Below are 71,067 nucleotides of genomic sequence, written 5' to 3' on the forward strand. Positions count from 1 at the left end.
AGAGCACGCACTGTGATAGACATCAATTGCTCGATAATCCTTGGTTCCCTTCTCTGTGAACTTTGAAATCAAGAACTGCCTTACTTTGGTCAATGAAATGAAGCAAAGTGTTGCACTCCAAGAGGGATAACTGAACAGCTGGTGCGTGGTCCTCTCTTCTCTGCCATGGTGGCCTTGCTGACCCAAAGGTACAATACCAAGCCCTCACCTATAAGACAGATGCCCTGGCCAATTACCTAGACCCATAGCTGTCTTTTGTGAGGGTTGTATAACAGGTTCCTCCAAGGTAGAAACCCTACACTTTGTAGGGAAGCTCCTCAAGCAGGAAGGTAAGCAACTCAAAGGAACCTGAGGAAGTCCCTGGAACTGACCAGATTCACTAGGCCTCTCCTTGCCAGAAGTAAGAAATAAAAGAAGCTGAGAGTTCAATTGAGAGTAGCAGAACAGAGTTGCAGAGAACACCGAGAGCAGACCCCCTGCCTGGGAGAAGCAGAAATCAGCAGAGCTGCCGGGAAGAAGTTTAGAAAGGAATTTCCAATCTCCTGAGCCGCCTACAGGCTGTGTAGTGTGGTCCAGGTTCCCAGCTTATGTGAGCCGTCATCCATGGTGGGGTGGGCTTTGGTGACAAAGCTGTCTTTGAGTCATTTCTTCCCCAGCAAATAACCTCAATAAAACTCATGGTTCACCAAATTGGACTTGGGTGGTATCTGTATGTTGGTCTGTTGTGGGCTCCCATCTAGGGTGAGTAGATGTGTATTTCGCATTTTCCCCAGGAAAAGTTTTGTCACACAACAGCAAGGAGTAACTTGTCTTGTGTCAAGTCAATGGATCGGGGAATGTTTGCTACTTCCAGAAAGCCTAGCCTGCTCTCACTGCTGGATGTATACTCAAAGTTGCCTGGCTTTGAGTTTTGTTTTTTAGTTGTGAGCTTTAGCCTTTAATGGGTGAGCCATCTCTGCAGCTTGTCTTCGCTTTTTAAAGAGGTGAAGGAAATATGGTACATAGAGGATGAGAAAGAGGAGGAAGAAGAGGAGGAGCAGAAGGAGAGGGAACAACACCTACCTGGCGGTGGGTGGCACCATCCCATGCCTACGGCCAGGGTCAAAATCAAAATGAAAGCATGAGAAAGCAAAGCAAGCCAGTAGGTGCAGCATGGCTCCCCTCTTAGCTCCCGATGTTCAAAGACATGACCAAGACTCTTCTGCCACCATGCCTTCCTCTGTCCCCTGAGCCATGAGGTGAAATAAACCTTCCCCTTTCTGACAGGTATTTGATCACAGCAATGAAAAAGTAACTAATACAAAGCCTGATCCAGAAGCGTATCAGCTTGCTCCTCTCCATCCCTGACTTCCTGTGATTTGATAGACCATCTTTCAACTTTATAGTGGTGTTAGCATGCCTTCATCCCTTTCAGTCCGGCTGTGGGTAAATTGCATGGACTATGAACACATGGCATAAGCCATGTGTTAGAAGACTTGGCCCAAGTGTTTTGAGCAAAGCTGAAGGACAGTTGGGCTGAGCCTTGGTATTTTGTAAGCTAGATGAATTAAACGTTGCCTTCCGGAATTTTCAGGTCATGGTGTGTTTGCCACAGCATAAGGCCATCATGTGTGAGGAAGCATCAGCAGTTTATAACCTTGGTGGACACAGATGGAATGAATGGGGACTGGAGCAGGAATTCTACCTGGAATCCGTCAGTGCCTATGGCTCCTGACGTGTAAATACCTCTTAGCTATACTGGACCTTGTTGCTTATTTTTTCCTTGTAACGCACTTCTCCAACTCCATGTAAGGTGGGGACAGGTGAGGAACCATGTCTTTGTGCGTGTCACAGGTTACAGGCATATAACAGATTTTCAGTAAATACTGAGTGTAATGGTGAGCCGACTGCCTGGTTAGTCAGAACTATCGCTTCCCCTTTTGATGTTGAGGGACAGTTCCGGGGAACTGATTTACCTCATCAATTCACTTCTCCTCTTCAAAGAGCTTGGGATATATCAATAGCCATTAACCTTTAAAATAGGATAGTCCAAGCAAGAGATATGACAGCCAGAGTATATGTATTTATTTAGCTAGGGTCTCACGTATACTAGGCTGGCCTGAAACTCATATGGCCGAGGATGAACTTGGACTCCAGACCCTCCTGGACCTACCACGAAAATACTGAGTTTATAGGTATGCTTCACCACGCCCGGTATATGCTGGTGTAGGCACTATGCATGCCAGGAGAGCATTCTACTAACTGGGCTCTATCACCACCCGGATACACGCTGCTCCGTTGATGAGGACTTCAGGAAATCTGAACCCAAGCTGCTTCAGACAGGCCACAGTTTACAGATTCCTAACTAAAATCTCCAGGGGTAGGGAGGGAGGAAAGGCAGGCCTGGCTGGATGTAGGGACAGGGTGTCATCAGCACTGCGTTGGTTACTCCCTCCCTGGTAAATGCCTTTGCTGAGGTGGCACGTACCAATTTCAGGTCAGCTTCTGGAAGCCTCTCTTTCCAGCAGACTAGAAAAACTCCTAGTCTCATCGATTTGACCTGGACTACACGATTATCTTTCAATCAGGACCGCGGCAGTGTATCTTAATCAGGACCTTCTTAGTTGCAAGAGACAAGGCACCTAAATTCAGATTGTTGTAGGCTAGACCATTGTTTCCCTAAGAGCCTGAGGTAGATCAGTTACATCAGGAGACTGCAAGTCTGCTCAAAGGAGCCAGCTATGGCCTTTCCCTTTCACGTCTGGTAGGAAGCAGCAGGACTAGAAGGGGGGTCTTGAGCTGCGTTTGTATATAAAACTGGAGAACATCTGTATCAAAAAGGGGAAGCCTAGTGGATACTATGGGAAGTGAGAGGGAATAAAGACTCCTTAGTGGCCCCTCTAGTGCTTTCCCTATAGCATATTTAATCACTGTAGGAAGTAAAGGCCCGGTAGGACTACCAGTCACCCCGCCACGATCCAAAGTACGCCCTGGAGAGTACCAGCTTTAACCACACATGTTAATTATTAGTCCCTGCACAGAGATCAGTTTAGCTTTTTCAAAGTCCCAACAGAGGACCGTAAAGCAATGCTTCCCGTGTTCAGTGTTTTCTTTCACATAAATGTCCAGACCCTCGCCTTGGGGGAGAAACTTCGTGTAAGCCAGTTTCACACTGTCCAGCTTTGATCCTTGTACCTCAGTGAAGGTGTTGGCTTTTCTGGGACAGGGAGTCATGCTCTTCTACAAGGCCATCGCATTACTACTGAGCTGGCAGAGTGTGTTCTTTTGGAGTTATACTTTCTTTTTTCTTGCATCAGTGTTGTAAGGGAAGTTGCTGATGGTAACTGTGAAGATGGATAGGCCATGTCCCTGGGACTTGACTTGTCTCTTTCTATTCAACAGGTCCTCCCCTGCAGGGATATTTAAGGGAAACATGGAGAGTGACGCCTCCCTGAGGGCAGGTGCAGGGAGATGTGCTTGGCTCTGAGCATCTGTACTCTACGAAGGAAGGCATGATCCTTTTCTTTCACTTCCTTTCTGCTCCGGGTGATGGCCTGAGAAGTCTGAAGGTCACTGAGTGTCAACAATGCCACCCCTCTCTGGCTTAAGTAGAAAGGTGGGGGGGGGGGTGAGCTGCTGGCTGGTCACCCAAGGGTTTGGAGACCAGGGATGACAGCAATAGTTCTTAGGTGTCACATGTGTTTGTGCCTGAGGTTTCTGTGTACTAGTCTTCAAAGGACTGTTAAATTTTCTCTGGAGTGTCCTTTACCATCTACCTTTGTAGGAGGTTGGGAGGAGGGTGTGGAAGCTAGCCCTGGGAGTCCTTGAGGAAGAAGACCCTTGGAGGTCTTGCAGAAGTCAGGTCCTCTCACTGCTGCATCCTGTCAAAGGGAGGCGAAAGCCTGCAAGAGTTGGGCAAAGAGACCTGGGTCAGACTGGGCCAGCCACAGACACAAAGGTGGCCTCAGGCTGCAGCTCCAGTCTGGATCTCCATCCACTCACAGCATGGCTTCAGGACCTCAAGGCACTTTGGTGGACAGTGGGTAGGGACAGAGGCTCCCAAACGCCTTAATCTCCCCGCCCATGCTCCTCCACCAGGGGAAAAAAAAAAAAACAAAAAACAAAAAAAAACCAAAACAGGCTTGCGAGATCCTGCTGCGTCCGAAGACATCACTACGCGGAACGTCACCCTCGCTCTGGGCTTTGCGGGAGAGCGCACCGGACGGAGGAGGATGGTTCAGCGCGGGCTGAGCTGGAAGGGCTTCTCTGCACGTCCGGCCGCCGCCTTCGTGTCGCTGCCACCCTGGCTGTGCAGCGCCTCGGGGGTGGCGGCCGCGCGGCCGAGCAGGGGATGCGCTTACATAACGGCTCGCCGGGTCCTGCTGCCTCGCGCGCTCGGGAGCCGCGGGCGGGGCGCGCCGCGGGACCGCGATGCTGCCGGGACGAGCGCGGCTGGGTCCCGGCCGGCCGGGCAGGCGGAGGAGCGCGAGCCGCGGCTGGAGGAGGGCGCCGGCAGCCGGGGAGGTGAAGGTCAGTGGGTGTGAAGCGCGCGATCCACACCCCCTCCTCCCCGTCCCCTCCTTCTCTTCCTCTCCGTCCCCCTCTGACGTGTGGAGCTGGCAGCTCGGCCGGTTCCGCATTCCCGACCCCTCCCCGCCGCGACTCAGGGCCCGCTATATAGCCGGGGCTGATGCAACCCGTCCCGCCGCCCGCCACAGCCTGCGGGAGGGACGCTCGGCGGCCGCGACGGGGGGCGCTGGCGGCGACAGAGGCTGCAGCGGCGGCGGCGGCGGGGCTGGCGCCGCAGCGGCTCCCGGGCCGGGACGGGCCTGGGCAGCGGGCGGCAGCGGCGCGGAGTGGGCACGGCGCCTGCAGCCGGGTTCTGGGCCCGGGGGCGCCGCCTCCGCCAGCGGCTTCTGCACGGTGGGTCCCCGGGGGGCGGAAGGGGTTGTAGGCGGGGCGCGCGGCCGCGGGCACCTGGGGCGGCCACCGTCGTAGTAGCTACCGCTGGGAACTCCCACCGACCCGGGGCCCCGAGCTCTCTATGGGAAAGCTGCAGCGTCTGCCCACCCGAGCTGGGCCAGGCAGTCCTGTCTGCGGCCGGGACAGCGGGGCGCTCCCTTCTCGTTCTCCTCCCCCAGTGCGTGTGCTGGGAGGTGCTGTGCACGGACGGCGGAGAGGGCGGGTGAGCGGGAGAAAAACTGTCGTGGGGACTGCGGGAGAACTCGAGAGGGCATGCACGCCCCAGACCTGCTGACAGGTCGTACCCCAGTCTCTTCCACAGCTCTGCAGGACCGGGATGGTATTGGGAAAGGTATCTAACCAACAGCACTTCCTGTGCTAAGGACAATTGCTGCAGGCTCTGGCTGGGTTAGGAGGGAACCACGGGGATCCTCTTGATATCCCGTCTTGCACATCAGGTTACATAAGAAGGTAAGCAGGCTTCTTTAGGTAACCTCCCAGCTTCAGAAGGAACTCATCTGCCCCTCTTCTCCAGGAAGTGTAGGCCTTCCATCTGGACTCCTGGATCCTGGAGTGGCAGGGACAGGCTTTGCCTGGGTCTCTGGAGGAGCGGGCAAGCCTGGGAAGCCTTGGCTCACTTGCCGAAATGGATGGGCCATTTGGGGATAGAGGTGGAAGGAAATCAATCGACTGAGACAGCTCCAGCCAGATTGCCCAGCCCTTGGAGTGGCACCTCCCGGGTGGTATTCAGAGTAGGGGGCTGTGGCATCATAGGTCTGTGTCTGAGAAGGGCTTGCACTGTGTGTACTGTTAACTCTTGGTCCACTCTACCAAGGATCTTAGTTCAGTGAGTACGGGGAAACAGGGTCTGAACCACAGTAGGGTGGGTACCTGCTTGTCCTAAGGTACCCCCCTTCTTCCCCCCCTCCCCCATTACCAAGTATCCCTTCCCCTGGAGGTTTAAAAAACACCTCCCGTTTGCTTTCACTGCTTTTCAACAAATCTGGCTGCAGGGTGGATGGCAGGCTTATCTTCCTGTGCAGGTTTCTAGGGGAGAGTTGAACCAGGGATCAGGTGTGAGCCCGGCTCTTGGTTTTTGCAGAAAACTGAGGTTCAGGGGAATAGAGACAAGAACTATTCTTATGCCTCTGGGTGCTCGAGGTTTCGATTTGCTTAAAGCAGGGAGGATGGATTTCTCAAAGAATCTTCTGTTTTCCCTCCATGTTGGCTTCAGTTCAGAGGAGCAGGCGGCTCCAGAATCTTCCTGAAGAGCTGGGTGCTGGGTGGTTTGAAAGGCTGCAGGAAAGCCTGGGGAGAAGGCCTCTGAATTTTATTTATTTATTTGTCAATAAATTGGTTGCAGTCATCTCCAAGGAGATATGCCTATCATGGTGACTGTGCCACTGAGGAAAAGTCTCAGTACATGCCTCCCTTACTCATTCACTGTCTACTTTTGCAGCCACCAGGAAATTCCCCTGACCCCTGCATCTGCTGTTTCTTCCACCTGTTTGCAGGGTGTCCTCTCTTTTCCAACCTGCAGAGTTAGGCCCTCTGGGCCTTGTCTGCTAAGGAGTTACTACTGGTGTTTCAGGCCATATGCGCGCTCCCTCCCCTTATCTCCGTCTCTTCCTCTCCCCTTCCCTCCTTCTCTCTCCATTCGGGAAAGGAAGGAGTCAGCACAGATTCTAGGCTGGCCTGGCCTGCATTCACTCAGCTCTAACTCTCCTTGGCCCCTCTAACCCTCCAGGGCTGAGGACAACTTGTATTCTTTTCTGCGGCAGAATGCAGTGGACTTTTCTTTTCATGGGAATGAATTATGTTTGAAGCCCAAAGTTGGAGGAAGAGAACACGAGTGAGTGAGTGTGCACAGCCCTGTGTGCAAATACCTCTATAGGCTAGGCAGGGGGAGAGCAACACGCACACCATTTTTCCATTTTCCTTTAATTAAGGCTCTGTGGAGGTGTGTTTGAAAACAGAGGGTCTCCTATGCCGTTGAGGAGGGTGAGAACACTGTTTTGGCTTCATCCCGGGCCATATGCAACGTATGGTGGCCAATGAAACTTGGTCTGGCTCATTCTATTGCTTGTCTTGGCAGTCAGTTACACGGCTTGTGTTACCAGCTCTCGGAGCTCCGGGGCTGCCAAGCTTGGTGTGCCTGTGTGTGTGTGTGTGTGTGTGTGTATGTGTGTGTGTGTGCCTGTGTGTGTGTGTGTGTGTAGTTTGTTGAGTCTCAGCAAAGACAAATGCCTTAGTGACCCAGGCTTGGAATTTCCAGTCTTTCTTTGCACTCTAGAGGTGGGAGCGCTGGCCACAGCTTACCATCAACTCTTATTTCTGGATACAGCCCATGAGGTTTGGGGTTTCCAAAACTTTAGCTGGCCAATGTCTTTCTAAAATTTTTTTTTAGGATCAAAGACATCACACACCATGGTCTGAGCCCTGCATTGTGATATTTAGCCTTGCCACTAAGGGACAGGGCTGAGGGAAGGTGGAGGAGAGAGATTGTCTAGTGATAGGACCTTCTTGGTTCCCTATAGCCTTCCTCAGTATGGGTTCTGGCAGGAATGATATAGTACCATTTAATGATCCTCTCCATCGGGCCGAGGACAGAGCTGTGTTTTCAGGCAGAGCGTTGTGAAAGACATTTTTCTGGTCTGCAGAGAAGATCGGGAGTCTGCTGGGGGACAGTTCCACCTTCTTCCATGACTGGGACAGCCCTGCCAAAGTCATTCATGCCAGCATGCGGTGGCTTTTCCTGACCCAAGCTGCCCCTCTCCATCTTCCTGTGACAGCCCATGAGTGATCCCTAATTACCAGCCAAAGAGGTCTGGAGCAGGGCCAGAACCCTATCTCATCAGTAGCACCTGTGGCCGAGAACACATGCCACTGCTCTTTGGCCTGCACGTTCAGGACACCCGAGGCAGGTTGAAGGTTCTTTGGTATCCAGCCCTGACTGAACATCTTTCCTTCCTATTCTGTAGTTTGCTGTCAGGGTGCAACAAGGCCCTGCCTTCTTGGGGCTTAGAGGTGGGAAGAAGGAGAGCAGGGAATCCTGTGAGGAGAAACCTTTTATGACTGTGGGAAGAGAGACCACTGCTAGATAGGGACTATCAGGAGGTGGTCTTGAGGGGCCGTCTGGCTCTGCTGCCCCCTGGGTCACCGGCTCCACATTCATCTAGTGAAGGGCTGTTCCAGGTGCTTCACAAATGTTAAATAATCTAATTTTCTCTACTTCCTTGTGAGGCAAATGATGTCATTACCACTTTATAGTGTGGAAAGTGATGCTCAGAGAGACCTTAGATCCTGTAGACAGCAAGGGTTCACATTCAATCACCCGTCTCCATGGATTCCCCTTTCACCGGCCTGTAGACTTGACATCATCCAGGTGCTTTCCCTTAGCTCCTTGCCCTCTGGGTCTCTTTAGGTTTTGGAGGCTGCTTGGCAACACCATTCGGATTATTGGAAATAAATTGTCACCTGATTGTGTAGCTCCAAGAAGAGGCTTGGCCTTGCTTCCTAGCTATGAGACTTTGACCAGATTCCCTCACCCTACCATGCCTCACATTCCTGAGAAACTGGCCTGCCACCTCTCTGTCCCCTTCTGTGGACATCTGGGACCCTCCTGGGAACCTTCCAGAGTCCAGCTCCTGAGTCTTCCTGTTTTTGGATTATTGCTCCCTGCCTGTGACTTTGCTTGCTTGTTCTTGGGGTTACTCCCACAATCTCGCTCATTCTATTTTCTCTCAGCCCAGAGCCTCAAACCTGAGGCCATCTTGCACCTGTTGGCACACCATTCCCTATGTCAGCCCAGGCTGGCTGCTTCTGTGGAGAGCGGCTGTCTGTATGGGGACCCAGGGAGGTCACACTTTTTCTGATGTTCTAGAAGTTAGGTTCTGTGTTCCCTTCAACTAGCCTTTTTAATTCTACAACCCCATTTCTGGTATTCTGGAGGAAGATGCTGATTATTTAAAGAAAGCCCTTTACCTGTGTAGCTTGCCAAAGCAAGACCATGACTTACAGGTGTACAAAAAGACGAAGGTTGTTGTGTGGCTTTCCGTATGGTAAACAGGAGGGCATGTGGGGAAGCTGAGTGAGCTACCTTTGTTCTCCTGAGTGTAAGGGCTCTGCACGTTAGTGTCTGCCCCTGGCTATTTTGGGCCTGGAAATGCTCTGTGGGTTTTTATTCTGCGCATCCAACGCAGCACCCTACTGTGTTCTTCCAAGTACCCAAGGAAGTCAGCACAGACATATAAATACTAGATATTTCCTCCAGTTCTTTCCTGTTGAGCCCATCTGGCCCATTTTCTCCAAGCTGGCTTTCAGGGGCTGTCAGTTCTCCCATTACTGTAGTTCCACAGCAGCTGGGGCCCCGTGGCCTTCTGCGCCTTTTTGAACCTCTTCTGAAAGCCTTATTGTACTGAGCTTGTCATCTTGGCTTTGGGCATTTCCCAGATTTTTGCCTTTTTTTTTTTTTAATTCCTTGTTTTAAAAACAAAACAAAACTTTGTTTTAGCATGCAAAGTAGCAGGTGATGCTTTGAAACATACCTAGCTTGGGTTTTCTTCATTGTCTGGCTTCCAGATTATCCCTGGTCAGTGTCCCAATTGCCATAGCCACCCCTGTGTTTTTAGGCAAAACACCCAAATGGGGAAATTGGGAGCCTGGTCTATCTGTATTCTTGATCACCGTTACTCATGGAGACATGGAAGGTGTCTATGTTCACTGCAGACCTCCTAGGCCTGGAAGGGAAGAAAAATCCAGGTCTTTCTTCTAGGGCATCCAGTGCACGCGCCTTCTTTCCCACTGAACTGTTTCTATCTGGAACAAGAACTGTGGGAGATGGCTTTGCCTCTTGTCATCTTTCCCGTGTCTCCCTTGAAGTGGCGAGCTCGTCTTAGTTGCTAAGAGTTCCTTCTGTTTCCAACCTTTCTGCTTTTCCAGATTCCCTAAATCACATAGAATTGTTTTATTTTCCAAGACACCAAAGCTGCCTTGGCCTTGGCTAGCCAATCTGTGGCTTTGCAGTGAATGGGTTTCCATTGTGCTGCAGCTCCTCTGCTCTCCCCTCCCCTCCTTCCTCTCCCCTCCCCCCTCCCCCTCCCTCTGAGACAGTGGGGATGACTCCTCCCTGGTGAATGTTAGTGCTGTGGCTGTCTCCTAGGAATGGCATGTGTTAAGGACTTTGTGGTTTCCATCTGAGCAGTTAGGGCTCCCAAGCAAGGAAGGAGAGGGTGATTTTTGCTTCTACAAAGGAAAGCCTGGTGCCTGACCAAGATCTGTCTTTGGGATGGATTCATGGGAGAAGGGATGGCAAGAATTTGGGGGCAAATATTCCGGGGGGGGGGTTTCCTCGGTAGCAGAAAATTCATTATTCGTTGGGAGCATTTGTTAGTTGTCTCGTGTATACCATCTGTATGAACATAAACAGAAGCTGCAAACAGAGCCTGCCGTTCCAGGAACAGAATGAGGTCTGGCTTCCATCTCCACAATGAAACACGGGCCAAAGCCCTTGGGGGCTTTCTCTTGGGCTCTTCTATGGGAACAAATGGCCTGGAGGTAAAAATGTGGCTTAGCTGAGAACCTGTAAGATTCCAGAGAGATCCATACCCTACATACTAAAGTTTGCTGCCATGAATTTGCCATTGTTCATTTCTTCACACACTCACTCATTTCTTCATTATGCTTTGTGTGCCAGAAATGATCATAGGGCCATGGGGTCACCTGGATAACAACCAGCATGACTTGTTCTGGATGGGAGTGGAATGGCCAGGCCCTGGCAAAGCTTTGCCACACAGGAGGGAGGCTTGGCACCAGCCCCTTCCCTGTTCTCCTACAGAGATGGCAGCTTGCCTAAGGTGCTCTGGGGAGGCCTCTTCCTGTGCTAGCTTTAGACCCCACTCTGTCACTGACTCTGGATACTGCCTTGGGACTAAGGTATGTCCGTGTGGGAGGGGCCTCAGGGCTGTTTTATGTGGGATCCGCCTACTCAAGCCTCTTTGGAGCTGTTAGGGGGAACTTCCTAGAACTGGGTCTCTTTAGGAATCAGAAGATCCTATACTGTGGCTCTTAGGTGAAAGTTTGTCAGTGGGAAACACTGCCTTTTACTGAAGGTATTAGTGCCTCTTGAACCTCCCTCCCAAAGTGAGAGGAAAAAAAGGCAGGGTCCTAAAACTAGGGACCAGAGTCTAGTCTTGGTTCTGTCCTTATCCAGCTGTGTGACCTTGGACAAGTCATTTAACTTCTCTGAGTTTCAACCTCATAGTGCAAAAAGAGGATGTGGTTCAGATGAGTTCAGGGCCTTCCCCAGCTGTGAGGCTGTCACTCAGTGTGAATGTGGCTCAGGTCCTTTTCTGAGGTGGCCTGGGGCACACTGGGTGCTCAGCAGGCGTGGGGGAGGGGTTAAGAGCTGGGAGAACCAGATATTGAGGGTATAGTAGGTGGAACTCAGGTGAAAGATTCCTACAAGACAGGGACTCTGTTGGCCATGTGATGGACAGAGGCCCTGTGCTTCTGTAGGAATGGTCAGCTTACCATCCAATGACACCTGTCATCTGAGGGTGCAAATCACTCATGTGTTTTTAAGAGATAGGCCCAGGGGACTTGAACGATGGCTCAGATGTTAAGAGCACTGGGTTTGAGTGCTAGCATTGACACGGTAGCTCACAACTGTTGTGGATTATCAGCTACATGCATTTGTGCGGTGGAATATTTGTTTAAGGGTGCAAAGATGTGCTGCATTCTTTCCTGTTGCATTCGTTTAACTCTGTGAAGCTGTGCTACTTTGCTTGTGTAAAAACCTGATTGGTCTAGTGAAGAATTGAGCGGCCAATAGCAAGGCAGGAGAAAGGATAGGTGGAACTGGAATGCAGAGAGAATAAATAGGAGGAGAGAAAAGGATAGAGGAAGGAGAAAAGGAAAACAAGAGGAGGAAGCCAGGGGCTAGGGACCCAGCCACACAACCAGTAAGAAGGAAAGAGAGGGATATAGAATAGAGAAAGGTAAAAGCCCAGAGGCAAAAAGTGGATGGGATAGTTTAAGAAGAGCTAGTGAGAAACAAGTCAAACTAAGGCTGGACATTCGTAGGTAAGAATAAGTCTCCACGTATTTATTTGGGAGCTGAGTAGCAGGAACCCCAAAGAGTGAAAAAGAAAAAAAAAAACCCAACTACATACAACTGTCTATAACTCCAGTCCTAGGATATCTGACACTTTCTTCTGGCCCTCAAGGACACTGCACCCACATAGTGCACAGACATACATGCAGGCAATACACCGTAACACACCAAGTAAAATGAAAAATAAAAATAAGTAGGCCCAAGACTTAGCTAGGGAAGCAGATTTTTACCCTCGGAGGTGAAATGGAGAATGTGTCTTGTATTCATGAATAAAATGGGCTGTGGCTACACTCTTCTCTTGATTCTAGATCCAAGAAATTGAATGAGGACAGGTGGTGAGGGCCACTCTCATTTATGTATGAAGACAGATAGCCCTAAACATCATGGCCTTATGGGTACCTGAACTCTGACAGTGGAAAAACCCGGCGCAGCAGATGTCCGTCTCCCCTGTCCTGACCTATGTGTCCTTCTCCACAAAGAGAGCAGATGAAAATGGAAAGAGAGAACACATGTTCATTGCCTACCCACTACCCTTGATTTCTAAGACTGTAAAAATTGGATTTTATGGGCCCGGGCAGAGAGGTGGGAAAAACAAGGACTTACTTCCCTTATCACATTGGAATGTGTGAATGGTTTTGTTTCACACAAGGCTGCTTTGAGGCTATGAACCTCTGGCTTCCACGTTGTAGTGTCTCTTGGCTCATAATTGCTCCTCAGTATTTGGATGGATGGAAGGATGATGGGTGGGTGGATAGATGGATGGGTGGGCTGGAGGACTAGGTATGTCTGGATGTTTAGATATGCTTATTGGCAGACAGACTTTCTTCCCTTGTGTATGCTCCTGGAAATGACTATGTCTTACCCATGAGCTCTCCTCTGTAAAGGGAAGAAAGAAATAAGAATTCCCTGGGTATTCATTCCCCTTTTGTGTCCTTTCAAGTTTGCTTCTGGCTTTCCTTGTGTGGGGCTCGGAGAATAGAGAGATCTTGAAGGGCTTTTCTGCTGGCACACAGAGAAAGTGAATGCAAATTAGTCCCATCTTCTCTACCCGTCTCTTCCCTGGGCATCGGACACGTACCCAGTCACCTTTAACTTCGCTTAGTTTCATCTTGTGTGCATGGCGTCTTAACAAGTGTGCAGAGTAGGATGTGTGATTTGAGGGGAGGCACCATGCCAGACCGAAAATAGCTGCCTCTTGAACAGGTGTGAAGGTGCCTGAGATTCCACAGCTATCTGTGCACAGTCTCAAACCCAGCCCACCAGCTTTCGTGAAGGGCCCAGAGGAGCTACCTTTCTGCTTTTTCGAGGGATTCTGGCCAGGACTGGTATGGTGAGAGAGACGACGACTATGGGCAGCCTGGTGCCTAGCCAGTGCCAGATAAACGTTGCCCACAGTTGGGCTAAGCATTGCCTTTTAGAAAGGGTTAACTGGTCCCTGTGTGCCAGAGAGGTGGCTTTAGTGTGAGTCAATTGGCTGAGGTCCCTGCATCACCAGGACTTGGGGCTTACAGGCAGGAAGAACACCCAGGAGGAGAAAGGATTCAGGGGAACCCTGATGAAGAAAGGGTGGGCCCTGGCAGCTCACACAGCCTCTTCTCCTCAAGCTAACCTGCCCATCCTGCTTTCTCCAACCCCTGCAGGCCGGCCTGCCACTCCTCCTGCTATGATGCCTGGGCAGATCCCGGACCCTTCAGTGACCGCAGGCTCTCTGCCAGGGCTCGGCCCCCTCACCGGACTTCCCAGCTCTGCTCTGACCACAGAGGAGCTGAAATACGCTGACATCCGCAGCATCGGGGCCATGATTGCGCCCTTGCACTTCCTGGAGGTGAAACTGGGCAAGAGGCCCCAACCCGTGAAGAGTGAGGTGAGACCCTTCTTCTCCAAAGCCCAGCTTTCCAGGTCTGGTTCTAAACACATCTGGGAACCTAAGCCATGCTCTTCAACGTGTGGTCTGAGAACCGGCAGGAGGAACAGGAAAGCTAAGGCTTCACCCCAGCCCTGCTGAGTCAGAACCTGTATTTTTACCAAGCTCTGGGGGATTCTTGCATGCATTCAAGTTTGCACAGGGGCTCTGGGCTAGGGCAGGAGGCTTACCCTGCCTGTGGGTCTAGGAGGTGAGAGGAGAGATGCTAATACTGATGGAACCTGTCTTAGCAGTCTCTTGGGGTGCTGGGAGGATCAACAGAGGTCATGGAGACATGTGTGTGTGTGTGTGTGTGTGTGTGTGTGTGTGTGTAGCCTTCCTCTTTATGCTGCTGCAAAGATAGGCGTGGCTTCAGTCCCCGGCACCATCTGCCTGAGATGGGCTTTGCAGGGGACTGACTGGTGGAGGCACCCCCTCCTGAAGTCTCCTGCACCTGCTGCTCTCAGGACCTCCTGTGTCAGCACAGCTGTTCCCCAGTCACTTGTGAGAGGCAACTGTCCCTAGCGTGGGTACTAGGGTACCAGTGTAGTACACGACTCATGCATTTACCAAGAGCTGGAGATTTGGTTTGTGCAAAGGCCTACCTGGTGAGGGTTCCTGCAGGGCTATTGCTTACAAAAATCCACCACCTGGAAGGAGCCACGGGTAGGAGGTAGAGGTAAGAATTGGCTGGGAGCAGTCAGTGGCCAAGCATTGTGTATGCGTATGTGCATGTGTGTGTGTGCGTGCGTGCGTGCGTGTGTGTGTCTGTGGTCCTGCCTGGAGGAAGTGTTCATTCACATGTAAAGGTAAACCTTAGTGGGGCTCAGAGCTAGGAGGCTGCAGGCTGTGGAGAGGGGGCTTTGGGATGGAGAAAGGAGTCAGGCTACTCAGCACGTGCATTTACTGGGTTTTTGTTCTGTTCGCCCCCTTTTTCCATGGGTACCATGAAAGCCGCAAAGAAGGGCTTCTGGGGGCTTGCCCTGAGTAGCAAGCTCACTGTTTGCAGACTGGAGTTGGCTTTCAGATGTGTTTGGTTTGGCCCGCTCTGTGTTTTCAGAGCAACCCAACCCAATATTTCATGTACAATTTTTAACGAAAAATTTGGAAAATCTGGTTGCACACTGCTGTCCGGTCAGGCATCACAGAGGCTAAATGGATAGAGGGATTTATCTCTGTCTTGATTACTGTAGACCTGATGCCTGCCTAGAACTTGGCCCTGCCTGTTCTGTTGTTTTACCTATCTTATCACTAGCTGCTTACCCCACCACTACATGGTTTCTCCTGGAGCCTCTGGGCTTGAGACACCCGGACTGAGGATATCACTGGTGTTCACTACAGACTACCGATTCCAAGATGGGGACTGACTGACTGCATTCCTCTGTCACAGAAGACCCTGGTCTTGGGCCCTCTGTTTCTCCCCTTCCTGTGCCCACTGCCTGAAAGTGGTCCCTTCTGGGTTTTTCTGTTATGAGAGCCACTAACTGAACAGTGTCATTGAACTCTGAGTCCATGAGTAGCTTGATGAAACCAGCAACTTTGGGTAAGCATTGGCCCAGCTGTGACCTGCCTGGGGTGCAACATTTTCCACTTCTCGCCTCCCCCAAAGACCTTGGAGGAGCTTCCTTTTTTTGGAGGAAAAAACCATTTTGGGGTTGGGTATTTTTACATTTCACAGCCACCCCCAGACTGGTGGCATATGCCCTGTACTTGATAGTGACGATCTGTCCTCACAGGCACCCACAGACATGTACCATCCAGGCCGTGAAGATGACAAGCTGTTTTTAGGGCGTATTTGCATGTCCTCTCGCAGGCTCACCGCTCGCCATCAGGCTGCAGCACTGTGGGGGCAGAGGCAGTTGAGCAGCTAAATTGTACCTCCTGGGAAGGCTTGCCGTGCCCCTAGAACTGACTTCCAAGTGTTAGCCAGGTCAGACAGAGGGAAACTCTTTCTTGGAGCTGGGTGAGGACCTTGCAGCTGATAGGGCTATGTGGAAGACCTATTGTGTATGGCAAACAGCTTTTGCGTATTTCCCCGTTGGCATTTTAGGCTCGCACAACTTCCTGCAATGATGCTAATGTGCCGGCTCACATTGACGAACTGTGCCAGGCTCTGTACGGAGTTCTGCATACATTTGATCTTTTGCTCCTTACCTAGTCCTGGTGACCATGTCTTCCCTGCCGCAGAGAACAGGAATTTGAGGTCTAGGAAGCAGGTGAAGTGATTGGAGTTCATGCTGCTGTGCATCCTGGAAAGGGATGGTCCTGTGGCTGTCATCACAGCTCTGTCTTGCTTGCCACAAGTCTGGCAGCAGGTGTAGTGCTGGTCACTTCGGGAGCCTCCTGGTTTGTCTCACAGGCCTCTAGGGAGTCATTCTCTATCTCCCTCTCCCCCTCCTCTCTCTGTGCGTTTCTGTGTGTGACTATGGATAGTTTCATGTCACGGCTTGCCTGCAGAGGTTAGAGGGCGGCCTTAGGTGTCATTCCCTCACATTCCATCTTAAAACAGGGTCTGTGTTGTCTGTCAGGCTAGCTGGCTCCAAAGCTTTGGAAGATTCTCAGGTCTCCATTTCTCATCTCCCCAGAAGAGCAGTAGGATGACCGACTCTCAGGCTATGTGTCCAGATTTTACAAGAGTTCACAAGACTCCATCTCAGGTCCTCACACTTGGACAAAGTGCTTTTACCTGCTGAGCCATCTCACCATCCCTGAAGTCATGATTGCTATTGTGTAGCTGTTACAGGTGAGGTCTATAGGGCTAAGTGAGGCTCAAGGTCGCCAGCTAGGAAAATACTAAAGCAGTTGTGACTTTGGAGCTGATGAATTTAACCTTAGGCAGTGCTGTTCCCATGCCCCATGTTTTTGTGGATCTTTTGAACTCTTTTGACCTGAGGATGCCAGATACACGGAGCCCTAAAACACTCATTCGTTCAAAGACATGGTGGTTCAGCGGTAGCCGTGTTTCAGGTCCCAGGGGAACAAAGGCCAAGCTGCTGTGCAGGCAGCTCTGTCAGAGTTGGCTCTTGGGCTGTCTGTCTTATAAAGACCAGTGGTCTCCTGGGCCACGTCCAAACACACACAGCAGTTCAGTTAGAGAAAGTCACAGTTCAGTTAGAGAAAGTCAGAGGAACTAAGCAACAGGTTGTGGATTACAAAGCACTTTGTGCTGATCTTGCTGTTATTAATGGCTGATATGATATTAAAATGGTTTGGGGCCAGTGACTTGTCTGCTATCCATCCACTAGGTGTCTACTATTTGCCAAACTTCGTGCCGTGCCTTGAGGCTGGAACTATCAACAGAGGAAATAGACTCCCCTCCCTCGGAGCTGTTATCATGAGCTCAGCCAAAAAAGGAGGCGATTTATTTGTAGTATTAAAGACCAGGTAGTGGTTAAGAAAGCCCTATCTGATGAGATGGCGTGGCCTTCATTCTGATGACTGGCCAGGGCCTCTAGGGACATTCTGTCCTGTTGAGGATTTAGTTGTGAGTGTGTATTTGTGTGTGTGTGAGAGAGAGAGAGTGTGTGTGTGTGTGTGTGTGTGTGTGTGTGTAAGAGCCAATGCTTTTTTCTTGTCCCTCCCTTCTTTTTAAGAAATCATCCTTTTACAAGACTCCATGTCCTGCATCCCCTCATGATGGTACCCCTTGGCCATCTAGTCTCTTACAACCGAGAGATCTCAACCCTGCTACATTGGGCAGCTGTGGCCTGGTGACCTGGAATTCATTTTTAGTTGGGAGGGAAGAAGGCCAGAAGCCTCACCCCTGTACACTCAGCCACACACCAGGCATGCCCTTACCCCAATGGACGGACAGGACCCTCATACCCCACCACTGCACTGCAGGGTTCGGAGGAAGCTTAAGGTTCAAAGGGAGACAGGTCTGGGTGCCCCTCCAGGACAGAGGCTGTAAACTGTCAGGCTGGGCTGTTAGGGGTCAGCCTGCAGAATGATTCTGGCACTGTGAAATATCTCAATAGTCAGTGGTCTCTCTCCCCGCTCTTCTTTCTCCTCCTTTTTTGTTATCTTGTTTTCTAAGCTAGAATCTTCCTAAGTAGCCCAGGCTTGAACTCATGAACCTCCTGGCTTAGCCTCCTGGCTTCTCACTATGCTCACCAGGTGGATTTTCCAGTCTGTGCTCTGGGTTCAGGTGCAGGGGCTGGGTCTTTCATTCCATTTTACTTCTTTCTGGTCCTGTACCTTCTCATATGAGTGGTGTGTTCCACACCTGCTTATTGGGCTGCTCTTTATTAACTGCCAGCTTAGAAAGCTACTTACATCTCTTCTCTCTCATTTGTTCTTTCTTCCAAGTCTTACCCTCAGTGGTCTTCCTATTTCTGAATTTAAATAGGGGGAGGAAGAGGGAAGAGAGGGGGCAGAGGAGAGAGAGAGGGAAAGAGAGACTATGAATCAAACTAACCATCCTCAAACTTGGTGGCTCATCCACATAGCTTGGCAAGCTTTTCAAGACCCCGTTTTCCATGCCTCGGCCCTCCCCCTGGAATGCCTGGGTGTAGAATTTAGGGGCTCTGCCTACTTAGCCCACTCTATGTGCCCTCAGATCTCTGGGGGGGGGTGACTCTCAGGCATCTATACCTCTAACATCCACATGTCCTTCCCAGGGTCTATCCCCTTGCCACTTTTGGAGTAAGAGAGTAAATCTATTGCTGGCAGATCTCACCCTGGTGACTTCCCACCTTCTCCAGAGCCCCATGGGCCACTTCAAAGCTTTCACCCACTGGATGAAGTTGAATTGTCACCCGTGGGCCCAGGGTGACCTCAGAAAACAGTTTACTCCCCAGCACAAGTGGTGTGTCCAGGGTGTGCTCACAAAGAGGGCCGAGCATACACCCTTGTTTTAGCCTGAGCATACGAAGTTGCGTCAAGCCAGCACTGTGCTGGGTAAACATTGGCCCAAGCTTGCTTGTGTTTTTAGAGACTTGAAACGTAAAGGCAGTCCGCTGACATTTTTAGCAAGCCTTGCATAATTGGTTTTTAATTTGTGGCTCTCTGGAATAGGCTTGGCCTTCTTCCCCCTGGCTCGGATGCCTTTTTTTTTTTTTTTTTTTTTTTTTTGTCTGTCTCATACTTGGTTGGCAGAGAAATCCAGTTTGTCCTTTCTGGGAACAACTCATCTTTGAAATCTTGAATTTCTGCTTAGGCTCCATTGCTTTGTGGCTGACTATTTAGAATGTGAGTATGTGTGCTTGTGTGTATGTAGGTACACATGCACCGGTGTGTTTGTGGAAGCCAGAGGATGACTTCAGATGTCGATCTCCCTCAGTCATGATTCACCTTGATTTTTGAGACCAAGTCTAGCTCCCCAACCGTGGCCAGGCTGGCTGGCCAATGAGCTCCATGGATCCTCATGACACTGGAATTACAAACTTGTGCCGCTGTGCCCAAATTTTTAGGTAGCCTCTGGGGGTGGAACTCAGGTCCCCACGATTGCATGGCAAGTGCTTTACTGACAGAGCTATCCCGCAGACCTGTCTTTTTTTTTTTTTAAGCAAAAAAATGGAAGGAGGAGTGAGTGATATTGAGCTAGCAGTGATGAGTATGCTTGATGTTGGCTCCTATGGTCCTGAGTCTAAGTTGATACCAAACACTGAGCATGTACAGGGTCAGGAATATTTTACTGAAAATGATGTTTGGGGGATGGAGACGTAGTTCAGTGGCAGAGTACTTGCCTGGCATATTCAGGGTCCTAGGTTTGATCCTTAGCACAAACATATAGGTCATAACTGTTGTCCTGACACGGGGTCCTTTGAAGAGATGGAAGACATCAAATCTGTCTTTTCTTGGTGGAAATGGAACAGTCTTGAAGATTTTGGGGATTTTGTGGCTACTTTGTGCTCCCGCTGGAAGAAGGGCATGGAACCAGTACTTCCTTCTTTCTTAGAGTTTATACAATACAGTGAGTTAATGTGGCTGATGATCTCCCAGGATGCCTGGCCTGTAATAGAGCACACATCCAGAATGTTGGTTGTGCAAGTTCAGCTTTGTGATTGATTAAGGGGCTTGCTCCATGGGCTCTCCTTTCCTAGAAATACCCTGAAAATACTGCACAGCCTGAGTGTTTAGAGGTGCCCCGGGGGGGCAGGACGCTGTCCTGGTTTTCTAACCATGGGAGCCACTCCTGGGATCTGGGAAGAGCACAGGGCTTGAGTTTATGCTTCTGGGTTTAAAACAGAATGCCGCGCATTCCCAGTGTGACTTTGGGCAAGTCATTGGCCATGCCAAGCTGCCGAACAAGGGAATTCATATATTTTAATGCAAAGATTGTGTATAAAGACGGCCTTGACCAAAGAGCGCCCGTGCTGGGGAATGACCTCCCTGGGAATGAGTACATTTACTGCGACTCAACTGTCCTGGCGGCGCTGGTCTTGTGATGTGTGGGGTTTGTGACTTGGGCTGCAGAGAAGCAATGGAGCTTGCGGGTTCTGGTTGCTCTTGCAGTAGAGAAGCAGTTGGAGTCTTCTGTCTGCAGACGCTATGGTTGGGGAGGTGCTCTAGCCCCATACCGCCTGTGCAACCTCTCATTTTGTCTGCTGTGGTGTTCGGGTCTCGATGGACGCCCATTGGCCACTAGTTTTTTTTTTTTTTTTTTTGTTTGTTTGTTTTTGTTTTTATTTTGTTTGTATTTTAGCAGCTCTGTAAAGTGGCCTCTTCAGGCGTTGCTGTCCATCCTCTTTGCTGTCCCCAGATCCAAGGCCACATGGACAGTAGGTTAGGAAGTTGACGTCTTTCCCAGGTGAAATTCATCTGGCTGAGCAATGTGGAGCCAGTTAAGGCTCTTTCCCTTCTCCCATCCCAAAAAGCTCAGAACAACTTGGCTTGAGGTTGAGCAGCAAGCTCTGGAGAGATGTATAGGCGGATTGAGGCAGGCTAGGTTGGGCGCTGGGAGTGAGGTTCCCCGTCTCCTCTGGGTTTAGTTCTCTGGATGGTGGCTGTGCGTGCTGTGGGTGGCAGGGCCTCTCCAGCCTCCCGTGCTTGCCAACCTCAGGGAAGACCCAGCTCCGTGGTAGTGGTACAGCTAAGTCCATGCTGCTGCTGCTTAAGGGGCTGGGCTCTAGGGAAGTGGGGTGACATGTGAAGCATGACGAGAAGCAGAATCAGCAAGGGCTGGAAGAGCTGCCATTCTGGTTGGTGCCACCTGGGACTAGGGAGGCAATGGCAACTCCAGTGCAGACTTGTCACAGTGACTGGGGTCTGCATTTGCAAATTTGATGTCTTATTCACCAACCTGGACTCATTTTATACTTGAGTACCAACAAGAATTTTGTTTTCAAAAAGAAAAATAAATAATTTTATTGTTAAAAGAAACAAAATAAATTTTTTATGTCCTTAGACTAGGCAGTGGTTACTTAGATACACACACACACACACACACACACACACACACACACAGACACACACACACACACCACTTTCTTTTAAATTGGTCCTGGGGTTGCTCTTATGCACACACACACACACTTTCTTTTAAATTGGTCCTGGGGTTGCTCTTATGCACACACACACACACACACACACACAGACACACACACACTCGGGCAGTGAAATACAAATCAGACATCTCATCCGCAGATGAGAGCTAGCTTTTGCAAATTATAGATCTGATAATGCACTGGTGTCCAGTGAATGAAGAATGGTTATGACGCTGGGGGGATGGCTTAGTTAGTTAAGTGCTTCCTGTGCAAGCCTGGGGACCTGAGCTTGGTCCTGATGCCCAGGCTCCATGACATGCATCTGTAGTCCCAACACTGGGGGCTGAGAGATGGCCTCAAAACGTGGAGAACGATTGAGGAAGACACTGATGTCAACCTCTATCTTCTGCATACAGACGCACATGTATGTGCACCCCTACACATAGGTGCATGCATGCATGAACATGTGTGCACATACACACACACAAGAATGATTACATCTCAATATTAAGAAGACAAGTAACCCAGTCTAAAAGAAATGGGCAGGGATGTCTTCCAACAAAATGTTTATTCTTAATTTTGAAAATCTTTTTAATTGAATAAAGGAACAGTCAGTTTCCTCGTGACGGTTCTCCTCACCCCATACTTGTATCATTGTCTTTGCTCACACTCATCCCCTCCTATGCTCTTCCCTTTCCTTGGCTCCCTCCCTCTCCCCTCTGTCTTCCTTTTACCTCTATGTCATATTTATGTATACATCTAGATTTTACATATGAAAGGAAACCGTGGAGTGTTTGTCACATGTGTGACCCGCTACATCACACCCATTCATCAGGGAATGGCTATAATTAAAAAGGTAATACAAAGCTGCCAGGTTCAGAGCAGTGGCGACCATCGGAAGATTCTAGTGGGAGTGTGCGCCGAACTGGTACAGCCTCTTCGGGGAACAGCCTGGCATTCTCTAACAGACAAAGGAGTTGCCATAAGTCCCAGAGATCCCACTCCTATATCGAATAGAAAGGAAACCATGCCGGGTTGAGAGACCAGAAGGTGGGTAAAGTGGGATTCCCAGACAGGGTGGAGGCTGCTTGTAATCGCAGCACTCGGTAGACAGAGACCTCTGAGATCACCAGGGCCAGGGGGCTGGCTAGGCCAGCCAGAATTGGTGAGCAAGGGGTTCAGTGAGAGGCTGCCTCACTGACAACATGGAGAACCCTCAAGAAGACATCTGACGTCACCTTCGTGCCTCCTCACACACATGCACACACTTCAGCAAGCCATGGCCTGACTGAACAGCACAGTGTTAAGCGTTCACAAAAGGGATGGCACACTGACACATGTGACAACACATGTGACACTGGAGTCAGTGTCCTGAGGAGCAGTCACACAGGGTCAGATATTCCATAACTCCATATACATGCGATGCTCAGGAAGGCAAACAGACATAGAGTTCTTCCCCTTGTTGCCTTAGGGAGGAAGGAGGGACGGGAGTATGGCAGGACTAGGGGTGGGGGTGTGGTAGAGAGGGAGAATAAAATGTTTTAAAGTTGCTTATGGTTCTGCAAGTTGCCTGACTCAATATGATAAGAGCAGTTGAATCTTACAGTAAAGTGGGTGAGCTGTATGTGTGAGTTTTATCTCAATAATACTCATGAATTGAAGAGCATGATGTCTGCCTCACAGGGGTCCGAGGAGGTTCAATATAACAGTTCTCCCAGCATGCAGCAGTGTTCCCGAGTTTGCAGCTATGCTATTAAATCCCTCTTTGGTGCTGGGGAGAGCTAAGTGGTTAAGAGCACTTCCTGCTTTGCAGAGGACCCAAGTTGGATTCTCAGCATTCACACGGTGGCTTATGGCTGTCCATAGTCCCAGTTCCAGGGGATCCAACAGGCACATATTGGTGCATACATTGGCATGCAGGCACAACATTTATACACATCAAAGTAGAATAAATAAATCTAAAAGACAATCAAATAAATCCCCCTTTGGTGCTGGCAAGGGTCAGCTTTTCTTATGTCCTTTCTGTTGCTAGTGGCCATCTGGGAGCAGACAGCATGGAAAGGATTTTATGCAGAGCTCTAGGAAGTGGGGTATACTGGAGTGACTACTAACTGGCTACATATCTGGATCCCCAGTTCTGATTCATCTGTGCATGTGGCCGGCAGGCTGCAATAACCTGTGTCTACTGGTTGAAACCCTCAGCCCAATAGAAAGCAGCCAGGGTCTCCTAGTGTTTAGGGGAGGAGACTTGTCTGAATACTGCCCTCGATGGTCAGCAAGCTGCTTTTGAGGATGTCAATTCTCATCTGCTCCAACCTCCAGGTAAAGTAGGTGGGAGGACCATTAGAGTATAGAGACTCAGCAAGACCCAGCCACCAGCAAACTTGTAAAGATGACTTTCGTCTATTTAAAAGAAAGCTGCCTTTTGGTATGAGAGCTGTCTGGACAGATACCTTCGTTTCCTCACCTAGGACTCCTGGTGCCAAGATGAGCTGAACAGGGGCCATCCTGTGAATTGATTTTAACTAGTGCACAGCCAAAGCATCATTTTCTGTCTATTTATCTACTTAGCTGCCAGCTGCCTGACCTACCGTTGTAAGTGAATTTGGATGATGAGGTTTTCCAAAGCCCGCAACTGTCCCAGCTAACTCTGAGTCATTCCCGTTGAATGACACAGTGTAGGCTTTTGAGAGAAATTCCGCCATTTTCTAGATGTTTTGGGTTTTGCCCAAGCTGACTCTGTGGATGGTGGGGTCCTGGACTCCTCTAAGAATGAAGCCCTCTGGGAATTTGGATGCTGTGAGATGATTGGGCCTTCCAGGCATGCCTGGAAAGCTCCTGTCTAAGAATGACGGACAGAGATCTAAAACCACATTTTCCTTCAAATTTATCTCCCTCTTCTTGCACAGATCCTCCTGCCCTTGGGTATTTACTAAAGCACGTGGAACCTGGATCTGTTCAACCAGAGCTTGGTCTGAGTCAACATCCAAACCCCTCATTTCCATGTCCTGAGATCTCTGGCCTGACTTCAGCAGGGCCCATGTCCTGAGGGACTTTACCCAGTTCATTAAGCTGGCTCCTTTGTTGATATAAGAGGGACAATCAGATAAGCTGTCTTGGTGCCCAAGGAGCCTGCCTTTGCCGGGGCTGTCCTTCAGTTCTTAACCGTTCTGGCTTAAGGGCTAGGAATGGAGTCACTCCATCATTCTTCTGGCCGGCGACAGCCGTCTGCCATACTTCATCTGCCTTAGCATGGTCAAGCTCCTCCTTACCCATCCGTACTTCCATCCTTGTGGTGGTACCCTCCTTCCATCCTCTAGGCCAGGCATCCCCGGCTGTGACCTTATTTGACCTTGTCACAAATGCAGGGTTTTTATTAGCCAGCGTTCAGTTCCCTTGATGGAGAGGTGGCCGTTCTGCTGAGTGATTTGTCAGTTATCTATTTCTTGTGCCTGAGAGAAATTGGCTGAAACCTGTGGTTTGGCTGCACAGCCTGCATACAGATGAAACGGAGCTGCCTTGGTGGAGAATAATTAAGCCTAGGACCTTGTTTTTCACCTTCACAATGAAAGACAAATGACTTCCAAAGCCTTTAATGGGTTGGTACTTGAAAAGGGCAACTTTGGCCAACTGGAGCTTTTGGAGCAGCCCTGTTCATAAATATTCTGTACAGTGACTGAGCCTGCCTCTAACTGTCGGTCGGGTCCATGCGCTGGAGCTGAGCTCTCCTTCGCTGACCAGTGTCTCTCAGACATTTCACACCATACACTGCTGTTAGGGAGTCCGCTTTGGATCCGGGGAGACAGTTCAGTCAATAAAGTGCTTGCTGCATAAGGCTGAGACCCTGAATTCGATCCCCGGCACCCGACGTGAAAGCTGGAAGTGGTGGCACACATCTGTGATGGCACTGCCGAGGAGGCAGAGACTGGAAGATCCTTGGTGGTCAGCCAGTTCAGTAAATCAGCAAGCTGAAGGTTTGATGGGCGGCTTGGTCTCAAAAATAAATTAATAAGGTGGGGAGCTATTGAAGGGGATATCCAATGTCAGCCTCTGGCCTGTGTGCGGACACACACCAAAAAAGAAAAAAAAAATCCGTTTCAACTGGGCTATTAACTTTTTGAGGAGAAAATGGGCTTTCTCTTGCCATTTGCTTTCTGCTTCGTGCCTGCCTTCTCGGGGCATGAGAGTCCTTTCTCGTCTTTTGAAGTAATTGCTAACTGGACAAGAAAAGGATTGATGGCTTAGCAGTGGGAAACCAGACCCCACTAAACCGAAAGTGTGGACCAAGCCCGAAATAGACACATTTCAATAAAAGCCATCACTTTCCAAACAGCTCCTTCCTCGCTGCGCTTTTCCTGGCCCGTGTCCTCCCTCTTCCTCTCGGTTGTTAGAACTGATCCCTGCCTGTGCCAAGACAGTTGTCTCTGTGTCTCCTTCATTCCCATTCGTGGTAGAGCTGTTTGCTCTTTCTCTAGCAGGGTTGTCAGCAGCGAATGGGTGTCGCCCTGTTCAGCCTGGTTTGGAGGCTTTGTTCCAAACACAATGCTGTCTTTTCTTAGCCTTGGAAGCAGGCTGTTCTGCGTGGCTTCTTTTTTTTTTTTTTTTTTTTTTGTGAAAATGGCCCTTCCCTATGTGTGCTGTAAATCAGCCCACGCCTAGCAGCCTTTTGTTTTATAGGTTCTCTTGACCCAGAAGATTTTTTTCCCCCTGTGTACTAGGTGGGTGGAAGGCCAAAGTCAGAGACATACATCTTGGTGAGGGGTGGTAGGGACATAGGAGTTGGTTTAATGGGTGAGTCTGCGGCGCTGGTGTAAAAATTCATAAAGGGTTACCAGTTCACAAAAGTGGCCCCCGTGCCTCTTCCCGGAAGACAGCGACCTCCTGCCTGCCCTGCCAGTGTCTGACCTGGGGACCTAGGCATGCTCACTGTCCTCTGTGAGCTTTTGACCTCACTGATGCACAGGGATATAGGGTCTTGTCTATTCTGGAGCCTCTGGCTGGGGTTTGGTTTCCAGCCCCGTTCCTCCCTACCGTTGCCGGCAGGTGCTGGGAGGACTCGGAGCTGAGGATCCACCAGGGCTGGGGAGCTGGCACCTCCATCAGTGCTCCCATGGAGCCTTCTCCTGGGGTTTGCCAAGCTGCCTTGAGGGAACAGGGACTGGTGCTTGCAGTTGTCATGGTTACACGCTGGCCCTGCTGGCAGCAGAGTGCAGTAGCAAAGCACTAGACCCTGCTCAGAAATCTTGGGCTCTTGTACTGGAGCCATAGGGCTGGTCCCCAGCACTGTAAAGGAAAAGTCCCAGGCTCTTGTCTAGATGGACCCTCCTTTCCTCTTAGCAAATGTTAAGCAATCTACTGGGCACGCGAAAAGCCAACAAGACACAGGCATTGTTTTCATGGGGCTCCCACTGTGATGGAGATGGCGGCAGGGCAGCCGAGGGTGGAAAACAGCACAGTGGGGGCAAAGATAGGCTCAGAGCAGAGAGGTGCTTGTCAGCTGAGGGCTTATAGTCAAGGAGGACTTCCTGATGGAGGCGGTACTGCCACTAAGTACATGAGAGACCTGAGAAGCGAGCCAAGAGCACAGTGGTGCAGGGAAATTCTGGCCAGGGAAGCCTGGGGCAGACAGACGAGCACAGAGTGGTAGGGTTGGCGTGAGGCCACAGGCAGGTGTGTCCAGGTCACGGGAGCCTTGTGTGATGTAAGCAGCTTAGCATTTAGAGCAAGGGAAGCCGCTGGCACCATCAAAGGGCATTTCAGAAGGCTTCAGGGACTGGGAGGATGGTGAGGGACAACCATTGCAGGACCAGGAGTCCTCCCAGGAGGCCACTGAGTGTTCCAGCTGTGAAACAGGGTTCAGGAAAAGGCTGGATGGAGACCAAATCTGAAAGCCATGCAGGGTGGGCATGCCCATCCTATACTGCCTGGGCCGCATGCATCTCAGTTTGGCTCTGAATGCTGCTCAGCACATTCGTGGATGACAGTGCCTCATTACCACTGAGGGGGGCTGGACACTCCTGATGTAGGGCGTGGAGCTGGGTGTCTAGTAGGATCAAAATTGGAGATAATAAGGAAGATAGGAGAGGGTAGGCCAGAGCTTAGAGCTCTGGGGGAACGAGTGTGTGGTGATGCCAGCCAGGGTGGAGAACAGAGGTGAAGGAGCCAGTAGGGCACAGTCTTTGGGGACCGAAGCACATCACAGTGAGTGTCCAGGCATCAGATGGGTATCTGGGTGTGGAAATAAAGATTTGGTTAGTAGCCGTGTGCGGGAAGTAGAGAACTCTCAGGAGAGGATGACGTGGTACACACAGTTGGTAGGCTAGAACATGGTGTGGAAAGGCCAAGAAGAGCCTCCCAGGTAGAGTGACAGGGTCAGGGGACAGACAGGTAAAGTGGCTTGGACCGTCGTGGAGAGAATTCAAGAACAAAGGTAACACAGATAGTCCAGTGACCCAAGAGGATGAACCCAAGTGTCCTCTGAACTTGTCCTCTGGGACCCAGGCCCTGCCCCCAAGTGTCAATCTGGAGCCAGCCTTGGTTTCCCATATGTAGAATCTAGGGATGGGTCCTGGTGTTTGCCATTTGGTCTGTGAATACAGAAACTTCTTAAGAGGACCTGGGGAATGTCATTGTCCTTCCTGCACCTCACCCCTGCACCCTGCCATGTAACCATTACTGCTGGGAGGACAGGATAAATGAACCCAGGCAAGTCAGCGGAGAGGAGGGTTAGTCCGGTCAGCCATGAGGGAGGCAGCCTGCTTGTCGCCACAGAATACCTGCCTGTGCAGCTGCAGGCTGACTTTACCTTTCAAAACTGCTGTTTGTTCACCGGTAGAACAAGGGACCGAGGCCCGAGGCCCCTCAGCTTCCCTTGCGGACAGATGTACTTGAAGGTCAGAGAAGTGGGAACTACATGTTGGTAAGGTGTTTAGAAGGTCCAGAGAGGTAAGCTGATTGGCTCTAGGTCTCAGTAGGACATTGATGGTGATGATGAGACCCCAGACTTCTGATGACACACTCCCAGTCAGATGGGAGCCTCCTGGCTCGCACGGATATTTTGTTTGTTTGTTTGTTTGTTTCTTTAGGCTCAAGTGGAATTAGTTGGTAATGTTAAGAATTGAGAGGTCTTACTTTTAAAAATTCCTATTTGCAGCTGGTCCTGAAAATTTGGAGGATTGAGTAGCATTGAGACTGCTTTGCTCGGTGTTAACCTGGGTGTCCTCTCTGCAGACACAGCCCAATCCAGATAGCCTTCCTCTTTTATTAACCACTCATTAACTGGCCTCACTCTGGAAGGTGGCTTGGGTTTGCCGCCCTGGCCTTTGAGTGCCTTTTGTGTGAATTTGCTCTTAAAGCCCTACCCAGAAGGACCAGAGCTTCAACCCTTGGCCACTTGCATCAGAAGGCTTGGCCAAGGAAGGGCAGAGGCCAAGGGCAGATGATTTTGAGCAGCTGAGTCTTCAGAAGAGCAAGCCAGAGGCGTGGCCCCTGAAGGTTGCAGAGGGACAGACCCTGGGGTTTCCTCATCCCTGTAGGAGAGGCCCTGGGCTGGCTGGCCTGGCCAAGATTTCACCTCTGAACTGTCCTGCTTTGTTGATGGGGGGTAGGGGAACCCCTGGCTCGGTGCAGTCTGTTTGTGTGTGGGGGGGCAGGGGAGGATCTCTGGTATGTTTGGTATTTGGGTGTTTACTTCCCAGGGTGCTCATGGGTCCCTGGTGTTGAAATGCGGCTGCTTCTTATGGGGGGGGGCGGGGCTCCTTGTGGGCCTGGCTAGTGGCTTTAAGCCCAGAGCTACATTTGGATGCTGCAAGGCTGTTTCACTCTTTCCGTCTCTCTCCCCTTTCCATGCCAAGGAGGGAGGCTGACTGTGGAGTATCAGCTGCCTTGTTGCTTGCAGAGAAGGGCATCTGCAGAGCCATCCCTGTGCTCAGGGCTCTGGGCTGGGGGCCTTTCCTCTCTGTGCCATCCATGTGCACTGAGGAATGGAAACTCAGAGAGGAGCCCACAACCTTGCCAACACGGAGTCTCAGGAACTCAGACTGTGGAGAGCAGCACATCGTGGCCGTCACTCGCACGCCCGGGCCTGACTCTCTGCGCATGCCTCGGTCCCTGGCCCTTCACATCTCCACTCTAACAGTACTGGTTCTGCTTTTCACTGCCTGCCTGCTCTTATGTTCCTTTATTGCTTTGTTCTTGTGACCTCTGGAGAGACAGTTTCTGTACTTCCTATACCTTGGGTTAAACGAGTCATTCTTCTTTCTTGTTCTCACTTGGTGGCCTCACGAAAGAAAACTGTTTTACTCCCTGAGACAGAGTTTTGTGTAGCCCAAGCTGGCTTTGACCTAGATAAACGTAGCCAATGCTGACCTGGAACTTCTGATCCTCCTGCCTCCGCCTCACAGATGTACGCCAGCATACCCAGTTTATGCAGGGCTGACTCCTTGGGCACAGTAAGTGAGCAGTGTCAGCTGAGTCATATCCCCAGCCCTCAAAAGTCATAGTTTTGAAACTGCTTTTGAAATGTCCGATGCCACATATCAGTCTCGTGTGAACTCCTGCAGCCACCGAGGCAACGTTGTGTGGCCCGAGGAACATGACCAAGGTGAAGACTAAGCTGAGGAGCACTGAAAAGGTCCCCATTAGCTCTGTAACCACCGCTTGTTCCTGTTCACTTGTGCGGCCAATATGTTTTTTTTTATTTTTTTAATTTAAACAGACCCAAAGAGAAAAAGAGCAAAATGAAGATTGCCATCTGAACTAGAAGTTTTGTTTGGATCTGCGTTCCCAATGTGAGGGCATAGATGAAAAGACTGGGGTGTGGGTGGTGGAGGTGGCGTGGGGTGTTATATGCATGCAGAATACATGTAGACCATAGGCCTTTCAAAAGCGCAGGGGGGCTTGGTCTCTGGTGGAGCAAAAGGCCTGGATTAGAACCCTAGGCAGTCACCAATCATACCAACAGCCTTACCTGTTGGCGGGGGAGCGCTGTGCTAGGCGCATAACAAGATGGAAAAGTAAACATTCTTGATTTAATTCATAAATATCCATTGAAGGCCCTCTCCTTCCATACCATTCTCGGCTCCAGTGGCTGAGTGATGGCAGTAGAGACAGGCAAAGACATTTATGCAGATAGACTAACTGTAAATGGTTAATAACCTCAGGGGAAAGCAGGCAGATGTCTATACGGAAAAGGTAAATGCAATTCATGAAAAGCCCCTGGAAAGAAATAGACAGAGGTGACCAAAAAAAAGGCACCTTTCATTGAGGTGACAGTGAAATCCCCAGCAGCGGGGAGTAGTGCCTGTGTAGAGCCCAGGGGCCGGGAAGAACTTGCCGTTCCGATGATGATGATGATGGGAGGCTGAGGGTAGAGAAAAGCCAGGTTATAAGAGGAAGCACCAGGACCAGTTAGTCCTCCTCCCACTGGGCCCTGCCCAACAGGCCAGCGTTCATGCCACAAGTGAGAGAGGCTGTGCAGAGTTGAGAGCAGAGGAGATGACTGACGTTTTAGCCAGGAGAGCCCTGGGGGCTGGCTCCCTGGGGGCCTTTGCTGTGTCACCAGCTCGGCAGTGAGAGTTTGACTGGGGGGGGGGGGAGGCTGGAGTGAGGGGAGTGATGCTTCCGTCAGATGGCTGTTAGATGGGTTGGTGGTGGGGGCGGGGGTGGGGTTGAGGCGATTTCAGGCTTGTTTCTGGCTGAACCGTCAGGTAGATGGTTGCACAGCCACGGGAGAAGTATATTTATAGAGAACAGCCGAGGGCTCATCATACCCTCTCCTGTGCACGCAAGTCCCCTGGGACTCAGATTACAGACAAATCCCAGTCCCCGAGGTCTGGGGTGGAGTTCAGTTAGCAGGCAGACAACCGTCCATAGACCTTCACTCGGAGTCTCAGGGCACTGGGGCCCCCGCCCTTACCCCAGTCCCAAAGTGCCTGATGGCAATTCCCAGAAAGAGCTAACTGTGGGTGACCCCAATCCCTGTCATTGCGTCCTTCCTGACAGCTCTGGCCGCGGCTGCTATTGCAATGGGCTTTTATGGGTTATAGAGAGCCATGTTTGGGATATTTTCACTCATCCAGTAGATCCATGTCTGCTGTGTGCCTCCTGTGGCCTATCATAGCCAGTACCATTACCCAGCATCCCTTGGTTTGGGCTTCGCTAATAGGAGGCACCAGCAGGGAGGGAGGGAGAATATTTTTTTGTAGCTAATTTTAGTGTATTTTTCAATATTTTGGGGGGGCATTATTTCACACATGCATCAAATGTGTTTTGATCAAACTAATCCTCATTCCCTCTGCTCAGTTCCTCTCCCTCCTCTCAACAACTTCCTGCCAGCTTCATGCACTTATTGTTTATTAACTGAGTGAACTGAGGGCCGCCAGAATGTGTGTGGATCTAGGGCTATTTATTGCAGCAAGGGTGGTCTCTCAAGGGCTGCGTTCTTGAAGAACACTGACTGTCCTTTCTGAGCAGCCATCAGTTGCTAATGGCTCCTCGGCTGGGGTGGAACTTCATGTCCACACCCCCCCCCACACACACACACATGCTCTTGTCTGTCTTCAGCACATACAGTCACAACTGTTCTGAGTTCATATGCACAGCTGCCCAGATGTGTCCTGAAAACACAGTCATCCACCACCTCGGGCACTTACACATTTTCCATTCTCTCTTCTACGATGACTGATCCCTGGGCCTTGGGAGGGGACAGATCAGATAGCTGCCCCATTTAGGACCAAGAGCTACACACTCTCGTTCTGTGTATGCTGACCAGTTATGTATGGGTCTCTGTTAACCATTGTCTACTACACATAGAAGCTTCCCTGATGAGGGTTGAGAGATGCGTTAATCTGTGAGTAAAATGATAAGGTGTCCATTTAGCAGAGTAGTAGGGAGGGAGAGAGAAGCTTAGAAGTTAATCTTCCCGATGCTGGCACCATTTGTTTGCTCTCTATAGCTGCTTGTCTAAGTTCCTCTACATCCATGTTCAGCCACTCTGCCATGACTGTTCTAGAGGCATCAGTGCTGGGTAGTTCTTCCTGAAGTTACTGGGGACCACCTTCTGCTTTTCCCGTGTCACCTGGCAGGCACCCCTGTGAATGTGAGGGGAAACCCAATGTCCCAGGTATTTTTCAGTAGCAAGTGCTAGAACTCTCAGGCTCCCTCCACGCCAAAGGAAAAAGTCTCAGGATTTGTGGATCCATTGTGAACCCCAAAGACAAGCTGCATAGTCAGGCCCTGCTGGGTACAGTCAAGAGGACCAAGATATTTCTTTTTCTGTCTGTGTGCCTCTGTTTGCCATTGTCTGTCTGTGTCTCCCGTTCATCTCTACAAGCCCCACCTCTCTTCGTCCATCTTGATCTCTTCGTTTTACATGAATCTATTTCTGCTTGGGACTGTCTTCCAGGGCCATCACCAGGGTGAGCAGGCCAAGGGCCTAGCTATGACCCTGAAGGGTCTACTCCCTCCCTGGTGCCCACTTTGTACTTACAGGAGCCCGGGCGAGGACTCCCTCCATTGGGTGTCTTGGGTATCTTGCTCACCCACCTTGGCCCACACCTTCTCCTTGTCCCTATGATTCCCTCCTGCAACTGTTTCCCTCAGATTTCTTTTTATTCCTGCGGACTTCAACTGCCCCGCCTTTTCGCCTCCGACAATGGTGGAAGTTGGTGACTGCACGTCTCTTGTGTGCAGCCCTCAGGATTTTCCAATCACAGCACAGCTCAGTTCCTATCAGCCATCCTGACGTTGTCCCATCAGCTGTGGTTAGGATCTTGAGAACGGAGATGAGGTGATGAGGGACCGTTTAGGTCACTGGTCCCTGAAGAGCCTTTCCCTTCAGTGCAGAGTACAGTGCGCTTCTCACTGATGCTGCAGACTTCTTTGCCCTTGGGGCTTCTGGGAACTGGGGAGAATACAGACAGAGCTAAGGATGATGGCTGGGGAGGATGGACTCCCCAGCCCCCAACTCCATCGCTCCTTTCTCTAAATGCCTTCTGCCATAAGCTACCTCCTCCTCAGACATCCCAGTTCTTCCAGATGCCTTGTAAGGAGCTCTGCCACCCCCCACCCCACCCCATTTGAGGTTCTGGTTTTAGACGGCTGCGCTGTGTGTGGTGAGAACATTCTGTCAGATGCTTTGGAGAATTCAGGAGGTATCAGGGAGGGGGAGGTCCAGCTTCCTTCCTGGAGATGGCAGAGGAGGCTGGGGGAGGGCAGGGAGGGTAGTAGTCTCTGTCTAGTGAGAGTCATATACAGTTGAGGCACTGATATAGTGTGAGTAGCCCAGTGGCTGTGGGGGGTGGAGCCCTTGCCTCGTGTCTGTGTCTGGAAGGGCCTTGCCAGCCTTATCGCCCCTAGGCAGCTTCAAAGCAGCGGTTGGGGGCGGGGTGAGGAACACATCCCCATTCTAATGGGGAAGATGTGATAAGTGGCATCTTGGGCTACATCTCGATTTCATCAGATGTCGTTTAGTGAGAAAGGTTGCTCAGGTGGGCATGGGTGGAGGAATAGCCTCGGGTGAGTATAGTCAGTGGGAGCTGCAGAACGGGAGATTCTAGACCTAAATTCACATCCTGATTCCTGCCAGGACTGCATAGGACTTCTACAGATGTGCCCCAATCATCGGTGCCCTGTACCCCAAATCTGAATACTGCTTTCAGTCAGTGTGCTTCTCAGGGAGACAGGTACCACGCTTGCCTTCAGAAAGGCAAGAGGCACCCCAGCAGAACAGGTTTCCTCCTGAGTGCTGGGCGAAGGTCGCATGGATGACAGCCCAGCCATAGAAGTCTGTATAGTTAAGAGTCCGTCCATCTGCACCATTCTCCACACACTCTGCTCCTCTCATTCAGCTGAGCCCATTATCATTGAGTGCCATGCCTAGGTACCCATCCTCCAGAATAGCAGGGAAGGCAGGTGGCCACTTTAACTGGGGTTGAGGTGGAATTCTGTAGTAGCACAGGGCTTCTATCGGGGCATCCAAGGGGCCTTCCTAGAGGAGGTAACATTTATTCTTGAAGGATGAGAAGTTTACCAAGTAGAAAAGGCAAGTCCCTTTACCTGGAGTGGATGGCCTGACTGGCACGGAGGAGGGTGTGACATCCAGAGCGAAAAGTATTGACAGAAGGGATGGATGGGCTCAGAGAGTGTATGGAACGGTCCACTGATCTGGTGTCAAACTGACCCAGGCAGCCTGTTAAACCTGCAGCTCCAGCCCCTAAATATTTCACTCCCAACTCTGGGCCCAGGTCTTGTGCAGGGGTAGGGGGTGGGATCTAGGTTCCGGGGACAGGGCTGTGTCTCCTCGGGCTGCTTAGGGAAAGGCTTGAGGCCCTGGAGTCCGGCAGGGGCAGGCTGCACCCATCACCATGGCAGTTTGTGGGCAAAGCCTCTTGGCAGAGGGGATATTGCACTGCCAGCCACTTCCTTCAGTTCCTTCCCTTTGCCTGATGTCACAGTTACCTCTGCCGCTTCTGGGGTGAGGCTGAGGTTGGGCGGAATCTATTTCAGCCAGGTTTCTGTATTCTAGATGCAGGTCAGCCAGAGGAGCTGTCACTTCTGGTTCTGGTTCAAAGGAGGCCAGGGGCCTGGGAGGTGTCGGGTGTGTTGGCATTGCTGAGGCAGCTCTCCAGCAGCCTGGGGGGGGGCGCAGGGGGGTGGAGGAGGGTAGTTTGGCTTAAAGAGGAGTCTTAAGGTGGTGACAAAGGAGGAAATAGGCAGCTCTGCCAGAATCTTGTTTCATGGACCAGAGTGCTGGTCTGGGTCCTCTCCTGGTGCTCTTGATCACGCCAAAGAGCACAGAGAGAGGATCCTTATTTTCCTGGCTGATATCCCTTTGGGCTGAGGCCTTGTCACAGGCTGTGGACTTTCAGAGTCACCCCCTAACCTTATCCCCCTCAAGAAGTGACAGAGTTGGCAAGTTCAGAGCAACACTACGGCTTGTGGCCTCTGACTTGGAGCTGTCACCAGTCCAGCTGGCCTCTAGATTTCCCTGGTTGGCAAGGACAGCACAAGCCACCCCCTCAGAATACCCCTGAAGGAATGTGGCTGGATTGGCAAAGTGTTTGCCTAAGCATGCAAGGGCCCTAGGTTCAATCCCCGGTATCTAATAAATTAATCTGTGGTAGCCTACAGCTATAACCTTAGCACCCAGGAAGGGGAGACAGGACGATTATAAACTCAAGGTGAGCTTAACTACATAATGAGCTGGAGAACAGCCTTGGCTACATGAGACTCTGCCTCCTTATTTATTTATTTATTTATTTATTGAGCAGAAAGGTTGAAACTGGTAAAAACCCGAGTTCAAGATCTGGCTCTGCCGTGTCTTTGTTGAAATGGCCTTGGATGAAGTGACCTTTTAAACCTCAGACTTGATGTCTGAAAAATGGGACAGTAGCATTATCTTCCCAGTGCTGCCTCTCGAACTTGAGGGTAGAGTAGTTTGTGTTGAAAGCCTTTGCTAAAACAGGCAAAAGGCAGCTCCTGTTATTACTGCTAGTGAAACTCTAGCAACTGCCAGGCAGGGCAGCTGCGTGATGAGCTTTTACCCCATCCTGGGCTATGGGCCTTACTTTATGCATCCTGAATTCCTTGCCGGAGGCAGGCTAGCTGGTAATCTCGGGGGGCTCTGGGATGTGTCCTGGCACCTCACCCCCAGCTGTCTCATAGCTGAAGTCTTGGGAGAGGACTACAAAGAAGGGAAAGAGAATTCCAGCCAGGTGAGGGGACAGGGTCACTGTGACAGCCTGGGGAAAGGGATCACAAGTTTGGGGGACCAACAAAAGGAGCCTGGTTAGTAGGAATGGGTGGTGTGGTTTGAAATCCAGACTAAGAGGTGGGGTGAAGATAGACTGGGAGGGTGTGCAGTTGGAACCTGGGTCTCTGCCCAAGGTGTTTTTAAAGGAAGTGCCTGGGAGCTGCTGGCCTGGAAAAAAATCACACCCAGAGGGCTTGAGCCAGGCAGGACAGGTTACCCCACTCCCTTGCGGGGAGCTGCCTGCCTCCTGTGAGTGGACTGGCCAGGCTCCCAGCCCCAGAAACTCTGGCTGAGCCGGGTAGCCCTGCCCTTAGGGGACACTGGCTCCTCCCCAGGATACCCACCTGCTCCTGCCCTCCTACGACCAGGAGACCTGTCCACCTCAGCAGCCAGAGGAGTTTGCTGAGATGTGGGTGCGAAAGGGAGATCTGTCCATGTGTCAGATGGGAAGCTGTGCCCGGGGCCGCCCGTGGTGTCTAATCCGTGGCTCTGTGCCCTCACAGCTAGACGAGGAAGAAGAGCGGAGGAAAAGGCGCCGAGAGAAGAACAAAGTCGCTGCGGCCAGATGCAGAAACAAGAAGAAGGAACGCACGGAGTTTCTGCAGAGGGTGAGCAGGGCAGCCTTGGTGGGGAGCACCTGTCCTTTACGGGAGCGGACGTGCTCCGCAGCCCGAGACATTATCAGACACAGCAACCCGGAGAAGGTAGAAGGATTCATGTTTTCCTCTCCGTGCTTAGATCCTGGGTATTGATTGACCCAGTTGGCCCAAACCTGGCACTATCCATTGGGGCCCCTGTGGCTACCACGGTGTTAGGGGGCACGCTAATGAAGTAGGATGTTGGGGCAATGCCATGTCAGCTACATCTGGCAGTGGGTGTAGCTCCTGGACTGGCTACCAGGAAATACTCCATCTATTGCAATGTCTCATCCACCCTGCATCTCCACTGGCCAGTGCTTAGTCCCCTTGAAGATGCCCTCTGAACTCTCTGTTGCTGCTTCCAGGGACCAGAGGTCCGGTCTGTATGTGGAGGTCAGCCTCCGGTTGCTGCCCCTTGCCTCCCACTATTACCAGCCTTCTTACTGTTGATATGCCTAGCAGGGTGCTTGCTCTTCCTTCCCCTGATCCTGCAACTCAGCCCCTGCTGCCTTTGTCTAGTGAGCAGAAAGTCAGTTCGCCAGTAGTCAGCAAGGCCCCCGCAGCCCTGCCTTTGGTTTGTTACCGACCGGCAGGCGTTTTTATTCTATGAGCCCCTACAATGACAGTAGTCAGGAACATTTGCGGAGCCAGGCACTGTGCTAAGTGCTGCGTGTTGTTGTCAGAGTAGCCATGAAGTTAGGGAGCTTTGTGGTTCCCTTTCTGCAGGTGAGAAAGGCACAGTGGAGACAGCGGCCCACCCAGGTCTCTCAGCCGCCAAAGGGAAGGTCTGGTGTCAAAGCCTGCCACTGGCCTCAAAGCCTCTGGCCTTCATGTTCCTATGCCTGCTTTGATTCTCAGTCCCTTGGCTGCTTCATTCATAAATTCTTTTATTAGTTCAACAAGTGCAGGGAATGTCCAGTGGTGCACTAGGTACCAATTAGGGGGTCATAGCAAGAGTGGACATCGTCCTCCTTGCTATGAAGAGGTAAGGGTGGATTGGCCTGATGTTCTCCAACACTGGGGTTTGTGGTATCTTCTCACTCTTGCCAGAAGCAGAGAGTTCTGGGGTCACAGGTGTGAACAGTGTGAGCCAAGTGTAGGCCTCTCTAGCTGTGGGCACCTGGGCAGGGCAGTACTTGTCACCAGGACTGAATCTGGTACTGCTGGGAGGTCTTAGAGTGAGGGTATGTGACACTAGGCTTGGAATTGTTCAGCAGTTTCTAAGATACAGGCCTTAAAGATGAGGGAGTGTTCTGTGTTTTACATCCATCGTCAGGCACTTGATGGACCGAGGTGGGAGGTGCAGCCAGGCTTCTCAGGAGCAGCTTCCCATGCGACTCCAGCTTCCTGGAGCTGGTTAGGCAGTTAGCAGGCAAGCCGTGCCCACACCAGAGGCTCTCAGCGACACAGCAGTACACTAGACAGCCAGGGCCAGATGAACGGCTGATTCTGCTAATACTTGCTAAGCACCTACTGTGTGTGTAGGTAGTCGGTGCCAGGCGAACTTGCCAAACACCTACCGTGTGCCAGGCATTTCAAATGGTTACAATGGTTCCATAAGGTAACATTAATTATTCCCATTTTAGAAATCGGTCAAGTTGTTTTCCCAAGGCCACACAGCTATCAGACAGAGGGCAGGATCTCGGCCATCTTTCTCTGTCTAGCAGTTGATAACCAAGGTCCGCTGCACTGTGGGTCAGTGGGCCCTGTTCTCTGTGGGCAAATGAGGAATGCTGGGGAAATACAATGCTGCTGTGCGCAGAGGAGAGGGGGGCACCTGAGGATGGGCTGAGGAAACTTCCATTTGTGGGATAAGATAGGGGAAGTCAGGAAGAAGACTGTGGGATGACGGGGTCGTCAGAAGCAGCACATACGAAAGCAGGCGGTGCTGTGTAAGGGTATGTTCAGGGCGTTAAAAGGATCATTATTAGTGTGACTGGAGGTTAGATTCCCACTTGGAAGGGCAGAGGGCAGGCAGACACTGAGCCTCGTTTGTAGAGTGATCCTACATGCTGGCTTGTCTGAAATAGACCAGCCTGCCCCTCTTGTCCTGGCCACTTACTAAGACACCTTCCTCCACTCTCACGGGTGACCCCTTTACAAGGTAATATCTGTGGTCATGGGAGCCATAACAGGATTCACGAGGAGGAAGGCGCCAACCAATCAGAGGAGTCCACTGGCTGCGGAGGCACTCCACGGGCCTGGGGCAGCTGAAGTAGTATTGTATTGTCCCAGTAAGAGATGTGGCTGCCAAGATGGAGTAAACTATGTGACCTTGGGTCTGGAGAGCAGCACCATGTAGGCTCCAGCCCAGTCCCTTCTTCCCTGGGCACGGCTCCCATCAGACTGCAGACCTGAGTGACTGGAGGAAATGTAGCTTTTAACCCTCACCCCAACCTGACCTCTGGACACTCACATGCAACCCAAAGAGACAACCTCTGAGAGAGTTCGCCTCTTTAAATCAGCCGAGGTCTGAATTTGGGTGGGCACAGGCCTTTGGATGGGTCAGTTCACACCCCACAGATCTTGGGCCTACACCAAAGCCTCCATCTGCAGCCCAAGGTGTCTCTCTGCTGCGACACTGCACCCAACACCAGGTTCTCTGGGCCCTGGAGGCAATGAGACCATTTTACATTCCCCAGATACTCTGTGCTCTCCCTAGGGACCCTCTCTCTGCGGTCACACTGGGCCCAGAAGGATGAGAAGGGTCCCCTCTGCTGGCAGGTTTCTGAAGGGTGAGTGGGTGGGCCTCCTCTGCTGCCCAGCTCTCTACTCAGGTTGCCCAGACTCCAAGAAAGGGGGAAAGATGTTCACAGCAGCATAGGTAGCAAGCAGCCAGCATTTAGCCCAGGTGCAAGCTGCTTCCCAACTCAGAAAAGTTGATGGAACTCGGTTTTATGTCCCCTAGGGCATTTTAAAATATAAAGTCAGGGCCAGATTTGGTGGCAAGAGCCTTCAATCCCAGCACTCAGAAGGCAGAGGCAGGTGGATCTCTGTGAGTGCAATGCCAGCCTGATCTACAAAGCAAGCTTCAGGATAGCTAGGGCTACACAAAGAAACCCTGTCTTGAAAAACAAAATCAAAAAGAAGAGGTTAGTGATGCTGTGACAGCCAGGCCAAGTCACCCCGAACCTTACCTGTGTTTGTGACACAGATGTCCACAGCAGGGGCTGACTCTTCTCTGCTGGGTTGGAGAAAGTAGATCTGTGTGGTGTTGAGTGCTGTGCTGTATTCTTCCCTTAGGGGTTTGTTGTTGTTGTTGTTGTTGTTGTTTTTGTTTGTTTTTTTTGGTTTTTTTTTTTTTTTGTCTGTTTGTCTGTCTTATTGACATTTTGTGTTTGGGAGACAGAGTCTTGTAAAGACCAAGCTGGCTTCAAGCTTACTGTGTGGCCAGGGCTGGCCTTGAACTCCTAACTTCCTGTTTCCACCTTCTGAGGGCTTGAATTACAAGCTCATGCCATTATGTTGAGCTAGCCATTTGTGTGTCCAGCTCGAACGTCAGGGTCACTGTCTCCTTCCAGACCCCGTTTAGCACTCTGCAGCCCAGCTCTCCTCTCAGGCTCCCTCTGCCCAGCCTCCTTCATTTTGCAAACCCAGGCCATGATTCTCAAGACCTGCCGAGTTGTCCTTGAAGCATCTTCCTGCTCACAGTTTAAAGGAAGTTTCCCTTAAGCCCCTCCAGCCCTTCAGTGTGCATAGTGCTTTCTCTGTGGGAACTGTCTAATCCCAGGGATCATCACCTCTAGAAACACAAGACAACTTGCTCTAGACTCTGGTTCTAACCCTCCAGTATTTGCATAGCTGCTGCTCTCTCTGCCCCTCCCCCTCCGGACTGTGTCCTAGAGAGCAGAACATGGTCCCTGGTTATCTCTTCACACTTGGCAGCTGGCTTGTTGCTCCTCTTCACTGAGGGTTCTTACCCAGACTTCCTTCCCTTCTGCCCTCAAGTGTCTGAAGTCAGCTCCTCACCCTGCTGTTAGTACTCCTTCCTTGCTGGTCTCCTGCACTCAGAATGGCTGGTCATTAGTGGGCCCTTGCCGTGTGGGTGGTCTTTGCCAGCCACGGGAGGAACGGTTCATAGGTTTTGGATTCCCCAGAGTATTCATGGCCATGGCAGGCTGAGGCATGTCCTCAGAGGTGGGTAGATGGCCCTGAGGCTTCTCAATACAAAAGCTGAGGACAATCTGAAGATTGTGCTAGCAGCTTGGGCTGGGGGAGGTGGGGAGGGTGGAGGAAACACTAGCCATCTCTCAGAGCTCTGAGAAGTGTGACCCAGGCCAGCATTCCAGTCTTGTCTCAGCCTGTTCCATTAAAGGCCACCATAGACACCTTTTCCTTTTTTTCTCTTTTTGGTCATTTCCCCCTTAGCATTTCTTTTCTCAGTTTTTGAAGCTGTTGCTCTGGGTGTCTGGATGTCTGATCCTAGAGTCTGCCTGCCTCAGCCATTCTGAGTTCTTTGTGAGCCTGTGCAGCCACCTCAGAGTTGTGTACAAGGCAGGGCCAGCGGTGTGAGGGAGATGCCCCCTCACTGCAGGTGTGGGGACGCCACCCAAGGCCCCAGAGTCTCAGAAGGAGGCTGCCCCAACTGCACCCCACAGGAGGATCTGTCACACAGGCAGTTGCAAGCCCCGTCTGCTCTGTGACTAACTCAGCATCCTCACCATTGGCGTTTTGGACCGGAAGGTCCTTGTGAGGGTTGCCTTGTGTGTCACAGGCATAGCATCTTTCTTCGCCGCCCTCTACCTTGCTAGTCACACTCCCTTAGCTGTGAGAGCCAGACACTTCTCCACACCTGAGGACAAGGTCACTCCCAGGGGAGGACTGGCCTGAGGTTGCTCAGTTCACACATGAGGAAAACTTTCAGTTACAGAGTGGAACCGGAAAGCAGGAAGACCCATTGCTGGGTTCATTAGTCCTGCTGTACAAGCCCCAGGCTGTGACCAGGCATGCTTGCCACTTCTCCCCACGGTGAACACACAGCCCCACATCCCGTCACACCCTCAGCATCCCTTTTTCTCCTTAGGGCTGGGAGTGTCAGGAGTTTCCCGGAGATCAGTTTGGGTCCAGTAGGTTGCTTGTTGATTGTCTGTGGAGGAGACCCCTAGATATTATGGGAGATGCTGAGGGGCTGGGGAAAGTCCCAAGTAATTACAGGCTAATGGCCAGGAGGCACATGTTTTTAGCAGGAATGGCCCATACTGGGATCATCAATCCCAACATCAAAACTAACCCATCACACAACTGCCACATAGCAAATCCCTTGGTTTTGTGCTGCCACCTATGGGCCAGTGTGGGCTACCCCTCTTGGACCTGCTCCAGACCCACCTGGCCTCCTATCTTGGCCTGCCTCCTCTCTTTTTGGTGCAAAAATCTTGTTGCAGGGGAGCCTTTGGGTGTGTCGTTTACTCAACAGCTAGGAGACCATGAGGCTTGGAGTAGAGGGAAGGGAGACAGAAGGGATATGACTTCTTGGACTATTTATTCCCCACATGGCATTTGGACCCAGCCTACTGTGGCCGAGGTCATTACCATGTGACAGGGCACTGCCTGCAGAAGGTCACTTACCCAGAAGCTCAGCCTTCAGTGGGACCTGGCAAGCAGAAAACCATGCCAGCAGGTGCCGGGCAGGGTGCTTGGTTACTCCGGAGGAGCAGGCTGGCCGTGACAGCTGATGGTGTTTCTCTGTCTGCACAGGAGTCAGAGCGGCTGGAACTCATGAACGCAGAGCTGAAGACCCAGATAGAGGAGCTGAAGCTGGAGCGGCAGCAGCTTATCCTGATGCTCAACCGCCACCGTCCCACCTGCATCGTTCGCACAGACAGTGTCAGGACGCCTGAGTCCGAAGGCAACCCGCTGCTGGAGCAGCTGGACCAGAAGTGACTGACGGCCGGCAGGGCAGGAGGCATCAGAGGAAGAGGAGGGTGGAGAGGAGCAGCAAAAGGAGAAGAGGAGCAAGGTGATGGAGGCCCCCTCCTAGGCGCGTGACAAACTCTAAGGTGAGGCTTAGCATAACTGGCCTCCAGTCTGCTCTCTTCTGAAACTCGGCCCGGCCACGCAAGAGCAAGAGCAGACTGAAGAAACCAGAGGGACCAAGAGATGAGACCAAAGTTGACCCGCAGGCAGGGGCTGTCCCACTCCAAGGCCCAGCTTGGAGGGCACCTCAGCCAGAGAGATGCCCAGCCGGGTAGCCTCCTCAGGCGCTCCTCTGGCCTCTCCACCAAGACCCCCACCCAAAGGACTACCGAGCAGCCAAGAAAAGCCTTGCGTCACGATCACGGTGTGGCCGAGGACGGAACTCAGCGTGGACCGCAATCCACTTCCCCAGCCCTGCCCAAGCCCGGTGGAGAGGGGTGCACTGTGGGGCTGTGATGGCCCTTGCCCGGCTGGCACAGCCTGGTGGCCCTGCTGGAGTTTGCTGTGGCACTGAGGCGCGGGCGCCCTCCCAAAGCACACACTCAATCGATGAATGTTTACAGACTGGCTGTCCTGGCGGGGCTTCCAACTGCACACTTTTTTTTTTTTTTTATACTTTCTTCTTCTTTTTTTTTTTTTAATATTTTTTACAAAGACAAAGATTTTATACGAGCAATATATATATGGATTTCTATAATCACTCGATGTGACACAGTACAAATATGCTATGGTCTGTTGTTACGGACATCCACCCACCAGTTACAGCCATTGTAATTCCTAAGTACTGTAGGCTCTGGGTGTTGGGGGGTGGTGGCCAGGCGGGGGGAGGGGTGCATTTCCATCCTTGTAAACCCTTCCTAGTACTCAGTCCTGTATGCTCAGTAAACATTGCTCTTAATTACCCAGCTGCCTTGAGTGATGTCTGCCCAGGAAGAGAGCATACCCAGGGCAGCGGGTGTTTGGAGTAGTTTCCATAGCTGCCCTCCCAGGTAAGACTCAATGTGTCCATTTCACAGATGGGGAGAACAAGGCCTAGAGAACTCTGTACGTACCATTTGAGAGGTTAGAGGATTTGGATACCTCTAGAGCTACAGTTATAGTTTCTTGTGAGCACCCAATGTGCTTGCTGAGGATCAAACTTGGGTCCTCTTTTGAGTGCACCCCTTGAGTGTGCCAGGCATTGCAACGAACTGAACCTTTGCGGGGGAATAAACAAACTTTGCGTTTGCCCTATGGAGCCCACAATGGGTTCATCTTGTATTTGTTTGCTTGTTTCAAACCTATCTCCCTTCATCTGCATGGCAGCTTTGTCAAAGGGACAGCCATTGGATAGGGATTTGGAGGCCCAGGGAGACAAAATAAAGCCACCACTTGTTGAAGTCGTACTGCATGATAAGCTTGAGGTCCCATTTACTCCCCAAATGGTGCAGAGCAGGTCCTTCTCACACAGATAGCTTAACTAAGGCTCAGAGAGAGCGCATGACTTATCCAAGGTCACTCAGCTAGAAGAAACAGCTGGTATTGGAACTTCACCTCTCCAGACATTTCCCATCCCCAGCTGTCTCTCATTTGATTGTCCTTTTGGATGAATGTCACACTCCAGGAACAGGAAGTTTAGAAGCTACCACCATAGATATAATTTGGGAGAAAGCTGTAGACTCTAGAGAGTTCTAGGTTGACCCATGATGGTGTAGTGGACCAGCAAAGGAGTTCATGATCTAGGGACACATACCCCTCATCTCCACAGTTGAATTTCCTGTCCTATAGAGGCAGGCAGCTCAGTGCCATTCCTACAGCAACTGCCATTTATTTACTCAGCACCTCACAGTTTGCAAGGTGTGTTATCTGTTTCTGTTAGGGTTCTGTGAGGCAGGCGAGGTGGTTTCCGCTGGCTCTATTCTACCCCAGAGGCTTACAATCTTAAAGTTCACCCAGCTACAGAGAAGCCAGGTGGGAGCAGACTTCACAATGCTCTTCCTGGGGATGTGTTTCTTCTGGGGCCAGGTAGCTTCTTCATGTTGACTGTGTGCCAGTGACCTTGAGTGGCCTCTCAATCATAGATGAGGCCTCTGAGAGGGACGGAAATGGAAAATAGGTCACCAATAAACAGTTGGTCCCTCTCTTTGTGTTCCCTCCATGTGACTTGCTTGGTGTGGTCTATCTACCCGGAGCCTCAGCCTGGAGACAGACCTGGCCATCTCACTGTCTGCCATGGCAACAAGCAGTAATAACCTGTCATCTGCATTTCTTTAACACTGTCCAGCCGGGAGAAGGAGGAAAGCGAGGATGTGTAAGAGGCCTGTAGATGCCCCTGCAGGCTTACTGTCAGCCCTGGGCTGTGGCTTCTTTAGTTTCCTTCTGGGATGCCAAAACCTGGACTCTCATCGATACAGCCCCTTTTAGACTATGTGGATGGCTGCTTCCCTAGGCCAGTTGCTGTCCCTGCCTTGGTGGCTTTCTCCTCCATAGTTATCCTTCACCGACTCATCAGAGCCCGTCTGGGTTTTTCCTGTGTGTCACACACTGCGTGTGTCTCAGCTGGTTCACATGGCCTTGCTGGGGGCGGGGGGGGGGGGAGGCCCATGCTACAGTCTCAGATAGATAGACAAAGCAGAGAGAGGAGGGACCTTGCCCAAGGCCACAGACCTGTTAGGTGGCCGTGCCAGGGTGCTATTCTAGGCTTCTCTGGTAGGTAGCAGCTGGGTCTGTGCCTCTCTGGGAAGGGAAATGATCTGAGCTCCATTTGTCTGTGATGAGATCTCAGCTGCCAGGGGATCATGGTGGGAAGCAGAGTGATGGCTCAGAGCCTCATGCAGTCACAGAATGCGATGAGTCGGCAGCTCTGACGCCCACCTACAAATGAGGGCTTTGTGTTTTCTTACCTGTGAACTGGGACAGTAGGATCCTAGTCTTTCTTTTGGGGATGGTACCTGGATCAAAGAAGGAATGTAGGTAAGTGAGCATTTCCTGCCCTCTGTTAGAGATGCTAGTTGGTATTTATTTATCACGTAAAATTGTTTGAATATCTTTTAGTCTGTAAAGGCAGGCTGCAGAGTCTACATCCTGACCATGTTTTGTTATGTGATGGGATAGATGCCTGGGCTCCCATAGCTGTGTTGGGTTCATCATTCCCTCCCTAGATGCGCAGGATGATGCAATTGAGTTACGTGCATTCACAGCCTGAAAAAGACAGGTGAGACACATTCACCGCCACCAGACAGACAGGAACAAGAATGGGATGGTCAGGATGGCTACAGGAAGCTTCCATCCCCCACAAGTGGGACTCTGGGGAGAGTAGTGTCTATGGCAGTGTGGTGACTAGTGGTGGCAGAGCACTTCGTCTGACAGCAGCTTCCTACCTGAGACTATACTTGGGAGGAGTTCTGCCACAGGCACGGACACTGTTTGTGCTAAAGGGAAACTGGAGGTGACCTAATTACCGATGGATGTAATTCTAGACAAATAAATGATGGTGGTTCACAAAATCAACTGTTAGCCCTTAGAAATGAGCCTAGGCTACGTCTGTTATCAGCCATCTATTCATTAGGATGAATCTCGGAAGCAGAGGGGAGCTGAAGGACAGGAGAGCAAAGTACAGAAGGATGTATGGAATGTGTCTCAACATGTAAATTGATAGGTTATTAAGGACACACAGAGATGCGGGTAACAGGCAGAACAACAAATGCAAGACTGTTATAAATACCAAACCAGTGGCTGGACTGACACGGGGTGTGGGCAGGGACCAGCAGTGGCTTCTTCAAGGGTAAGCGGGACGCTGGGTTTCAACTGTACCTGTGACCTTTTCTTCACTTTAAGCATGGTCATCAGAGCTAGAGCAACTCCAGACTCGTTGGGGGTGGCGCGTGTGCTCAGAGGCACCATTTATATTCCTTTCCTCCTTTGTCTGCTTCAAGTTTCCTGATAAAAAGAGAGCAAATACAAATTCAAATAGAAGGTTTGGGTTTGATTTTTTTCTTCTCCTCCCTATTATTTTCTTAGCAAACTCAGGAAATAAGAGCCACTCTGAAATTACAATGGATTGCAACACTTGGCTCTGACTTTGTGCAAGTTCAGTTGCATGCCTAGAGGAAAAGAGAAGCACTTCAGAGTGTGAATCTAGTTGGCCTTGCCCTGGGGAGCCCGCTCTGCCAGCTGTTACCCTGGAGAGCTCCCCTCTGCCCTGGCTCGGCAGCTCCTGGAGCCTGAGCATGGGGTGGGAGGGGGGTGGTGCCTAAGTGTTGAGGTGGAGGTAAGGTGCACTCAGAGTTAATTGCCTCTCCCTAGACTCTCTCCTTCCCTGCTGACTTCGCAACCCCATCCCCTGTGCAAAGGCTGCACCGTGCCTGGCCCCTTCAGCAGAGAAATCAGAGGGTGGGGGTAGCCTCTGAAAGCCAAGAACTCGATGGGTTGTGGTGCACTGCTTCCTGTCACTGCTCTGACATTACAACGGGTAAAATGGCCTCAGGCCACACATATTTTATTGTTTCATGGCTATGGATTTCAGAATTGTAAAATGTTTCTCACTGGGCTAATGCCAAGGCATTGATTGACAGGACTGTCCCTCATGAAGACTGGGGAGAATCCGTGTTCTTGTTTTTTCTAGAATCAGTCCTTGATTCACACCCTCTTCCATCTCCAAAGCCAGCAATAATAGCTACCTAAGTCCTATTCCCTGTTCCCTTAATATTGACTCTTTTTCTTTTCACATCTGTCTTTGTGTGCTGTGTGTACATGTTCATGTGTGTGTACATGTTCATGTGTATATACGCTCATGTGTGGGTACATGTTCATGTGTGTATATGCTCATGTGTGTACATGTTCATGTGTGTACATGTTCATGTGTATATATGCTCATGTGTGTGCATGCTCATGTGTGTACATGTTCATTGTGTACATGTTCATGTGTATATATGCTCATGTGTGTGCATGCTCATGTGTGTACATGTTCATGTGTGTGCATGCTCATGTGTGTACATGTTCATGTGTGTACATGTTCATGTGTGTATATGCTCATGTGTGTGTACGTGTTTGTGTGTACATTAGGAGGTCTGAGGTCTACATTGGATGTCTTCCTCAGTCACTCTCCATCTCACTCTTTGAGACTGGATCTCTCACTGAACCTGAACCTCACCAGTTCATCTAGAGTGACTGGTCTGCAAGGCCCAAGGAGTCTCCTATCTCTGCCTCCCAGTGCTGGGATTACAGCCATATGCCTGACTTTTTGTGGGTGCTAAGGATTGAACTCAACTCCTCATACTTGCACAACAATAAGTTCACAAACAAACATCCTGGGCCCCTTCTGTCTTTCAAGGACCCTTGTGATGAGATTGTCCCCACCTAGATCATCAAGGACAGTCTCTTTATTTTTGAGGCTAAATAGCAACCTTACCTTGAGCCTGGCAGTGGTAGCACACACTTTTAATCCCAGTGTTTAGGATGCAGAGGCAGGTGGACCTCTGTGAGTTCAAGGTCAGGCTGGTCTACAGAGCAAGTCCCAGGACAGCCAGAGCTACACAGAGAAACCCTATCTCGAAAAACCAAAACCCAAACCAAACAAAATCCACCCCACCTAACCTTCACATGCAACCTTAGTTCCCCCGGTTTATGACAACAGGTTCCAAGGGTTAGAATGTGGCCCTCTTTGGGATGGTCGCTATTCTGCATATGGCCCAGGAAATGAAGACTTGGAACTCCTTAACTGACAGTTCCTGCTACCTGGAAAGAGGCTCCATTCCCTGCGAGCACCACAAGATGCATGCTGTGCCTCACCCACCCACCCTGGTGCCTGGCACACAGATCTGCAGAACAATACCAACACGGGCATGGTCCAACACAGAGATAAATACGTAGACCACCTAGACTCGCATCTAGTCACAGAAATGCATAGACACACACACATTAAATACAGAATAGTGGGCCTCTTCACCATACTGGCATAGCTTGATCATTCGGGAATGCCCAAGTTTGGTTAAAAGAGAGGTTAATTGATCTGGGTGTGCTATTTCAGATTAAAATCTGTGTGAGATGAGGCATACACAAAACCAAGCCACTCCACTGCATGGAGCAGCAAGGGCTCAGGTGACTGTCACCCCTAGCTGAGGAGCTGTGACATTTGCTTTGGAGGAAGTCATGTCTATTTAGGAATGTGGCTCCTAGAAGCTGACCATACTCTAGTGGAAGCCCCACACCCATGTGGGTATGGGCAGCGCAAATAGGACTCAATAGACCATTTTTTTTTTAATGAAAGGACTTGGAGTTGGGAAGTGTCCAGGAGGAGTTAGAAGGAAGAATACAGGGCTGCATATGCTCAATAGACATTACATGAATGTATGGAATCCTCAAAGAGTAAGCATCAACATTAACTATTCTGGGAGACTGATTTCTTGCTAGGCTTCTAATACAGCAAGATGACACATATGCTTTCACTCTCTAAAGGGACAGTGCACGCTGGGTGGTCTCTCCTGCATGCCTGTTACATTCATTTCCGGTCCTGTGACTCTGCTTTTCCTAATGACCCACTCTGAGCAGGTATGAGCAACTACACACATGTGCAACCAGATGGCGCCTCCTCACAGGTGGAGGTCCTGAAAGTTTCTCTTCCTCCTGGAACTCATCTGTGCTATGCACAGAGACCTGGAAACTCAGGGCCTCGAGGCTTCCAGAGCCTTCTGTGGTTACTAGTGGGGAGGAGTGTGTGAAGAATGCCTTTCCTTTTCATTCTCCAGGCATGTGGTTCTGAGGCCTGTCCCACAGTCCCTGAGGTCTTGCAGGGTTAGAGAAGGCTTGTAGAGGGGGAGTGATGGGGGGAGTTGTGGGGGGGTAGGGGCGGGGCTGTGGAGGTGGCCTATAGAATCCATTTAGCATTTGGTCCCGAGGTTGTCTCTCTCTCCTGGTCCTACAGTGTCCTTCCCTCCCTCTACCTCCCCTCCCGCCCACCCTAACTAAGCACCAGAGCATGAGGCTTTTCTTCCAAGTATGCTTTACAGGAGCAGGCGAAGCCAGGTGCTTCAGTGGGCAGTGGCGGGAATAGCGTCCATGCGGGGGACAGTCGTTCAGATCTTCTATGCGGATCGAATCTGTGGGTCCCAGGATCACATCCAGGTGGTCAGCCTTGGCTACAAGCTCCCTCACCTACCAAGTCATCTCACCAGCTCCCTTGATGATTTTTTTTTTTTTAACTTCAAATTCAGGGCCCTAAAAGAGAACACCCTAGGGCAACAGACCCTAACACTCGAGATAGGGGCACGTGTTTGGGTGACTGAGAATTATGACCCCCCCCAGGATCTGTTGAATGTGAGGAAGCAGAGTTGATCGGGTCCCCTGCACGGATTGCAGAAGCAGGACCTGCCACATGGTGTTTGTCCTCAGGCCCACCTCCGTCACATTCACCTCCAGGGAGACAAGCAAGGCCTCGCGTCAGCACGCATCAGAGAAATAATACAGTTCCTGCTTGAAAAGGCAATTGCTCACTTGGAGGAAGCCCAGAACCTGGCTGACAGGTGTCTGCTGGATCCAGAAGACACGTGGGAATGGTTGCATCTGGACACAGTCTGGAAAAGTAGGAGCACACACCCATGACACAAGCATCAACATCAGCATCTGGGATGTATCCTGCTCCACTGTTCCTGTAGCTGCTCGAAGTCTACAGATGATGCTGGCCTGTAAGTTGGGTTGGACGTATGCTAGCAGTGTCTCCTCAGGCAGTTAGGGAAGGGCCCAGAAGGTCTAGGGAGAAGTTGTGAGATGGGAAGGTCATCATTTGAGAGTACTCCCTAGATATCCAGAGACATTCCCCCAGGTGACAGACACATTCTGGTGAGGGATGTCAGTGTCTCAGAGAAGCTTGGCAATGGCCACTCCGCAGCAAGAGTTGACCATAGGAAAAGCTGCCCTAGGCCCGGAGCTGCCTGGCATCAACGGGGATTGTGGAATTGCAGAACAGGAGAGGCCTGCTAGAGACATGAAGGGCATCGTTACACTGTGGGTGTCAAAGTCCTCATCCGTGTCTGGATGGAAGTCAGCTCAGAGACCCAGAGTGCAGTGATGGAAGGGCCCTAGGGAATCCTTCCATCCCCAGACACTCTACAGTAGGGAAATCCATTTCTCGGCTCTTCTGGGGGCCTTTGAATCTCCCCATGCCCATTAATATAAAGGAAGTGAGATGACAATAACATGGGGTACCTGTGCTGGCCAGATTCACGTCCGCTTGACACAGCTAGAGTCATTTTGGAAGAGGGAAAATGCCTCTGCTAGGTATGCCTGTGGGCAAGCCTATGGTGCATTTTCTTGATTGGTGATTGATGTGGGAGGGCTCAGATCACTGTGGGCAGTGTCACTCGTGGGCTAGTAGATCCTGGGTGCTATGACAAAGTGGGCTGAGCAAGCCACAGAGAGCAAGCCAGTAAGCAGCACCCCTCCATGGCCTCTACATCAGCCACGGCCTCCAGGTTCCTGCCCTGTTCCAGTTCCTGTCCTGACTTCCCTCCATGATGGACAGCGCTGTGGAACTATAAGCTGAAATACTTTCCTCTGCAAGTTGCCTTTGTTCATGGTGTTTCCTCACAGCAATGGAAACTTAACTAAGACAGTGCCTGAAAGCTGTCACCATCTGTGGATGGCCCCAGTCTGCCCCACAGTTGCAGCCATGCCCGAAAAGTGTACACTTGGGATGAAGCCCTTGGGGGCTGCGGCATCCTCACATTCCTTCTTGACATTCAGTGGCTTTTGATGGGAAAAGCTGAGTAGATGCATTTGAAACTGTTCCACCCCCACAAGAAATCAGAAAGGAGAGCTCTCCCCCTGTGCAGTGCAGAGGAAAAGCTCCCTCTGCAGTGACCCAGGGGGTGTAGGTGGCCATGGTCCCCACCAGACCACTGTTGCAGCTGCTGGTTTGGCCCTTGTGAAAGGTGGGTTGCAGAGGGTGATGGGAGACTACTGTGAACCTAGATGATTGCTGCCAGTGTGCTGGGTGTGTTATCATCAGAACAGATAACACCACTCTGTCACTCGGGCAATGCATTCCTCTTAATTTCCATCTGGTAGGATTAAAAAGTGTCTCGCTTTAGTTGGTACCATGGCTTGGATGTTGGGTGCCTGCCCCCAAGGATCCATGCATTAGTGACTTGGTCCTCAGCCAGTGATGCTGTTAGAAGGTGGTTGGATTTTTAAGAAGCATACCTATGTAGGAGGAAGTTAGGTCACTAGTGGGGTGCCCTTGAAGGGGATACTGGGCTCCCAGGTCCTTCCCCTCTCTCTTTGGGTTTCCTGGATGCTAGGAGGTGAGTGGCTTCCATGACTATGCATTTGGTGCCATGATACTCCACCTCATCACAGGTCCAAGCAACAGGGCTAAGCAATCGGAACTGAAGCCTCAGAAATAATAATCGAAGATTCAATCCTCTTACTGTGTGTGTGATTATCTCAGGTATTCTGTTACAGTGATGGAAAGCCAGCAATACAGATGGCAACTGTTTACAAGTCTACTAATTGATAAATATATTTTCAAGTTTCACCCATAGAGGAAAAGAATCAAAATCAGCTCACTTCCACACGGGAAGGGAAAGGCAGCTTGAGGGTTACTTTGACTCTCTCTCCTCCATCCTGGTAAGATCCACGGGATGTTTGAGTCTCTTGACATTCCACAGTGTCCCAAAGCTCTCACTGGACGAGTGTCATTATGCTCATGAGACCCACAGAGCAAGAAGTGGCAATGACGGGATGTCTAGTGGGCCACAGAGGTGGTGGACAGTGGGAAAGAAACCCTAGATGGACCTGTAGGCCTGCCCCGTTGATGGCGTCCCCACTGGTCTGAAGCATGGCCTTGAGAATGAAGCACAAGCTATTACATGTTACACCTGCCGCAAAGAAAGAGGCATGGGGCCTCCACAGACCTCTGGATTTGGAGACAACACGCATAATGTGTTAGGGATAGTGCTCTAACGAACCCACATGTCAGTGGCTTGGAAGGCTGCCAACTGTGAGGATCTATCTGCAGCTGGTCTAGACTGCAGTCATAGCTGCTGTTTGCCACCTACACTATGTAACTCAAGATACAGCAGAGCCAAAGGAGGCCGTGGCACATCTGGCTGCCTCCAGATGACGCCACTCAACAGAGCCCAAGGTAGTCCACACTCACCTACCCTGGACACTCAACCCAAGCCTTTCTTGAAATAGCCTCCTCCTCCTTTGGCTTGGAGGCTGTGGAGGAAACAGCAGCCCCTCCCTTGTGCTGGGGCATGAGAGGGTGTAATCCCACGGGATACTTTTCCATTTGTTCTGCAAAGCTAGCCCCATCTCTCCACGATCAGATCTCAGACCAGGTAAGGGTACAGTCATCCTAGAAACAGTTCTGAACATGGTGATCTGGATCCAGACCTTCTGTGCCTTGCTATCTTTGTTAAAGCTTTAATTAAAAAAAAATCCATTTTTTTTTTTGCTTTATTTTATCTTAGGTATATGGATGTTTTGCCTGCATGTATGTCTGGCTACCACATATGTGCAGTGCCTGCAAATGCCACAAGAGGGCGTCATATATGGTAGCACTATATGAGTCAATGTTAGAACTTTTACCTAGCACTACAAGCCCTGGCCTTGATCTCCAGCACCACACACACACACACACACACACACACACACACACACACTTATCGCAGACCACTTGACTCCCTGGTGTGCTAGGATGAACAAAAGATGAAAAATCTTAATTGAGCACTGAAAACACCTTCTGGGTTCTTGTGCTATTGGTTGGATTACTGAGACTCCATCCTGTGGCTGAAGAAAGTGAGGGTTGGCTGAGGGACTCATTCAGTATCACACAACTAACTGCTACATTCAGTTCAACTGGTGTTAGCTGAGCTCCGCTATGCTTTAGGTGTGACTCGCACCCCTGTAAAGGAGGGGTTTCCAACGCAGTGGGGTTCAGAGGTTCATGAAGCGATGATCATGAGGGTGACAGGGCCATCAGAGGAGTAATCTTCCGGCAGATTGCTGTACAGATAAAGGGGTGGGGCTTAGCTGGAGGAAGCAGGTCAGTGGAGACATGCCCCTGGAAGATAAACTTTGTCCCTGTGCCCTTTCTGTCTCCCCTGCCTCTGAGCCAGCATGGGAAAAACGCCTCTTCTCATCTGTTGCTCTGCTTCACAATAGCCTAGAAATAGTGGAGACGGTGGCCATGGACTAAGACCTCTGAAACTGTGCTCCCAAACGAGTCATTGCTCATTTTAAGTTGAGTCTGCTCTGCATAGCTAGCATGAGAGTCTTCCGGGCTAGAGAGCAAGTATGGACCCGATAAAATCCTCATCTTCCGAGAGGCCAAGGTTTGGTCTCCTCTGGGCTCTGGGATCTGAGTGGCTGATTTCTCCATGTTATTCAGAGTTGCTGAAAAGTACTTCTTGTGTGTGTGTGTGTGTGTGTGTGTGTGTGTGTGTGTGTGTGTGTGTGTGTTGGCAGGAGCAGAGACTCCTGCACACCAGGCTGGTCTTGGGAATGCTATGATAACTGCAAGGTGCTGGGGATTGAACCTGGGTTTTCTTGTACGCAAGGCAGGCACGTTACAACCAAGCCACACACCCCAACCTTCTGTGAACAGCAGAGTCTTTTCTTGGATGTGGTCAGGTCCATGAACTGACTTCTGCGTTCCAACCACAGCATCTAGCCAGGCTCTAGACCTGTGCTTCTCAACCTATGGGACATGACCCATTTGAATCCTGTATCGCGGTAAATAAGGATCAGGATAAACAAATAGGCCGAATAGATGTTTGTTCAGGGAGGAATAACTTACAACCTAGACAGATGAACACCAGGAAATTCAACCCGATCCTCTCCTGTCCGAGTCACGCCAGAAAGAGAGCACCTTTCCTGGCCCCCTCCGACCTCCTTCCACAGGTCACTTCCGCCCATGGCTCCACCCCCAATGGGCGTGGTCAGTGCCACAGAAGGACTATCTCACTACAATTCCCCTTTTAGTCTAAAGAAAAGATTTAGGCTTAATACAAAACTATATACAAAACAGTGAATAACAAGTGTGCTCTAAGAAAAGGAAAATCGAGAACAAAATGACCTACATATCTAGTCCTAGGGTGAGGGCATAATGGAGTTTACAATAGAGTTGTCCTAAGCTGGAAAACGTAAGTCTAGTACCTAATATATCTAACTAGGAAGAGAGAATAATAATTGTGATAGTTTAATCTTTAACCTCATCAAGACCTGAGAAGGAAATTAACAATACTAGAGTAGACAGGAAATGCAGATGGACAACTTCCAAAAGGTGCAGCAAGGACAGAAACAGCAAGCCACCTGAACAGTCACCCAAGGTCTCACAGCAACGTTGGTACACCCAGATTTGGCTAAGGCCAAGAGAACTTGACAGACCACAACAACAGTAGGGAGGTAGAATGGCTGTGTTACCCTGACTTGGCAAGGTCAAGCAGTTTTCTATATTTGTCTCCTGTAAGCACATAGGACTGCATGTCCAAATCAGTGGTCAAGGTGGGGGCAATTTTATACCCAACAGGCCATTAGCTGAGGCGAGATTGAACTCCAGCAGGAGCAACAACAGTGTCCAACATATTTTCGGGAAAGTGCACGGTGCTGTCAGGAGCAACAGTGTCTCATGTCAATGGAGTACTAATATTAAAACATTTAAATGCCATGTTCTGCATGTCTATGAAGTGATTGAAGATTAAGCATCTATATCTGACTAATCTCATAGGTACAGGAAATGTGAGTGAAGATAATCTGTAATACTTGGGAACTTAGCTAAAAAGACTGATTAAAACTTTCCTGAGTAAAGCAGGAACAAATACTTAAACATATATATATACATATATATACATGTAAATCCCTAAAATAGAGGTAGAGTATAAGTGTCAAGACAAGAGGTAGAACTATAAAGGGCAGCAAGATAAATATCCCAAATTGTATCAATATACAAAATGTCTTGAATACAAGAAAAGTATACATACATAGAATATGGTAAAAAATAATGTGTATAAAACATTGTAAGTGGAAATATTTAACACAATGTAACAAAATATAAACTTAATTTTACAAAGCTTAATTTTACACAGCTTACAATGTAAGCTGTGAAATACTATCTCATTCTTACTCAAATTCTCAAGAAAATAGGCTAATCTACCTATATCCCATCTAAACCATACCTTTCCCAACCATTCCCTATTCCTGTCTAAAAGATAAACCCGAGTGTAAGCATCACCTTCCATCCCAACCCTAAATAACTAAAACTAACCCAAAGACGATGACTATTATCCCAAAATTCCAAGGGTAGGGAAAGGGGCGTCGTTATCTTAAGATTACTTCCTGCTGAAAGGGGACGATGATTGCTCCAATGGATCCTGTAGGAAGAAAATTTTTAGCAACCAAATTTCTCAACAGAACTGGCTGTGACATATGTAGCTAGTCACTGTGTGGCAGAAAATTCTTGACTGTAGTTCTAATTGAAACTCTGGCCAGGGTGTAATAAGAAGGTGCATCATTACAGCTAGCTAGTCATGAGTTGTCTCGAGCAAAACAGTCTCAAACCGGTTTTAGGGTGATGTTTGTAGTTCAGATGCATCAGGTTGAGTCAAGTGGAAACGATGATGTGGGGCCCCATCTTCTTTCCGGAGAGTTCAAAGACTGCTGTTAGGAATTGTTATTATTTCTTGTGGAAAAGTTACACATCAATATTAAAGTAAAATTTTTAAGTTTTAAGGTATGCATTAGGGAAAGACAACAATAAGCATTAAAAGTATGTAAGGAAATTAGGATTTCAGAGAGAAAATTGCATATAAGATATGAGTCTCCAGATTTTGTTTTCTTCTGCCTTACACCAATTGGCTTCTTGATTTAAGGCAGAAACCATGAATTTAATCTTAACAACATGCTTGAATTTAGAGAAGGAAAGCCAAATCCAACTCCAAAGCCAGCATTGGTTTACAAAAATAGGGACTTCAGGAATACTAGATAGTAGAGAGAAATAGATTTCTATATAGAAATAGTTTACTACAATTAAATTTTTTTTTTTACCATTATTAGATTCTGCTTCTTTAAGTGATTGTTTCTGAAGAGCTGTCTTCTCTTCTGTAGGCACCTACATGTTCAGTGTCTTTTGGCTGTTTGATGATAGGTTTTCTCTGTTTTCCTGTAAAAACAAGAACAGAACATTTCCCCTACCTTTGAGAGGCCTCCGCACACCTCATAGGACCTAATTTGTTGGATGACTTGTCATTTCTCTTCATTAAGATGTTTCTCTTGTTCAACTCGAATCTTGATTAACTTAGATGGTATCCATAGTTTTTCTTCTGTAGATACAAATGCAAAACCCCTACCCCAACGTAACACATAAGGACTATCTCACTACAATCCTGTGTCAGATATTTGCATTACAATTTATAACCAGTAAAATTGCAGTTATGGAGTAGCAACAAAAATAATGTTATGGTTGGGGGTCATCACAACATGAGGAACTGTATTAAAGGGTTGTGGCATTAGGGGGGTTGAGGACCAATGGTCTAGAGACATCCCTGCTCTGTTAGAAAGAGAGGGAACTGAGGTGAGGGGGAAGTTCAAGGTCATGGTTGCTGAGATTTGGGAAATAAGCATAAAGAACCACCCGTTCCTTAGGAAGGGCCAGAGGGTCACGGTCTGCGTCATGTGAGGCAGGTGGAAGGGTAGGCAGCCATTACAGCTGACGCCATCCCAACCTGGACCTTCCACCAATGAGCACATGACCAATTTGGTCTCTGTTCCCATCCTTCCCACAGGAAGCTGGGACTTGCAAAAAGGGATTGACTTTCATCATAGACTGATAGGATCCATAGACTGGGATTTATGGAATGATTTGCATAACTATGAAAACTGTTTATGAGTACGGAGGCCTTAGGCACGGCTTCGTTTCCCAGCCAGCTTCCCCTCTCTGGGATAGTTACCTTCATCCTGTAGCCAGGCAGAAGTGACTGAACAAAGCCATGAGCTCCTGCTCACCTTTGCTTTTGTTAAAACATTTGCTTGGAAAATGCAAAAGTATTCCAGACGATCACAGCTAAGAGAATGGAAACCAAAACAAGACAAAATAAAAACAAAAAACAAAAAACAACAACAACAACAAAAAAAACCCCACCACTGGTTACAAGAAATGTCTGCAAAAAGACAGATCTTAATAAAGGACCCATTGCCCAAATAACCAAAAAACAGCCCAAACTCAAGAAGAAGAAAATAAATGTCAGGCATGGTGACACACACGTTTAATCCCAGCACTCCGGAAGCAGAGGCAGGTGGATCTCTGTGAGTTCAAGGCCAATCTGGTCTACACAGCGATCCTGTTTCAGAAATCTAAGAAGAAGGAAGAGGAGGAGGCAGTGGCAAACAGTTGCACTTTAAGGCAAAATGGCTAATAGGAGTCTCACTAAAGAAAACATACAGATGACAAGCGCACATTTGTCAGGAAGGAGTTATGAATGACACTGACGGACTAAAATACACTTATTGGAGGGGCTCAAATCCAGTCACAGGTAACACTCAATCCTGGGGGAGAAGGGAGGAACAGGGACTCCCATTGATTGCTGGTGGTAATACAAAACAATCCAGATGCTTGGGAGGAAGGCTTTGTGGGTTCTTAAAAGCCACATGCACTCAACCATATAATGCAGCAACTGTGCTTAACTTGACCAAATGAATTACACTTGTGTCCATGCAAACAGTCTATTCAGAACAGCTCCAAATGAGGGCTGGGATAACTCTGGGTAAAAGTGCATGTATGACAACCTGAGTTTGGATTCTCAGCACCCATGTAAAAAGCACTACCTGTAGACCTAGGGTGTGGGATTAAAGACAGGTGGATTTTGGGAACTCACTGGCCAGTCGGCCTTGCCAAAATGGTGAGCTTCCAGTTCAGTGAGAGGCCCTGTCTGAAAGGATAAGGTGGAGAAAAATAGAAGATACCAGATATCTTCCTCTGGCCTCTGCATGCCCACCACACAGACACACACACACACACACACACACACACACACACACAGAGAGAGAGAGAGAGAGAGAGAGAGAGAGAGAGAGAGAGAGAGAGAGAGAGAGAGAGAATTAAAAATTAAAGATTCTAAACTGGCAAGAAATGTAATATATTCTTGAGCGAGCAAGCAAGCCGACACATTCATACAGTGGCGCTGCATTTAGCAATATGAAGGCATGAGGGGTCCAGGGCTATCAAGATGGTTCAGTGGGTAAAAGTACTTGGGGTACTTGTGCACCTCACCTGGGCTGTGCACCCAGATGGAATGTGCTCTTTAAAACCAAGGCTGTCTACACCCTCTGTATATAACTGTGGTCCATAGCCAGGTTGATTGCTGAGGAAGATCACAGGGTCTGAACTAATAATTCCTACAAACCCATTGGCTATTGATGGAAAAGGGGGCGTAGTCAGCTTCAGCTGTCAACTTGACACAAATCTAGTCACTTTGGAAGAGGGAAACTCAGAAGAAGAATTGCCCAGATAAGATTGGCCTGTGGCTGAGTTTGGGAGGTATTTTGTAAATCGCTAATTGATGAGGGCCCAGCCCATGGGCAGTGTGGTCCCTGGGCATGTGGGCCTGGGCTATATAAGGAAGATAGCTGGGAGCAAGTCAGCGAGCAGCAAAACCAAACATGGAGCTTACTCAGGGGCTCCTTGTACCTGCTGTTCGTTTTAGCTGCGGTTTCTACTGTGTTATCTGTTCCTAAAACTCGCCAAAACCAGATACGCATCACTAACTCATTATCACCAATAATCAATGCTAGGCAAAGAGAACATTAAGTAGATTCTGGTGGAAAGTCGCCCCTCTCTCCCCCTCCCCCGTAGCCCCTTGTGCTTCATAGTCACAGAACTGCGGTATTAATTGGGATTAATTGATGCTGCTCACCTCTGTAAGATGACTCATGCTGAGTTCAAGCCCCTTGGAATTAACCTCACAATGAATCAGGGAATATACCAATGTTGATGGGCGTAAGAGCAGTCCCAGGACCAATTTAAAAGAAAGTGTGTGTGTGTGTGTGTGTGTGTGTGTGTGTGTGTGTGTATCTATGTCAATGCCTATCTACACACACCTACTGTGACGGTTCGTCCACTTGTCCACTTGACTGGATTTAGAATCACCATGGAAACACTCTGGTTGTGTCTCTGAGGGGTTGCTAGAAAGATTTAACTGAGCAGAAAACCCACCCTGAATGCGGGAAGCACCATCCCTTGGACTGGCATCCAGATTCAACAAGGGGAAATAAAGCCCAACACCAGTGTTTATCTCTTGCAGCTTCCTCACTGTGGATGCAATGCGACCATCAGCCTTGTGCTCCTGCCATCACACGTTCCCCATCATGATGGACTCAAACTGGGAGCCAGAATCAGTCCTTCCTTCTTCAAGTTACTTTTGACAGGTTCTTTGTTTTTTTCCGTGTACCTTTGTAGACCAGGCTGATCTCGAACTCACAGAGAGCCGCTTGCCTCTGCCTCCTGAGTGCTGGAATTAAAGGCGTGCACCACCACTGCCTGGCTTGACAGATATTTTGTTATAGTAATGAAAAAAGCAACTAAGCAAATACTTGCATGTATAAACACATGCATGTGTGCATTACAGGCACACATGTACATACATGTTGTGCAGAGTCAGATCTTTCATTGCTGTGAACAAATCCCAGATAGAATCACTGTAAGAGGAAAGCCTACCAAGCCCACAGCTTCAGAGGTTCACAGTCTGTGGTTATCAATGTCCCACTGCTGTGGATCTAATGGACACGTGAGTAACCTGGAGGGCTGGCCTTCAGTCTCAGTCAAGTCTTCAGACACTGACTACAACCCCTTGAAAAATCCCTGAGCCAGAGTCATCTGGATAAGCCACCCCTGAATTCCAGGCTCTCAGCACTCCAAGAGAGAATACCGATTGTTGTTTTAAAATGCTGATTCTGGAGCTATTTTGTTATGAGGAAATACACGTTTTCATTGGTTACAATTCAGTCATGGGATCACACCTAATCTCAACAGAGAAGTGTGGCCCATTGTATGTCTAGGGGAAGGGAAATGGATTGTCTGAGCAGCTGACTATTGTCTATAGAAGTTTTGTGATTCCCCTCTCAATGGATAGATGCTGCGGTCAAACCCCTCAGCTCCTGGGACACAAGAACCACAGGCCTCACTCTTGACAGCCTGTTGTCCATGTTGTGTGCACTACAGTAGCCGTGGATGTCTACACGGAAGCAAGGAGTGGAACCCAGATGTGTTATTTTATGTATTTTAATAACTTCTAATCATAATTGTTCCCGTAAGCTTTGGCTCTTTTAATGTTAGGTTTTTAATTTATTATGAGTGTGTACACTTGTAGAGGTCAGGGGACGATCTGTGGCAGTTGGCTTTGTCCTTCTGCTATGAGGGTTCTGGGGCTTGAACTCGGGTCCTCAGTCTTGGCGATAAATGCCTTTACATCCTGAACCATGTTGCAGGCCCTGGCCTTTGCATAATAATTTATAAAAAGCTCTATTATGTGATCACACGGGGCAAATGAGTATTCATGAAAAAAAAAAGACTAAGAATGAAATGCAGTGGAAGATGAAATATTCCTAGTGGCAATATTATGGGCAACTTTCTCATGTTCATTTTTATATACATTTCCTTTATTTTAAAATTTCTCTTTGTATTATTTTTAATAGAAAAGATGTAGTTTTTAAAGCAGGGTCTCATTACTAGTCCAGGTTAGCCTGAACTCACTCCTGGCTTTGAACTTTGTGGTAGTTAGAAAGAAAATGGCCCCCAAATGGCACTCTTGGAGGTGTGTCCTTGTTGGAGGAAGTGTGCCACTGTTGGGGTGGGCTTTGAGATCTCATTTGCTCAAGCTTCGCTCAGTGTGAAACTCAGTCCGCTTCCTGTTGCCTGAGAGATGCAGAACTCTCAGATACCATGTTTGTCTGCACACCACCATGTCCCACCATGGTGATAATGGATTGAATCTCTGAATGTAAACCACTACCTCAATTATATGTTTTCCTTTATGAGAAAGAGTTGCTGTGGTTATTGTGTCTCTTCACAGCAATAGAAACCCTAAGACAACTCAAAGAGATCGTCTGCCTCAACCTCCCGAGCACAGAGATTAAAGGTGTGGAAAGATCATCTTTGTAAAACTCAATTTAGAAAACTTAAAGTCAAGTTCTCTCCATAAGAGATGCTTCGAAGAGAGCAGGCCGGGGGGGGGGGAGGGGGGAGAGGGGCAGGTTGGGAAGCTGTGCCCTGCTGAGGCTGAGGCTGTGATAACCCTGCAGTTCAAAGGGCTGCCTTGGGATTCTCAGGTGACTGGTTGTGCCTTGTGCTCAGAGCATTCTCAACCTGAGTTTTCCCACTCAAACCTTCCACCAGCTTCCTTGATGTCTCGGCCCACCTACAGACAGATCTTATTTCTGTACATTAGAGTAGCAGAGAGAGGTGTCAGCCTCTGGAACATGCCCCTTCTTTCTCCCTCTGGCCTGCCAGGCTCTAGGCTAAGTTTCATGGTGGCAGGCCATGGTAGACTGGAAATTCTTGGGCTCCAACCCTGGGCTCTTAAACTCCTTACTGTGTTATTTTGGGCTAGTCACTGGGCCATTTGACTTTAGATTATTGATCTGTAAATGAGCCTAAAGTAACCCCTGGCAGATGGCCACACACCAAAGGCATTCAGGACAGTGTGTGGAACACAGTATCATCACCAATGTGGGGGTGACAAGCAGACAAACCCCTTGCTTTTGTGGAGCTCAGGCTTAGGGAAAATGTGTGTTAAATACTATTACACACACAGATTGAGCAATGGAGAAAATAGAACCCACTGGTCTGAGAGGTAGGCTCTTCAAAGGGCCCTTTCTTCAGAAGAGCTAATGATTTGGTAACATCCTCCAGGTCTTGCTCTTAGCTGGTGGAAGCTGGATCTCTCCTGATTGCCTCCTACCCTTCTTTTCCCCAGACTTTCATTAAGCCATAGGCATTTTGCCCAAAGTCCCTGCTGCCCTAAAATAATAATAATAATAATAATAATAATAATAATAATAATAATAATAATAATAATTTAACAGAATTGGGCTAGGTTACAGTCAGTTTTCCTCCTATTTTTAAAAGAAATTATGGGCTGGGGAGATGGGCTCAGTAGGCGAAGTGCTTGCTGCATAGGCACAGGGACCCGAGTTCAGTGTCCCAGCTCCCACATAAAGCTGAATGTGACAGTGTGTGTCTCTGACTCTTTGCACTCCTAAAGTGAGATGGCAGCTGAAGACAAGAGATTGCCTGGAAGCTGAAGGGCCAGTCGGGCCAGCCTACACAGCCATAGATAACAGAGAGTCTGACTCAGCCAGGATGGGAGGTGAGGGGTTGAAGACAGACACCTGAGGTTGTCCTCTGACCTCTAATACATGCCATGGCATGTCCACCCCTAGGTCCCCACCCCCAATACTGTAGATCATGCATCGCACAGAGGAAGAAATTAAAACCTTTTTCATGTGCCCTTAAAATATTGAAAACCTCATGGCTAAGTCAACGTGGCTTGTCACGGAGGGTGAGCATAGAGCAGGCAGGTATTCAGCCCTCCTGGGAGATCAGTCCAGCAGCAGAGGCATGGAAACTTCACTTTATTAGCAAAGAGTCTCACTTGAATGTACTGTGTCTTAGGTAGGGTTTTCATTGCTGTGAGAGGCACCATGACCACGGCAACTCTTATAAACGAAAACATTTCATTGGGGTTACTTGCTTACAGTTTCAGAGGTTCAATCCATCATTACCATAGCAGCATGCAGGCAGACATGGTGCTGGAGGGAGGGTGCTACATCTTACAGGCAATAGGAAGTTGACTGACACACTGGACAGTACCCTGAGCATATGAAACCTCAAAGCCCGCCCCCATAGTGACACACTTCCTCCAGTAAGGGCATGCCCACTGCAACAAAGCCACGACTCCTGATAATGCCACTCCCTATGAGATTATGGGGGCCAATTGCATTCAAATTGCCACACACTGAGTACATATATGGCTTTCAATAACCAAGGGTGTTCGTAGATTATTTATTTATTTTAATTTTGGACACAGGGTCCAAATTTTAGCATTACAGTCCAGTCTGGCCTCACACCTACAGAGATCCTTCTGCCTCAGTTTTCTGGGATTATAGGCATGTACCACCTCGACCAATCATATATATATATACATACATACATACATACATACATATATATATATATATATATATAAATAATTTCAACTGGACAAGCAATGAGACAAAGTCCCAGAGAGTCCTCCTCACTGGCCCAGGTACTAAGCCTGTCAGGGACAGAGAAGGATTTCAACCAAGGTCTATGTGACCCACAGGCTGAGGCTCCTGCCATTCTGTTGTACTGCCTGGCTACTGGAGCAGAAAAGGCTGAATGAAGTCAGGCTGTAGGGGAGGTATGGCTTGTTCCAATAGGCTGCTTATACCTGTTGTAACAACTTGGGCTCCTGCCTTTTGACAGCCATGAAGCTGGGGTGGGGCTTGGCCTTTGAAGGTCACATCTCTGCTGCTGCCCAGAAGTTCTCAGCTGCTAGAACGGTCTCTTTCCCTCTGCCTTGTCCCCCCTCTGTGCCCCACTAACCCCATCTTGGCTAGGCTGCAGGTTAAGGCTCGCCATCTGAATAGGAGTGCAACCTGTCTAAGGCAGGGATAACACACCCAGCAGCTATCTTGTGGGCATGGCTAGGGTGGAGAGGAGGACTGGGAAGCCTGCCCAGTTGCTATGGAGACAGAATAGGCATCCAAAGAGAAGAAAGACAGTGACATGTGTGTCTAGCTTACAAAGTACTTCCTTCCCTGTTCTTTGTTCGTTAACTCTTATACACGGGCAAAGCTGCTGCTGTTATATGTCATGGACTGGGATGATAGTTCAGTTGGTACAGGGTGGCATGCATGAAGCTATGGGCTTGTTTGCCAGCGTTGCATAACTTTGACACGGTGGTACACACCTGTAGTTTCAGCACTTACCTTTGTCAAAACAATGTGTGTGTGTGTGTGTGTGTGTGTGTGTGTGTGTGTGTGTATGTTATGTATGTACGTATTAATAAATGTGTTTCCTAGCTCTGTTCACTGAAGGAGTTTAAAGATATCCTTGGCTATATAGTGAGTTCCAGGCCAGCTTAGGGTACATGAGTCCCTACCTCAAACAAACAAATAAATAAGCAATACATTATATGTCACAGTGCTGTGGTAGCTCCTGGTGGCCATCCCAGCCGCAGCCCTCAGGATCATCCTCCCTGTGTCCTTTGTCCTACCTCCCTGCCCTGGCCGCAGCTGAATTGCACAGCTGCTACTTCCTCATAAACTTCCCCGTGGTGTTCATTTTGGCCCTGTTCAGTCTGCCAGTTCATGTGACTTACCGGAGAACAGAAAGTCAGGATGTAATGGACAGAAACTCAGAACTGGATAGGCTGCCTTCCAGGGCACAGGCAGTAAGTTCTGTTGGGGACAGTGGCATCCCCATTACTGTGAGAATAAGGAAGTGTGGCTCGCAAGGGCAGGTGGTGGGGGCCTCTTCACCTGGTGCACCCTGGGCCTGTCGGTTAGGGTATTTAGGCATGGCTGCGTTTTCAGCGGGTTTTAGCCCTGAAGTTTCCCTGGCAGTGATCAGGGCAGCAGCTGAGTAAGGGTAACCAGGCTTTGGGGGGGCGGGGTTGTTTACAAAGAACTGCTTTGGAAAGCAAAAGCCTAAGGTTGCTGCTGCCTGATGGCCGATTGTGAGGGGAGCCTCGGTGTGGGGTGAGGATGTGTTGGCATGGGACCAGGAAGTGGTAAGTCTCCCTGAGTGGTAGGAGTATAATAGTTTAATTTTATTTTCTTTAATCAGATGAATAATTTCTCCCCCCCCCCATTTGTTTTCAGATCATACCTTGTTATATAGTCCAGGCTGGCTTCCAATTTCCCCCTGCTGGGGCTATGGGTTTGCACTCCTCACCCACTTTGATTCACTTATTTCTATATTTGCCAGACTTTCTAAACCTTCCAGGTATCTGTTACATGGCCTAAAGAAACAGCTCAGAACTGGGTCTGGAGAATGCTCCTTGAACCAAGCGGGAGGCCCTCTGAGGATTCCCTTCTGAGCTAGGACCATGCTGCCTCCTCTAATCTTTGCTGCCCTCTGGTGGTCATTTGTGGCCTTAACACGTCTAATGTCTCAGATTGGCTGTTTCTTCCTATTTCTGATTTGTTTCCCAGGAACCAGGTTTCTTAGAACTAGTTTGCGTTTCTGAGGCTGAGAGCCATTTATATTCAGTGAGCTGCTCAGGTGTGAATTTTCTAGATCTACGCAAAGTTTGATCTTGTAAACCTCCAAAGCTCCCAGCTTATCTCTGAGCCAGAAGGGGCCTGAATATCCATGCTGGGAGGGCCACATTCAGGTAGCAGAGGAACAGAATTTGTTCTTGTTCAGTGTCTTTACCTACCAGCACACCCGTCCAAGTGCAAGAGATGGTGTTTCTCCTGCAGTAGGAAGAGGTGTCTGCTCTGGACTACCACGGCTGGTTCTGGGCCTCACCCTTCCCAACTCCCAGAGGCCCTTACTGCTATGTGAATTGCTCCATCTTTGTATCTCATCTGCAGCATGGACATCGTCAACCAGCTGTTGGGCCTGGATATATCGCTGCACAACTCTATGCCTTAGTTTCCTCGTCTACAAACTTGGGGCAGAGCAGAATCATTCTTACGAGTGAGGAAGAGATCAATTTACACATGTCGGCAATTACATGGTGCCTTGGTCATAATTAGTTCTTGATAAATACTTGCCAAGTTCATAAACATTACCACCTGTCAAAACATATCCATAACTAGGTGTCTCTGTATTCATATATTTAAGAATAGTGGAATCGTGACATGGTAAGCCCTTTATGCATTAGAAACCACCCTGGGTATTATTTACTTAATGCTCTCCAGAATCCATGTTGGGGCTGGAACCTAAGGCCTTGTATACATGGGGCAAGCCCCTCCCCACCCCCAGCCTTTAGGAGAGGCACAAGCTACTTTTCCTGCGACTGTGTTCAAAACTACTGTGCTGACGGAGGCTATTTAAGGGAAAAAGAATTTATTTTTCCTCACACTTTGAGAGTATGATTTGATTTGTGAGGAAGTCAAGGCTGCAGGAGTTTGGGGCAGCTTGGTCATGTCTTGTCCACAGGCAGGAAACACAGAGAGATGAACTCTGGTGCTTGGCTTGTTTTCTCCATTTTTATTCAGCCCAGGACCCCCAGCTCATGGAATCACACCACCTGCCTCAACAGACATAATCTAGATACTCCCAGAGAAGCTGGTCTAACCTACAGTCCCAAAGCCTGTCTTCTAGGTACTTCTAGAGCCTGTCAAGTTGACTAGCAATGTTATCCATCCAAGAAGAAATATCTTATCTTTATTTTACAACCAAGAAAAGCCAGATTCAGACAGGCTGAGTTTCCAACAACCGCACAGCTGGACAGTATCGAGAATTTGATCCCATTTTTTTTGGCTCCCATTCATCCTCACCCATTCTTCTATGCCCTGAAGTCAGGTTGTTCTGGGGTTTTTTGTTTGTGTTTTTTTTTAACTAATATATTTAATTTATTTTTTTCTAGAATATTTCATTCCCCGCTCCTACTTGGTTGAAATTAGGGAGATGCCAGCTGCTGTCCCAGATAGGCCCCAAGTCTCCATGACTTTACTCAATACCTTCTTTCTCATGTATGTAACAGCACATGGGTCCCTCTCATCCTGTAAATGTTTTTGTATGTAGTGATTTGGGAATCCGGGCTCTTTCTTTTCTGCTGTTGGTTCTGATTTCCTCTGGTCCTTGGTGTCTTGTGCCTTGAGGGAGCCAAGATTACAGGCCATGGCCCCCAGTGGAGCTTCTGAAGAGCCCATATGGCACTGACTTAAGCCTCCTTTACTTCCAAGGAGGTCCGGAGCTGCAGGCTGTGTGTGTGCAGCAGGCCAAGTCTCCTTCATGTCTCCTGTAGCACGGAAGTCCTGGTTTTGCGTTTTGTTTCCTCAGGGATAGCCCCTCCCTGTGGGTCCCTGCTGAATTCCCAGTTTATAAGGTTGCAAGGGGTCTGGCAATTGTTACATGGAGGGACAAGGTGACAGAGGGGGAGGAAGCAGTTGTCAGTGGTCTCCTGGGCTCCTCCGCCCCCACCGCAGCGAGTTTCAGAACCGTGGGACAGAGAGTCTAGGAACAGGGCTGGAGGCCCTTTGAGGTTCATCTGGGACTTGCTGCTCGTTAAGAGTGGAACTGAGACCCTGCCTGTGGTCACAGGTCATCAGTGCTTTTACACCTGGCCCCCATGAGGGCCTCACAGAGTTGAACCCTCTCTAGCGGTGCTCTGAAGCTATGACCAGCAGTACCTGGATTTGAACTTGGGCAGCAGATCACCATCATTATCCTAAAACAATTGACAGCATTTATTTGTTTAGAGGTTGCACATTGTTCAAATGGCAAGGTCTTTGCAGTAGCTTACCTAGGGACTTCAGTAAGAGAAAAGAAATATCAGAATAAACAGAAATCCAGGGAAGTCGCATGGAACCACTGATCTGTTGATGGCTGGGAAATAACAAAATATCTGGGGCTTAGTGTTCCCTTCGTTTCGATGCAAGTCTTTACTGGGGACAGTTTTTGGTGTTTCTAAAACAGTCTGTCTCTTCTTTCCCTGCCATTGTCATCTATGAATCAGTCCTTCACTGAGACTGGGAGTTAGCACAGGGAGACTGGCTTACAGAGCCTCCCTCGGGGATTGTGAGCTCCCCTCAAACCAACTCACCAGGATGCTCCCTTTCCCTGGCTGCAGACCCCTTCACACCCTGCTCAGGATGCTAGGTTGTGACAAAATGACAGTCCTTCGTCGCTGCCAATGCCAGCCTCACACTCCTGGCTAGTGCTGGGAAGTCACTTCACAATTCTGAGCTTCTGCTGTCCCCTGTAGGAAATGGGATTGTCGAGCCTGGGTGCACTGGGTGGACATGACAATCCATGGCACACAATGCGTTAGAGAGGAGATCATGTCAGGGTCCTACTACAGGAGCCAGTGAGTCATGCTGTGACTCCAGCTGCCTGCTTGGGAGGGCTGCTGTGAGGGGCGGGGGGTGAGGGGTAGGGGTTGGGGGCAGGGTGGGGAGGGAGGCTTGTGGAGAGTAGACCCCATGAATGTTTGTACAGTGGGTTGGGGGCAGGGTCAACCACAGGTTTCCCGCTGGCCTCTCAGCCTCATGATGACAATATAGAGTGTGAGGACACCAGGTTATCTTTGGGATGGGACTCCTGGAAACAGGGAAGGCTGACTGGTGGAGGGCCTGGGCTGAAGTAAACCCAGGTCTGTGTCTCCCTAAAGGGGCAGGAATCTGAGGGAGGAGGAGGTCTGAAGGCCCAGGAGCAATGCATCCCAGTAAGAGCTGATCCTAAAAGAGGCTTTGTCCCATTGAGGTAAACCCTGTGCTGATTCATAAAAGAGAGAAGGAAACAAAACAGGAGGGGTAGGCTTGTGGTGGGCCTCACAGAGAACACAGGCGGACCTGAGCTGGAGGAGGGGTTTCCCCCAGATTCTCCCTCCTCACTCTCCCTCTGCAGTGGCAAAGAAGCTGAGAGAAGGCAGGGAGGTGGGCCCGGAGCGGGAAGAGCACTGGGGAGATATTCTCTTCTTGGGCACTGATCACCAAGCTAGCAAGTCCCTGACCTCCAAGAAGCACTCCGTCACCAGAGAGGCTGGAAGACAGGAAGTGGACATCAACAGGAAGTAGAAGTCAGTGTCACCCTTACTATTCTGCCCCAGAGTATTTAGTCCCCAGATCACTTCTCAAGGTGAAAACACACAGAACAGGTAGCCCAGCAATCGGGTCACACCACCAACCTGACCCCCTCCCCGGGGTCCCACCATCCCAGACATCACAGGCTGCACTCCCACTGTATGAACAGCATTAAGTTTGTCTTTCTTGACAGGGTGCAATGTTAAGCGAGCCCCGCATTCGCAAAGGGGAAATGGAATTTTGTGGCACCCAGCCGACAGACGGGTGCTACGGGCCTCGCATGGGACTCTGACTGAAAAGGATTTGACAAGGACCTGGGAAGGCGGATTCTCCATGAATGGTTGCTGTCATGCCTTCTGCGGAGCAGGTCTTTGATTTTCACCATCGGTTATGCAATATTGGAAATTTCCAACGTTCTAAAAGCACATATGTAAATGTGTGTACAGACAGCATGATACAACGGAGAAATCACAGGGAAGCATCTCCTATAATTGCTCTTTAGGTGTGCACACCCTGTGGCCCTGCCCTTGGCACACACACACATGAGGAGGATGTTGCCTATTTGTCTACTAATAACAGCAGTAACTACGGCTCACAGGATGCTCCAAACCATATGATTCTGCAACAACCCCATGTTCAGGTGTAAAGACTATGGCGCTGAAAAACTCCCTAGTTTGCCTGGTCACATGACTAGAAAAAGGTGGCACCAGGACTTGATGTAGTTTGTCTGACTCTAGATCACCCATCTTTCTTGCAAGCAGGGTGTCGTGCCGTGGTGTGAACACGGTCTGTCTCCTTCGAGAAGAGTGTTACAACTTGATGCGAGTCACTAAAGTTGCTGTCATGGATTCAGCTTAGTTCTCACAAGAATGAATGAAGTTTTGCTCTTGGCACTGGATTGGTTACCCAGACAGTAGACTGAGAGCCCAGCTGCTGTTTGGTCTTGTCTCTTAGCTTGCTTTCACCAGCTCATTCCCCTTTGTTATACAGGCTATGAGGCAGCCTTCTTGTCTTGAACTCCCAGCCTCCAGAAAATAAGCTAAATAAACTTCTATATAAATCACCCAATGTTGGGTGTGCAGTTACAGCTACAGAAAATGAACCAAGACAGGGTTAAAACTTGACTCTGGTCCAGACAAGATCAAATGAAGCCTGTACATTCATGGACACAAGACGGTCCAACTTTCAGTGTGAGATAGGGTTTTTCTGTGTAGCCCCAGCTGTCCTAGAACTTGTTTTGTAGACCAGGCTGAGCTTGAACTTGCAGAGATCCACCTGCCTCTGCCTCCTGAGTGTTGGGATTAAAGGTGTGTGCCACCACCGCCCAGCTTCAGTGTGTCTCTCTTTTAATACTGGTCCCAGCTGTGGAAACTAAGTGGCACCACGTGGCAGCTCACAACCATCTGTAACATCAGTTCCAGGGGGATCTTGAAGAGGCCTAACTTAATATCAGTGCAGCCATGACAGGCTACAACTAACAATACTGGGACTAGGTCTCATCCTTACAATAACCAGGAAAAACCACAAACCGTATCCTGCAGGAACCAATCAGAATTGACACAAACAAGTACTAGATGCTCCAGAACTCTAAGAATACTTAACTTGTGTATAGATTGTTCCTTTCA

General features: G+C 49.6%; 1 protein-coding gene across 1 annotated transcript; it reads left to right on the forward strand.

Annotated features, from left to right (window-relative positions):
- Positions 1-4,099: 4,099 nt before the first annotated feature.
- Positions 4,100-43,593, forward strand: Jdp2 (Jun dimerization protein 2). The gene is made up of 4 exons (XM_051196358.1): positions 4,100-4,509; positions 13,696-13,919; positions 36,641-36,745; positions 42,470-43,593. The coding sequence occupies exons 1-4, from the start codon at positions 4,212-4,214 to the stop codon at positions 42,653-42,655; spliced, it is 813 nt and encodes a 270-aa protein (XP_051052315.1). The 5' UTR covers positions 4,100-4,211; the 3' UTR covers positions 42,656-43,593.
- Positions 43,594-71,067: the final 27,474 nt, after the last annotated feature.

The sequence above is a fragment of the Phodopus roborovskii genome, unplaced genomic scaffold, assembly GCF_943737965.1.
Source record: "Phodopus roborovskii unplaced genomic scaffold, PHOROB, whole genome shotgun sequence".
Taxonomy (NCBI): Eukaryota; Metazoa; Chordata; class Mammalia; order Rodentia; family Cricetidae; genus Phodopus; species Phodopus roborovskii.

Coding starts and splice junctions, on each gene's coding strand:
- Jdp2 (XM_051196358.1), top strand. CDS start 4,212: ATGGTTCAGCGCGGGCTGAGCTGGAAGGGCTTCTCTGCACGTCCGGCC. Junction 4,510..13,695: donor CGGCAGCCGGGGAGGTGAAG/GTCAGTGGGTGT, acceptor CAACCCCTGCAG/GCCGGCCTGCCACTCCTCCT. Junction 13,920..36,640: donor CCCAACCCGTGAAGAGTGAG/GTGAGACCCTTC, acceptor GTGCCCTCACAG/CTAGACGAGGAAGAAGAGCG.